This window comes from Cenococcum geophilum (genome assembly GCF_001692895.1).
Source record: "Cenococcum geophilum 1.58 unplaced genomic scaffold K441scaffold_22, whole genome shotgun sequence".
Lineage (NCBI taxonomy): Eukaryota > Fungi > Ascomycota > Dothideomycetes > Gloniales > Gloniaceae > Cenococcum > Cenococcum geophilum.
In genome coordinates this window covers 2170785-2242873 of record NW_027137580.1, presented here as the reverse complement: position 1 = coordinate 2242873, position 72089 = coordinate 2170785, and the positions used below count along the sequence as shown (strand labels likewise).

Below are 72089 nucleotides of genomic sequence, written 5' to 3'. Positions count from 1 at the left end.
GCGTCGTGGTGACGTGTCTTTAGGGGGTATACAACCGGCAGCGCCCTTGCGACGACGGACGGAGGAGCAAAGGGGAGGCGACGGACTTCACCTAGATGTGCGAACCTGCTTAACGCATTATTAGCAAACCTCTCTAAGATTAAGATATTCGTTAACATATCTATAGGGAAAGATCTAAAGGCCATTATTAGCGAACTAAAGTGGTTAAACGAATATCCCCTTATTAAGGATCTTATTACTACTAACGGCGATTCATTAAATAACGCTATTTTTTAAAAACTTCTTAGCCAATAGACGCTTGCGGATTCTTTTAAGAAATGGCAACTAAAGTCTATAGGTGCGTTAAGGATTAAAAGTTTTAGTTAAAAGTCGAGCCGCTTCCGTAAAGGGAGTTAGCTATATTATATTATTTGCAAGAAGTATAGAATGTTACAACGTTACTAAAGCGGCTTTAGCTATTAAATATAGAATTAAGCTTTATATTATGCAAAGGCTTAAAGGGGCAGGGCTATTAGTTCTCTTAGCCTTTACCTATAACACTTACCGGAGATTAAATTTACCTAACATCAACGATTTTCTTATGGCTTTACGGCACCGGTCTTATTTTATAATATTTAAAATTATATAAAAATATTTAGTTTGGATGGGATAGTGTTAAGAGCTTTATTCTGGTTAGATGCTTTCTTTTAAACTAATATATCTTAGCACTACTAACCCGCCCTAGCTAAGCCCGAAAAAGCGAATTTCCTCCCCTTACAAACGCCCCTATATAGAAGTTGCTAAACCTAGGGATCCTATATTAGCGTATAATTACTAACGCGCAGATCTAATAACATCGCACCCTCCTTAGCTACTAATAACGGCCTTAATAAATAGTATATAGATATATAAGAGTAGTTATACTTCTAAATAGCAGTATCTCTAATTTATTATAGGCTATAGAACATCTTCTTTACGATTTATTAAACAATATCCTTAAGCCTCTAAGCTAGCGGGTAAATCCCTTATACCACGCCTTAGTTAAGAACGCTTATCATAAGATTTCCCTACCCCTTTTAATACCCGCGGCAACCTTACGTAAAGATACCTAAATATAAATAGCATAGCGTGTTTAAATAGAAACCTTAGCGGCTCTAGTTCTATAAACGTTAGTAGTAATAGCGAATAGATAAGCTATAATAAGGCGTAATAGGTATACGGAGACCAAATCGACGGTAATACGCTACCGGCAATTAGAAACAGCGAATAGATAAGCTATAATAAGGCGCAATAGATATACGGAGACTAAATCGACGGTAATACGCTACTAGGAATTAGCAACAGCGAATAAATAGGCTATAATAAGGCGTAATAGGTATATAGAGACTAAATCAGTAGTAATACGCTACCGGCGATTAGTGACAGTAAATAGATAAGCTATAGCTCCGCGTAATGGGTATACAATAAGTCCCTTAATAGTGCGGTTGCTATAAGTTCTGCTTATAGGTATTAGTAAATTTCTTCTAAAACTCTTATATTGTTATATACCCCGGTTTTAGGTTTTTAATGCAGTATAATAATGGTTTAATAACATCCCTTATTAAGTAGAACTAGCAGTTTAAGCTTAGCTAATAATTAGCACCGTAATTATTGCATTAACGCTACCTCTACTCCCGTTCCATTCTACCTATTATAAACTAGCCCAGTAACAGCCCCACCTACTCTCTAAATACGGGATAGTATAACTAAGCGGGACCTAGGAGTCCTAATAAGGGCTAAAAGCTAATATGCATACTACTAAATTGTTTAGATATTACATTAAAATACGTCGTCCCATAAAATAAACTGTTAGGCCTATACGTAAAGAGTTTATATTAACTACTCCAACTCCTAACTTTAGTAGTATTTCTAGTATCTTTAACTTAAATTCCTTATTTGCGTTAGCCGCTAGAGTTACTATACTAAAGTAAACCACGTTAAATATACTATTTTCGTAAGCTTACGCGCTTTATTACTTTCCGTAGTATCCGTTAAGGCAATAGTAGGTATAGTTTTAATTAGTATAATCTTCTAAATCTTCTATATCGCCTCCTCTAGGCTAGATTATACGAGGTCTATATATAACTTGTTAATTACGGATACTATATATATCCTATTCCGGTAATCCTTTATCAGAGTTTTGTGCTTACTTATTTTTTATATTGCTATATCTAATTTTACAAGCTCGCTACGAGTAAAATTGTCTAAGTAGTGGGGTAGTTTAGAGGGGTAGGCTTGTCGGCCTATTTATATTTCGCGTATTAGGTATACTAATTCGCCAATATACACGGATATTAAAATGCTTGGCATTTTAAACAAGCCTTAAACATTTAACACCCTAACGCTTAGGCTTTACCATTTTTATTAGCAAGGATTTAGTAGTAATGTTTTTAATGCCTTAAACACACCGCTGAAATAAGATTAATATATATAATAGCCGCTATACGGGCCGCTATATATATTAAACGCTTAACATCTTATCCCATATAGATATATTTATAGTGCCCTTTCTACCCTTTAATATATCTAGCGGCCTAGACTTCTTACCTAGCTATAATAAGGCCTATAAATGGCACACGGCACGCACTATAACCTCTTAACAATCTTTATTAATCGCTACCCCTACTCCTATCTATAATTATATAGCTATGCTTTTAGAACTAATAAGTACCATATTTAATGCTTTTTTCTTTCTAAGTTAAACTATTTAAGCCCTTAGAAGTAAGAATAAAGTGCACCTTAATCCACTACCCGCTAAAACGTTTACTAACCAACCTAGACCTCTTACATTACACTACCACTAAGAAAATACCTATCCTTGTTAAATATGCCTAGAATAGAAGAGTATTATATACTCTTTAAAACGTTTAAAACTGGCTATAATAAAATAGCCGGAGTTTTTCCTAACGCTTAGGGAAAAGAATAGTTTAAATTTATTAAAGTAGGTTATAAATCTAGGTAATTTCTAATAAATCTTAAGCTTTATAGGTTTTAAAATAGATCGGTTTCTGCTATAATCTACCTACTAAACCTGAGTACGCTTAAGTCCTAATACATTTTCGTATTAGTAGGATTAAAAAGCAGTTATATACTCCATTAAAAGCAGTAGGGCTAATATAAGGTAGGGAGCAAATTATGGAAGATATAAACGCGGTAAAATTAAAGGTTAAATAGTTAAAGTTGCTAGAGGGGTCTCCTAGCAACTTAGAAAAGAGTAATATAGAAGAGGGTTTATATGCTCTAGGTTTTAAGATATAGTTTAACCGTATAGAATATCCGTAGTGTATATTACATATCTGGGAAAACCTACTATTCGGCTACTAGATTATTAATTCTCATTTTAAATAGCATTAATTTCTCCTATTTCACTTTCTTCTTACTCCCTATATTTTTAGAATTAAAGTCTACTATACCCCCGCCTTGTTAGTGCTACTAGCTATCCGCTATACTTTAGCCTATTACCAATACCACAGTTAGAAAACCTTCTTTAGGGAATTTATTTACTAAGGGAATTATTATAAAGTTCTTACATTTTTGGGTGTAGTTAAGAAGATAAATAGTAAAAAAGAAATCCTGTAATAGATAGAGCGTAAGATATAGGATAATAGAAATCGCAATATAAGGTATAGTATAGAAGAGGACTAGAATAAAGATAGGGATGCGTATAAGGACGTATATAGGGAGGATATAGTTGCCGGGATTAAGGCTTTAGGGATTAATTTAAAGAAGAATATATCTCTCCGCTAGCAACTATTCCTTCTATAAATAGTATAGCGAAGGCTATTATATAACGTTTTCGCATTTCTACGTATAATTATGGCGTACTAATTTATACCTCCCCCTATGCTACGCAATTATACTTATAGCCGGCTAAGCTAGGCTTCTTTACTTGTAATAGGTTAGCCTCCTATATTCTATAAGCATACTTAGTCTTACCCTTTACTGATTTTTTACTACCTATAGCAAGGCTGGAATAGGCGTCTTCTTATGTTTATGCTGTCTAGTAAGTCGCATTTAGGCCTGCCTTTATGCATTCCATACCATTTACAGCCTAACTTAAATCTACGCACTTCCTTATTACTCCAGTAAGAACTACTATGCAATTTAACCTTGCTAATACGCATGCACTGCCTCTGCTAGGGTTTTACTAATTAATATATAAATAGGCCTCTAAGACCTCTATAGACCTCCAAAGGCCTCTAATAACCTCTAAAAACTGGCGATAACTTACCTACTAAGGCAAGCAGTATGTAACCCGCCCCTTCTATATCTTTAGTAATCTAATCGCTACTTTTAGGTACCTATTGTTGTGATAGATACGTCTAATAGAAGCTAAAAGTTAGCCTATTAGGTTTTAAAGTTAGGAAAAGAGATTTCCGAGGAGGATAAAAAACGAGATATTACCTTTATAGGATAGGAAGAAGGCGATTTACGTAAAGTAAAAGTAAGTAATTACCTATATTATAAGTAGCAGGTCCCTAATATCTTAAAGATTTATAAGATTATCGGCATTCTGTATACTTAACCTAATATTCGCCGGGCTGTAGGTCCGATATATAATATAATTATTTAAATAACTTCGGTCGTGCTATATTACTATAGTGGTAGATTAGTTATAGCGGAAATTAATTATAATAGAATATTAATGAGGTCTAATTGCTTTTCCGGTAATATATAGTTTATAGAAGGTAAAAAGGAAGCTTTAGAACAATTAAATAAAGAGGTAAAGAAACTTAATAATGCCAACTAGACTGCTGCGTCTCCCTTTTTAGTTAGATTGGCGTACTTTACTACCCTAATGCTTGCGATAGCTTTAGTACTTCCGTATAGGGAATAGTTGAGTTTATATAGAGGAACTACGCTGCTTAAATTGCTTGATTTTGTTTAAAGAATATAAAATCTCGTGCGGCTTATATAATGGTCCAGCGATTTGCTATTATTCTATAACTAAGCCCAAAGCCCTTATACCTTTACGTTCGCCTATACTTACAACCCCTACTAAAATTAAACCCCCCTCTCTACGCTCTCTTCTCCCGGCCTTGCCAAAATACCTAGTATAAATATACTTCTTTTGTAATAAAGATAGAAAGGCTATATAGAAGTAGTCTTTTAAAACCCGATGCTTAATTTTTGTGAACTATATAAGTATGGCTAATCTTACAAGCTAGGTAATCGTACGGGCTGTATTAGTATATGGTTAAGAAAAAAGTAGAATAGTATAATTGGCGGGCTGGTACGCAGGAATATAATACTATTTAACTTTATTTAATATGGCTTAGAGGAGTGCAGAGCCCCAACCTAAGCTACGGGAACACGTCCTCTAACTAAGCCTCTATTATATAACCACTAACTACTTCTAGGCGCTGCGGCCGCTATATACCCCGCTACTTACCCTTCCTAGAACTTTAGAAGTTATACTAGTCCTTAATTAAGCGACTGACGTTTAAAGCTCTAACTAACCAGCTAAATCCGTCGCAGATTAGATAAAGCTAATAATGACTTCTTAATATATATATAGAGGCTCTAAAGCCACGTTTAATAAAGCAGAGTTCTTATTCTTAATCGTCCTGTTTAATACTAAATTACTCCCTTAAACATTACTTAAGACGTAGTCAAAACTAGAGAAATATACTATCTAAGAGTATTCCGTTCGGCTTAGCGCAGCTTATAAATAGCAAGAAATATAGCAACTTAAAACTTATATGCTAGGGGCTAGAGTTTAAAGTCTGTAAAGCAATTATATGCACCTAATCTCCTATACTTACAGCTACCTATAATAGAGGCTTTTAGGTAAAAGCTAACTAAATATCTAGTAAAATTAACCCTAACTAACTAACTAACGGGTAGGAGGCGGCGACTAACATTATAAATATTAATGAGTTCGATTCCGGTACCGTTAAAAAAATGATCTAATTTATATATAAGAGGGACTATAAGAATAGCAAGGAGGAGCAAGGATCTAATATTAACAACGCCAATACCTTATCGCCATCTAAACTAGACAATAGCGGTGGCGATAATAAAGACACAATAATACGGCTAATAACGGCCTATATTACACTTCGTCACGTCTATATTAATGCAATTACTAATTACTACAATATACTACAGCTAAAAGAGCTTGCGAATATAAAAATCTAATATATTCTAGGAACTAGCTGGTCCGCAGATAGGTTTCCTAATATTATTAAGGATATCTTTAGCCTAATAGGCGACTTAGCATTATATAATATAATCACCTTAACAGCGGCTAAGCATATTAAAGAGCTTATTAAACTTAGGGACTTTATAAAGCTAGACGTTATAAGCAATTTCGCTATTGGCATTATATAGACAGCGATTACCGCATCTAAGGACATAGAGGAAAATTTTATACTAAAACTTTAAGCTGTCTAATCTCAGCTATAATAAATAGAATTACTGCTTTAATCCGCCAAGGCAAGGTATATCGCGGCTAAGCGCAAAAGCAAAAATATTAATAACTATCTTAATACCCTCTACACGACTAGGACCTATTGTAATATTAGTTATAGAGCCGAGTTTACATATTACATTAAGGACAGCAGTTATCTATCCGACCCTAATTACCCTTATATACTTCGTTGTAAAAGGTGCGAGCATTATATATAAGTAAAGATACATAGCTTAGGAGATCGGCTTAGGTAGGAAGTCATTATATTATTTAGGTTAATCTAAGAAATTCAAATATATATCTCGTCTATAGTCGATCCGTTAAATATTATATAGCAACTATATTATCCATCTCCTATCAGCCTCCCCTTACCTTACCCCTTACCCCTTACCTCTTACCCCTCACCCCACCCTTTATCTCATCCTTTACCTTACCCTCACCTTCACCCTTACCTATTACCCCTTGCCCCCTAGACGAATTACAAAATCCTAATTATTGTATCTATTCTACTAAATACTAAAATAGGATTGGATAATAATAGATTAAAATGAAATAAAAAGTAGCAAAGAATAATAAGATAAGTGAGAAATAACTAGGAAAAGGTCCCATATATAAGAAATATATAGTTCTAAATTTACCAGTTATATGCCTTTCTATTAGTACTAGAGGGTCAGCATAGGATTTTCGTATAAGTAAGGCGACTTACCTAGCAGTACCTCTTAATTGGATGCCATACGCTATACATAAGGGCTGCGTAATTTTTAAAATGCTTAAGTCCTTTAATCCACTCTAAATAATAAGGATACTTATAGTGGAACCTCTACCTAAACACTTCTTCTATAATATAATTATTAAGATACTTCTATAGTATATCCTTCTTCATAAATAGGTGGGTCTGCCTTAGCGTTAAGAGTTAGTTATTACTAATATAGATAAGGTAAATAAGATTAGTAAACATTATAGGATGCGGTAGCTATATTATCTTAACACCCTCTTCCTTAATTAGGACCGCGCTCTACGTCTTATCTAGGTTTTTTTAGAAAGGCGAGTCTAAGCTAATATATTCTTTCTGCCGCTTTACCTATTAATAGGTACTAGTATTAGTGTCACTTACACCTCTTTTTACGCCTACTATACTTTAGTCTACTTTAGACCTAAGTTAAAGTCTAATAGCCTTACTTAGGATCCCATTCTGCCGGCTCTCTTATTAATTATAATACTTAACGAGATTACGGATAAACTTTATACGGAGTTTTATAGCGTGCCCTTCTTTAAGCTTATTTAGCGGCTAAGATAGCAGTTTAGCAATAGTAGCATGTTTATAAAATTTATACTATATAGCTAAACGGGTGGGAATATCCGTCCTAATGCTACCACTAAGCTATCTTTTAATATCGTAATTGTTAATGGCGTTATAAAAATCGAGAATAACCTAGTCCTCTTTTTGTTTGCGTAGGACATTTATAATACTATAAAGTTTATATCTAGCTTTGTTATAACGGTTATATAGTTTCATTCCCTTTGCGGCGTTAATAGGGTGATATCCTTAGCTCCTAATCTTTCGCTTATATCGCTCTCGTTTCTCGCAAAGCTATAAAATATTAGGGTGTTAATTAAGTTCTAACTAAAATTTAAGCTTCTGCTTGTCAGTTAGACCTATAGGGGCCCGCTCGTCCCTTAAAATCCCTATCCGTGCGGCATATTAGATAAGGTTGTCCTATAATAGAATCCTAAAGTAGATTAACTAGAAATCGCGCTTAATTAAATTAGGTAAATAAAACCATTAGTAGGTATTACCGTAATAACCTATTATCTAATTTCGCTCTTCTAAAGTAAGGGTAGCTAGAAAGGTTAGTTAATAAATATACTTATATTAAATCAGATACTTACTATTTAATTTCCTTCTAGACGCTCGTTACAGCTAGTAAAGTTTAAGCGATTATTTAAACCTGGCCACTTGGCCTAACTATATATAGTAATCGCGGCATTTCTAGTAAGGGAATGCTTTAGTGTCTGATACTCCCCTATAACCAGCCATTATCTTAATATCTTAAAAGATAGGTTATTCCTCCATCTGCTTCTTAAACTTTACTTTAAAACTCTCTTTATTTGCTAGGATTTTAAGTTTAAAAATCTCTTCTAGCAAAGTATAATGGCGTTAAAATATATTATCCGTAATAATAAGGCTTATAAAATGGGATAGAATATAAAAAGCTAGGATGCTTTTAAGACGGAAAATAAACCTCTTACTACAGGTCTATTAGCGCCATTTACGCCGTCTTTAATCGGCGTCGCTATATACTATCTGCCTATACCTCTAGAATTCTTAATATATATAAGACTTACGAGGGCGACAGTCGTGGTTTAATTAAAGTTTTTTATATCGCGAACTTTTAGGATTATAATATATTTATAAAGCGCTTTATTAGAGCCTCTTGCGCTTAAACTTTTAATAAGAGCTTAGGGTCTTATTGCCGTGGCACTAGAAAGGAGGAGGATTGCTCCTATTTATACTTAAAAACAACTATAGTAAGGCTTCGCGTCCATTATCTAATAGGCATCAATAATTGCATATAAGTCTTGCATATACATTATATACTTTTCTTTCTCCGACGTATCCAGCTCGTATATTAGCGTTAAGTAGGTTAAAATCCACTATAACAAATTAGCCAAGTTTTTTTTTTTAAAGGTTAAAGATCGCCCTATATCTTATTGTATAATTACAGCACCTGTTATACCAAACGCGTGCTTACGCGTTCGGTACACCAGGTACGCGTTTACGCGTTCAGTGCACTAACCACTCGCTTACGCGTCTGGTGCACTTATAAAGCACTAACTAATTAGGGGGGAGGTACATTAGTATATAGACCACGTAGTCTGCTTTATATAATCGACAGTCACCACTATCTAAATAAGCATACGATACTATACGTATTTCGTACCCCTAGACACAACTCACTTATACCATTAAATTGGTACCAACACTAATTAGTGAGCGCGCACAGATTAGGAGATACGCACTTGCTTAGAAGACGTCCAACGCTCTACCTTGCAAGCCCCTATTTTAGTTAAAGAGAATTAAAGTACTCTAGATTTGGAAGACGTCTGACGCTCCACCTTACCTAGAATTACCTTAAATCTACCCTGGTTTTGGAAGACGTTTACGCTCTACCTTAATTAGAGATATTGACCACTGTACCAGTAGTTAACGCGACCATATTAAGAACACGATTACACCAAGAACGCAACCACCATACCCTACTAAAATACCCCGGCCTCCTCTCTGACCCCTTATGGAGACCCCTTACCCTTTTACGAACCGTTACGGACCCGTTAATTACTTTTACGGACCGTTACGGAGACCTCTTACCCTCCTGCGAACCACTACGGACCTATTAAGACCCTATAGAGACCCCCTTACCCTTCTACAAACCGTTACGGGCCCGTCAACCAATTTTACGGACCCTTACAAGACCTCTTCCACCCGCTATACACCACACTACACTATATAGTATGGCAGACATTAGTAAGCAGGTTAATAAAGGTTAAAAGAAGTGGAGACAAGGAGTTGACGTTACGTCTATAGATAACGTCAACAACTATATTAAATTTAAAATCCTTAAGTATGAATACTTTAAGCTTATAAACGTCGACCTATGGGAGCAATACTAGGAAGACTTTGCGGACTTTACGGAAGCTATCTTTAAGGAATGCAACCCCACTACTATCCGTAACCTACGGACCCTTTTACGTAACTAAGGCGTATGGGTTAAAAGGAACAAACGGGTTACTGTCGCACGGTCCTTATATAATATAATATATAAGGAGGACCAAATGGAATGGACTAAGGAAGAAATCCTAGACGAGTATAACACTACTAAGGAACTCTTTACTTCTTCCAAACTTAATATAATCGTTGGCCTTATACCTAACCCTCTTAACTAAATTTGTCCTACAAACCCAAGCAGTTTTAGAATTGATTTTACTGGCTAAAGTACACCTAGTACTTATATTACGGACCGTAATACCCCCGTAACCCAAATTACAGACTATAATACCCCCGCGAACTAAAATACGGACTAAATCCCTCCCGTTGTTTAAACTACAGATCCGCAACCTATATATCCGCAACCCATATATCCGCAACCTATAAATCCGCAAGCTATAGACCCGCAAACTACCTAAGTAAAGACCTATGGTAAGGAGCTAGCTAACCTAGCTAAGCTCTACACCGACGAATCCAAGTACAGCGGTGAAAACGACAACTTTAACTTTAAACTGACCATCTTTACAGACCTCTGCTAGAAGGCTGATATTTCTAAATAGGAGTTTAGCTAAGCCTACTTTACTATACTGCGCGGCCTAGCACTTAACCACTATTACACTAACCTTAAGAGTAACCCCCTTGGTGTTCCTTTTAATAAGCTATACGAAGCTACATGCAACTACTTTAAAGGACCGGAATATAAGCGTAATATCCTTACCTAATGGAATGCGACTAAGCTACGGACCGTAATGGACAAGAATACTAAAAAATTGACTATAGAGTGCCTGTAAATCCTTATTAAAGACCTCCGCTACTTATAGCACGGTCTTAATATTAAGCTTTAAACGGACGACTTCCTATATAATAAACTTATTACGGCCTGCCAGGAAGTAGAGCCCTATAAGTACGCCTACTACAAGCCTATAGATACCTTAGCTGGCCTTATTAATGATCTATACTCCTCTATTACAACATATAAAGTCTTAAACCCACTAGGCAGCACTTAAGCCTTTATTACGGATATTCAATATCCATAAATAGACTTAGACGTCTACTTTACGGACCGCCGCTACCGCTAGTAGTACCCGTACCGACTAAGTCCTACCCATAACCCCCGTAGTAACCCCCGTATAAAAACATACCCCCGCAGATAAACCAGCTAGAAGTGCTTCATGTGCGGTAAAGAAGGATGTTAGTCTATAAGGTATACCCGGGAAGAACGTAATAAGTCCAGGAAGAGACTTAATAGCTATATTAACTAGTTTATTTTGGAATACGAAGAAGAGAAAGTAGAAAAGCCCCCTAATAAGTTAATAGAAGCCCTTATAATTGACTTTAACTTAGACGCTTAGGAATAAGAGACCTTAGAGACGTTCCTAACCACTTTTAGACCTTTTATGGACAGCTAAGCCTTTAATATTATAACCGTATTAGCCGACCGCTCCTTTACACACTTACTTACGCCCAAAAACCATCCCGTAAGCACCCCTGTTATAAATATTATAGATTATAAGCAGGACCTATTTGCATATATTACCATAGAACGCTATACCCCTAAGGAATTCTACGGTGTTATAATCGACATAGGTGCCTCTAAGAAGTCTACCGCAGGCTATGGATAATACCTTATATATAGGACCACCACAAATAATAATACGGATATTAATATTACGCAAACTGGGGCCGTAAACGTCTAATTCGGCATCGGCTTAACCGCATTAATTAGATTAGTTAAAGTTAAGACTCTAATTGGCCTAGTTAACTTCCACGTAGTAAAAGTGGACACCCCCTTCCTACTCTGTCTTGCAGATATAGATAGGTTATAGGTGTACTACAATAATGTTACGGATACCCTAATTGGCCCCGTAACTACCCTAGAAAGTAAGTATATTACCCTACCAATTATACAACGATTTGGACACCCGTTCCTTATATAGGGAGAGACTTTATAGACCTATATTTAGGAATCTTTTAACTATAACCTATGCTACCTTACCAGTACTAAGATCTACCGCCTATACCGCCGTTTTGGCTACCTGTTAGCCGAAAAGCTATATAGAGTCCTTAAACGCTCTAGACATAACGACGTTAATAGGAAGGCAATTAACTACTTAACTAAATACTGCTTCTTCTGCTAGAAATACGGACGTTCCCTAGGCCGATTTAAGTTTACCCTTTATAAGGACCTTAACTTTAACTACTTAGTATACGTGGACATTATATACATTAACGGCAGTCTAGTATTATATATAATCGACGAGGTAACCCGCTATTAAGCCGCCCGTTAGTTGTAAAATATATCTATAAAATATACTTAGGATATTTTACGGACCTGCTAGATCAATATATACTGGACCTCCGTAGTATATTACCCACGACGCCAGTAGGAACTTTATTAATAAGGAATTTTAGCAGTATACTACGGCTATAGCTATATTAACAAAAGCTGTTTTAGTTAAGGCGTACTAGTCCGTTAGGCTTATTAAGCGAGCTTACCTAGCCTTACGGAAAGCTTACTAGATTATTACGGATAAGTATAAGGACATTTAAAAGGAACTAGCTTTACAGATAGCCGTAAAAGCTGTTAATAACACCACTAGCCCTAACGGACTAGTACCCACCCTCTTGGTTTACGGAGCCTACCTAAGGATAAGCAACCTAGGCCCTCCTGCCCCGTCTATTACAAAATAAGCAGCTGCAATACGGAAGGCAATAACTAAAATAGTTAAGCTACGGGCCAAGTAAGCTATTAATAACGCCCTGCACCACCGCAACGGATCTAATACAACCCTAGTACACGACCTCTCGCTTAACTCTAAAGTCCTCGTATAGCATAAAAGCGGCAGTTAGAATGGACCTTATTGTCTACTAGCCATAGAAAACGAGACGTGCTGCGTATAGCTTCCTAGTAAGCCAACCAGCTTTAGAAGCACGTCCGTAAAACCCTACTTTCGGCCCGAAAATACCTATGACGTCAAACTAGACGAACTGGAAGCACCCGTCGAACTAGACGAACTGGAAGCACCCGTTGAACTAGACGAACTAAAAGCATCCGCCGAATTAGACAAACTAGAAGCACCCTTGCCTACCTTAAAAGTCCCCTAGAAACCCACTAAACCTACTAAACCTACTGTAAAGCGTGGTTGAGGACGCCCCTAAAAGCACCCCATAACTAAGAATACCGTAATAAAAAATTACCTAACCTCCATAGGAATATCCGTAAGGCAATCTCCGCCTATAGATATATCAGTTCTAGTATAGGAAACCCCGTTTACGGACTTACGACGTAAAGAGATTAATGGACTACTTAAAAAGGGTGTCTTTGCGGTTATAATAGAGAAAGACGTTCCGCAAGGCGTCCGTATATTTAACTTACGCTTTATTAATAAGATTAAGCACCCTAGTACTAATAAAGCCTTTAAGAAATTAAGGCTTATTATATAAGCTTATAACGATAAGGGAAAGGACTTAGTCTTTACACAATCGCCTATAATTTAACGAGTTAGCTAATAAATTATACTTATACTTGCGCCGGGACTACAGTAAACTAAACCCATAGCCCTATACTTACGGGATATCTTATAAGCCTACGTATAGTTTAATATCTACCTAAGTAGGGATATCTTTATATAACTACCCCGTAAGCTTAACCTATAACTAGGAATAATTTTATGGGTTATAAAATCTCTTTATAGAGTACCAGAAGCTGGAAACTACTACGTCAGGAAAACGGGAAGTGGCGCAGGAAATTTGGTTTCGCTAAAAGTGTTTTTAGGGCCCGGGGCTAGCTTTCCGCCATATTAGCCAACCCCCCCTAGCCCGGGGCCAGCTTTTAGCCATATTAGCTGACCCCCCCTAGCCTAGGGCTAGCTTTTAGCCATATTAGCTAAGCCTTAGAGCTATACGCTAGCACTATGCTAGCTTATAGCTATAAAATAAATATTATTACTATTATTATATTTATTGCTATTAGGGTATTAAAATCCTAAAGGCCTCCGGGCAGGCTCCTAGCAGGCTTCCTAGCAGGCTCCTAGCAGGACTTTAATTTTCCTTATCATCTAAATCGTCCGAAGTACCATCGGGTCCCCGCTATATTCCCGACAGCCTCTACACGTACCTTTGCATACCCCTTGTACACCTAAATGCCACCTTTACCCTTCCTTCCTTCCTTACATCCTCCCTACTTAGGGAGGCACCAGAACGGTAGCTAGAGGACTGTGACCAGAACCAGACAACCGTCGCCAGAACCAGACGACCGTCGCCAGAACCAGACGACCGTCGCCAGAACCAGACGACCGTCGCCAGAACCAGACGACCGCCGCCAGAACCAGACGACCGTCGCCAGAACCAGACGACCGTCGCCAGAACCAAACGACCGTCGCCAGAACCAAACGACCGTCGCCAGAACCAAACGACCGTCGCCAGAACCAAACGACCGCCGCCAGAGCCAGACGATAATCGTTTAAACGACCAGCTAGCAAACACCACGATCAATTCAATCGATCGATCGAATCGAACTAGAGCCTCGATATCATCCCATTACCAAATCAAATCGAATCNAGGCCTCTTAGGGAGGCACCCCAGACAACCACCGTTCAAACGTATAGCCAGCGAACGCCCAGAGAGAACGATTCGAATCAATATAATTAATCGCAATCAAATCAAGCAGAGCCTTCGATCGGGCCGACCTCTCCCCCGAATTACAGATACAGACAGGTAGGCATAGACAAGTAGGCACGACCGGCAGGCACAGACAGGTAGGCACAAACAAGTAGGACGGTCAGACGGTAGGACAGGTAAGACAGGTAGGACAGGTAGGACAGGTAGGACAGGTAGGACAGGTAGGACAGGTAGGACAGGTAGGACAGGTAGGACAGGTAGGACAGGTAGGACAGGTAGGACAGGTAGGACAGGTAGGACAGGTAGGACAGGTAGGATAGGTAGGACAGGTAGGATAGATAGGACAGGTAGGACAGGTAGGACAGGCAGGACAGGCAGGACAGGNAGGACAGGCACTAGGCCTAGTTAGGAAATCAGTACATGGCCGGCGGATCATCGGGAACGCCGCCAATTGACGATTTGGAGACTCTGCGAGAGATATCCCTTATAGCTACTATTAATTTTAAATTTTGAATTTTTGAATTTTGAATTTTGAATTTTATTATAATTATACATATTGCAGCTATAGGAAATATTATATAAAATATATAAAACGTATAAAATGTGCTAATGTTGCTAATATGGCCCCGGGCTAGCCCCGGGCTAGCGTAAATAAGTGTACATGAGCAGATCAGCGGATCCAGCTAAAATGACCCCGGGCCAGCCCCGGGCTAGCCCCTAGCTAGCCCCTACCACCCTCCCGTTTTCCTGACGTAGTTTAAGACGTACCACTAGCATCACGTTAGTAAGCTTAAAATGGAACAGTCGACCTATAACCCCTGCCTCCTATATAGCCCATTAAACGGCCTTAGTATTGTTAGACTTTAAATAGACGATACCCTATTCCTAGCAGACTAGACCTTTACAGACGCTAAAGAAATTAAACTATAAAAGGCCAAGTTCCTAGTAAAGCCGCAAGAGCAGTTAACTAAGTAGAATCCAATTAAGTTTAATGGAGGCCTAATTATATAAAAGGGCAACCTAATTAAGCTAACTTAGGAACGCTAAGCTTAAAAACTAAAGCTCGTTATAGTAAAGCCTACGGACTTTACTAGTTCCCATAGAGAGACCCATAAAACCGTAAATATAAAGGACTAATACGCTGTATAGCGTGTAAGAGGCGCCTATATTACTATAGTCTGCCAACCCAAATCTGCCTATGACTTATCCTTTACGGCCTAGGTAGTAGATCTACAAAAAGAAAATATTAAGCAGCTTAATAAGCGCATTTAGTAGTAAATTAATAATGCAGCAAGGGGACTTACTTTTATACCACTAGACCTAAATTCCCTTAGCCTACTAGTATTTACGGACGCCTCCTTTACTAATAACAAAGACCTATTATTATAAATTGGCTTTATAATTGTACTTACGGACTATAATTAGGACGCAAATATACTATACTAGTCTTTAATTAAGTGTAAATAAGTAACCCGTAGTGTACTAGCTTCTAAACTATATGCACTAGCTTATAGATTTAATATAGCAGCTATAATTAAATTAACGGTCTAGAAGATTCTATAACTGGAGTAGTTACCCCTAGTTTTATACACTAATTTAAAGTCCCTTTATAACTGCCTAGTTAAACTAGGTACGATATAAAAGAAGAGGCTTATAGTTAACCTAATGTGCTTACGTTAGGCCTACGAACGACGTAAGATTACGGAGGTTAAATAGATTAGTAGCGGAGATAACCTAGCGGACGCTATAACTAAGGCAAAGCCGTGTTAAGCCCTTAAAACCTTAATTAACACGAATAAGCTTAACCTAAAAGTTATAGAATAGGTAGAACGGGACTAACGGAGCACCTACGGTATGTCTACGGCCCGTTAAAAGGCCGTACGGCTCGTTATACGGTACAGGTGGAAAATGGTAGAAAGCTACAGTAGAACTTGGTGGACTTACGTAACCTGCCGAATTTTATAGGGTGGTTAAATTAACCAATCACGATTTTCCATCCCCGGGATAGAAAATCGCTATTAGTTCGCTTAGCACTAGCGCCTTAGTGGCCCTTAAAATCTAACTTATGGCTTATCTACTGCCCGTTAAAAGGCCGTATGGTTTATTTTACGGACCGTAAGTAGAACTTACGGCTAGCTTAGGGCACCGTTTGGAAGGCAGCCTAAACGGCACCTTAGGGAGATTTCCTATGTATTTTCCTTTATGTTCTATAGTTTTATTAAAGCAATTACGGAGGCTGTATATAGGTGGTTTTATTTTTTAAGTACTGCCAGTGTATAATTATAGCACCTGTTGTACCAAACGCGTGCTTACGCGTTTGGTACACTAGGTACGCGTTTACGCGTTCAGTGCACCAACCACTCGCTTACGCGTCTGGTGCACTTATAAAGCACTGACTAATTAGGGGGGAGGTGTATTAGTATATAGACCACGTAGTCTGCTTTATATAATCGACAGTCACCACCGTCTAAATAAGCATACGACTATACGTATTTCGTGCCCCTAGACACGACTCACTTATACCATTAAATTGGTACCGACACTTATATATTAAGTTCTACGCCATTGTTTATACTGTAGCTTACTATATCTATAAATTTGCATAGAATTTGTCTCTAGTACGCCTTAATCGCGCTTTCCTTCTTAATTTAAGAATTCTTTACGCGCCATTTAAGGTATGTTTTAAATGTATCGGCCACACACTAATAAAGGGCCTTAGTTGGGTTAGACTTAACTTTTAGGCAGAACCTAAATATAAATTATTAGTATTATAAGGTAAATCTTAGTCTAAATATAAACGAACTTTTCCTAATTTCGGAACTTACGCTTAATAAAAGAAGTAGACTAGGGCTTCCGTTTTAACTTTGCTCTTCCTTAACCCTTATAATACGCAATCCTCTGCCGCAAATATTCCCCCTTAGACTTGGCGTCTTCCCTAGCTCTAGAGTTAGAGCTTAAATCTAAGTCTAAAGCTAGCTTAGAATAAGACGGCTTACCTAATTTAAGGTCTAAGCTAGAGGCTAAATCTATATTTTACCATTTCTTACTTTAAGAGGGCATAGTGGTTAAACGCGTGGTGTTTTAGTACTTTAGTAGCTGCTAGTTACCTATACGTAGAAGCTAGCTTAAGAGTGACTGCTATTAATAGGAACGCTAAAAAAGGCTCTATAAGAGACAGGCGTTCTTAAGAGCGGGATAGGGCTAAAAAACCCCATAAGTAGAAACCTAGAAATTGAGTATTAGAAGTAAACGATATAATAGTAAGGGAAAATACATACATAGCTACTGTGGGAAAAGGGTTAAAGGAGCGTAGTATAGAAGGGAGGTTTCGTCGGGTAAGGGTAGTGCTTTTGGCAGAGGATAAGGACGAAGGTAGAAACTAGATTAGGTAGGCAGCGGATGTTTATAGCTTTTTAAATAGCCATTAAGGGACGTTTAGGGAGCTTTGAGAGGTGTGTTATAGGGCTATACGCGCGCTTCTAGGTTTAGTAGGTAAGGGAGACCCTGCCGCCCTTAGTACGCTTAGTACGTTATAAAAGCGGTAATAGATATGGGTCTAAGCGAGGAGAAACAGCCTCCTAAAACGGGGGGTAGGAACCTCCAAATCCGGCTGCGTCTTCCCTAACAATAAGATTCTATTAGTTATATAAGGTCTTAAGATATCTAGGAACTTTAACCAGCGGTTAAAGTTATCTAATTAGTTAGATTCTCTTACTAAAACTTTTTTAAAGGGGGGAGTATAACATTTTATAGACCCTAACTTAACCTAGTTAATTAGGATTTTCCATCCCTGGGATAGAAAATCGCTATTAGCTCGCTTACTACTAGCGCCTTAGCGGCCCTCCGAATAAGATACCTACCTACAACTCCTAAGTAAGAAAGCACTATATGCTAAAAGGCAAATTTTAGGACAGCAAGACTTATATTATAATAGCAATAGTAAGCGGGGAGGATTAATATTCGTTATGCTAGTTAAGTGGTATATATATATAGATAGCGACTATAAAAGAAGAGTTGCTAGTGTTAGAAATAAAGGTAAGGGGTTACTATATAAGGCAAATTGCTATTATATATGGTAAGTTACCGTTATATACGGCATATTACCGTCACGTACCGCCGCGGCACTAGCGTAGTGAGGAACCTTAAGTTCCTTACCCCTTTCTTTAGAATCAAAACAGAACAATAATTATTATACTATCTACGAACCGTAGCTATGTGATATCACCTTATATAACCAACATTTATAATATTTTTTACCTTTTATATTTAAAAGAACTAATATTATTAGCTTAAGAATATATATTTATACTTTTTAAATTAATATAATAAATATAACTTTTATTTAGTACCTAAAGAGCTTAAAATTTTTTATTTATAAATGTAATAAAAAGAACTATAAATTATATATATTTAAAAATAGATTAAAATATATTTAAAACTAAATTAAAACTAAATTAAAATATATTAGGAACTTAATTTACTTTTATAGCTATATTTAACTCTAATATACTATTTTATAGCTTAAAAATTTTTTTTTAATTATTACGAAAAAGAAGTATTTTAAATTAGAATATATAATGTGGTATATAGGGTTTTGCATAAGCCCTAAGTTTTATATAAGCTAGTAAACCGCCTCCCTTTTTAGGCTAATTGATTTCCTAAAGTAGAATACTGCCACTAAGCTTTAAACATTAACTTTTTAATCTACTTTTCCACACCTTACCTCTATAAAATCTATTACTAAATAATAACTATGCCCTTTAAACCTTGTGCACTAGATACAGAAGACCGTCTATAAGCTGCTTTAGCGGCCTAGCAAACTAGCGGCCTCTATCGCAGCTAAGAAGCCTACGTAAATGCCTATATAGTTAATCCCTTTACTTTTTATAGATATCTCTAATGTAACGGAACCTTATAGCAGGTACTATGGTAGGCTCGTTATTAGGCTAGGTGTGTAGGTAAAGCAAGTTAAAGTTAACAACGTAATAATAACTAGTAGAGTGGTTGCCCAACAGATTAACTCTAATTGTATTCTAAGAATCACTATAAGGAAGGAACTATCTAGGTAGGGACTAAGGGTTCTTAAATACACAACCGTACTCCTATAAAATCCTTCTTATACGTAATATATGTATTATACATATTATACGTACGTTTCCTTCGTATACTGCGTATACTGCGTATAATATTATGTAATCTTAGCTATTATTCCTTATTATATAGCTCTACCGGCTCTATCCTAGACTATGCTTAAATTAACTAACTAGCTTCTTCTAACTCTTCCCTAAGTAGTTATAACATTGTACTTAAAACGTCCGTAATACTATCTCCCTCCTTTTTATCTTTATCCTTAAAGATTCCTAATATCTTTAAGTTGTTTACTAGAGGTGTAATATCCGTCTAATTAATTTGGTTAATATTATTGCTTATTATACCTAAAGCGGTTTCTTCCTTATAAGCGCGATGTCGTGCTCGTACTATTGCTGCGATATTGTCTCTTAGTGAGATTATACTATCTCTATATTCTTGTTGCTTAAAAGAGGGGTTGGTTTATATTGCGTTGGCGAACCTATCTTTATAATAACCGTCCTTTTGTTTAGAGTGCACTAAAGCAAATATTTGTTCGTTTTGTGACGTTCGCTTTGTTTTTAATGCTAAATATACGTAATTTATTACTCTTAATAGTTTTCTAGTCCCCTAATTGATTTATCTTAGGGTTTTATATTTAATCTACTGCTATGCAGCTAGATAGTAAACTATCTTAGGCTTTTGCTAAGTTGGAACGTTCTTATAATATAGAGTAAAAGGCTCTTAAAGCCCATATCGCGGCGTCCGCTCGGTTACTTCGTCTTAAAAAGGTTTATAAAAAGGTGCGTTCTAAGGAGTAGAAACTTATAAAATAGGGTCTGTAGGAACTTAGTAACAAAAGGACTAATCCTTTTCTAGCTAAGAAGGAAATAGATCTAAGTAGTTTGGTAACTGCTCTTCTTAGGTCCCCCTTAGGTGACTTATTTTTTAGCAATCCTTCTTTATTAATACTGCCTGACCTAATCTCTTCCGATACTCCTATACCTTTCCTATAGCGTTCTTTAAATTCCTTAGTAGCTCCTAGGTAGTCTTAGTGTAGCCTATTTACTTAACCTTGTACTATATTTTATTGTTAACATCCTTATAACTAACGATCTTTAAAACTTACTATTCGTCTTCTTCTCGTCCTTTATATATATCTGCTTTGTAAACTAGTGGCTTAATATTCCTATATACTGGCTCTAGTATTACAATATACTATATAGGGTAGATCTTTATTTTAGCTAGTAGGTTTAACTTAAACGTAACCGGTAAAATCCTTTATGTAATTTTAAAAGGTCTTAGTCTAATATAGTCCAACTTCTTACTTAGTTGTTAACTCTTAAAATTTTTATATAGTAGCTATACTTTATCTCCCTCCTTAAGATCTGGTTCCTTAGATCTCTTAGTATTATAGTACTTTTTTATTCTTTCTTGTACTCTCTTTACTAATTCTATAAGGTCTACATAAAGATTTATTAACGTCTTTATTCTTTCTTTAGCTATACTACTTATTTTCTTTACTTATCTTAGTAATAATAATATTCTTAGCTTATATCCGTAATTTGCCTTAAATAGTAATATGCCTATTTCTTCTTAAGGTGTTGCATTATATATAAACTATATAATTAGTAATAGCGATACCTAATTATTCTATATATAATTAATATAGTGTCTTAGATACTGCTCTAGTGTCTAATTTAATCTTTCCGTTTAACTATCTGTCTGCGGATAATATACGGTAAAAGTTGCTACTCTAACTCCTTATTCCGCTAAGAATACCTCCTAAAATGCTACTATAAATCTTAGATCTCTATCCGATATAATCTTACTTAGTACTTTATATCTTATAAATACTTCTTTAACATAGATTCTAGTAATATCTTCCGCTAAGATTTCTTTTGTATATACTATAAAGTATCCCTACTTTATAAGCTTGTCTACTATTACTAAGATCGCGTTATGCTCTTATCCGGTAATAGGATCTCTTAACTTTAGTAACTTAATAATAAAGTCCTATAATATAACCTCCTATAGTCTCTCTAGTATCTTAATAGGTTATAGCCCTCTATATAGCTTATGCCTTATTAGTTTATTTCTTTAGCAATCTAGATATTTCTTTATAACTTTTTGTGCTAAGCCCTAGATTCTATTAATAATATACTCCTCTTAGAGTCTTAACACTAAGCCCGTAGCTCTATTATATCCTTAAGTTATTCCCTTATAAAAATCTTCTATAAATTATTCTGCTATGCTTTTTAGGATATACTTCGCTTTTTAATTTTCGTATATATCCATCTATAGATCTTCTAGCTATGCTTTTAGAATTCTTTATACCTAAAAGCTTTTTAGTAACTTATAAACTCTATCTAGTTCTTCTTAAGTTACTATAACCTTTAGATAATTATACCTAATTAATCCGTCTATATCTTTTCGCAGTAAAGCCCCTAATGGCTTTTTATCGCTTTATAGTTTAGCTTTATAACTTAGAGCATCTACTCGCGTGTTATCTGTACCCTTAGTATACTAAATCTTAAAATAGTATTCTATAAGCATCTCTACCTATCTAACCTATTTTTAGTTAAGTTCCTTTATCATTAGGAATCCTATTAGGTTCTTATAATCCATCTTAACTATAAATAGTTTCTCTATGCCTTATAAGAACGCTCTCTATTCCTTTAGTACTGCAACTATACCTAATAACTCCTTATTGTAAATATCATAGTTTAACTCTAGTGGTGTTATCTTTCGACTATAGTATGCCACTAGGTGCCATCCATCTTAATATCTCTATATAAAGTATACCCCTAGTATATAGTCTAATATATCTATTTCTATAACCGTCTCTAGACCTAGTTAATAGATCTTAAGAACTAGCTCCTAGGTAAACAACTCTTTAACTTTCTTAAATAGCTCTTACTATTCCTTTCCCCATACCTATAGTTCTTCTTTCTTCGTTAGTCGCGTAAATGGTTTAATATCCTTTAACTACTGCGCTATAAACCTCCTGCAGTAATTGCAAAACCCTAAAAACAATCTTAACTACGTAATGTTCTCTAGTTCTTACCAATTTACTATAGCCTTAATCTTCTTTAGATCTATACTAAGTTGGTCTAGTTTAATAATAAATCTAATAAAATCGGTCTTCCTAGTAAAGAACTTGTATTTTTTAATTGCTACTAGCATCTATTCTTTCTATAGTCTCTTTAAGATCTATTTAACGTGTTCCCCGTATTCTTCCTTAGTTATTAAGTAGATAATAATATTATTAAGGTATACTATAACAAATTTATCTAAGTATTCTTCTAATATATTGTTAATACGCTTCTAAAACGTTACTAGTGCGTTTATAAGCCCGAATTATATAACTAATGGTTTATATAGTCCTTCCTTTAACCTAAAGGCTGCCTTCTATTTGTCGCCTTCCTTAATCCTAATCTAATGGTACGCCTATCTTAGATCTATCTTTGTAAAGATTTGCGCGTTACCTATTCTGTCTTAGATTTCGCTAATTAAGGGTAAAGGATACCTATCCTTCCTAGTGATGCTGTTTAACTATCTATAGTCGATACATAGCCTTAGTTTGCTATTCTTCTTTAGTACAAATAATACTAGATAACCCGCTAATAACTACGATAGCCTAATATATCCCTTTCGTAGATTTTCCTAGATAAACTCTTTTAATACTCTACCTTCTTCTTCGGTAAGCTTATAGATTAGAAAGAACCTTAGACTTATTTCTAGTTCTAATTCTATTTTATAGTCCTATACTATATACTCTAATAGCTTCTTACTCTTTAGTGACTATAGTTTCTTACCATACTTATAATATCTCTTTAGTATATAACTTAGTCCTTTTTCCGTTTCTTTATAGGTTGCTCCTACTTAGTACTATACTAACTTAGCTTATTATTATATCTTACGGCGTTAAGTATCCCTAATATTAACCTGACCTATAACCTAATTAATCTTTAAATTATATTTCTGTAACTAAGGCATTCCTAGTACTGCCTTATTATTTCCTAATAGTAATATATTAAAAGACATCTCGATTTATCTCCCTTTAATAGTTAACTAAATAGGTCCTGTTTTAAGATTGATAATGCCTCCTCTATAGGCTATTAGATCTCCTAAAATTATCACTAATAGGTAAGGGTGCTCCTTCTTCCTGTGTAGTAATCCCATTCTTTTAACTACTGCTAGTAAGATGTGGTTCCTTATTACTCCACTATTTATTAATACTTTAAACTGTTAATCTTACTATTTAACTTGTAAATTTAGGTGTTGTCCTTAAATTCCTTTAAGGGTCTAAGGCTCTACTACTAGCTCCCTCTAGTTCTATAGGCTTCTACTTTTCCCAACTGTTAGCTACTTAATCCTGTTTATACTTAGTCTAACTTTAGCTAATACTTAGTTTACTTTTTATCTTCTATATACTATAGATACATATTCTCTAGGCATTCCCACTACTATTATCCGTCTAGGTATTTTTTCGTAAAGAATCTTCCTAGCTAAAGTATTAAGTCTTCTTAGGCTTGTACTTCTACTGGGTGTCAACTATATATATACTTAGTGTTTCGGTATTTCGCCTTATCTAACAACCAATATATCCTCACTGGGTACTTTCGGTTTTTATTCTTTAGTGCTCTATATATATTATACGCATTATCTATATACGCAATCTATACCAATATATAATGTGCTTAATGTCTTAGGTTAACTCTTGGCTCGTCTTTATCCTTAAGTTTAAACCTTTCTCGTGTTAATCTAAGCGTCGCAACTTTATTCGCAGGTACTATAATTTGCCTCTCGCTTCTCTAGTCCTCTAATTACTCCTCTAGATCTTTTAACGTTATAATTAAGGCTCCTTTAATATGGCTCATAGCCTTCTCTATAATTGGGTGGTCTTAGATAACTTTTTTATCCAATTACATATAGAAATCTTCCCACTTATCATTATGCCTTTGCCTATACTACTTTTAGCATAGCTGCTTAAGTATATACGGCTTGTCCGTAAAGAAGTATCTCCTTATTGCTGTGTTATAACAGCCTTTAGTATATTATTCTTTGAATCTGGTTAAAATCCCTAAATCCTCTTTGTTTTCCAGTTCAGTAAGCCACTTAGCTCTTAGTATGCCTATTCTAGGCCTATTAGTAATTCTCCGTATAGGTACTCTGTCCCTTATACGTCCTAGTATACTAGATCTCTTATCTAGTTTCTATTCTTACTATACAATAATTCTTTGCCTAAACTCTTCTATGGTTTCTTTTAGTTTGCGCCTTACGCTTAAATCCTTAAAGTCTTCTTACTTCTTAATCTTAGTATTAACATTTCGATCTTTAGGTCGAACACTGCGTTCTCCTAGTAAGTCCTCTGGGTCTATATATCTGTCTCCTAGTCTAGTTGCTGTTTATACTATAGATTCTCTAATCTATAAAGAAGCCCCCTGCTTCTTACTTAAGGGTGTTTGTATTTATACTCCGAATTCTTAGTCCCTTAGATTCTTTAATCCTAAGCTTGCTTCTAACTTAAGCCTTACTCCTACCTTAGTCCAACTAGGCTTAGGTGTTCTTATTTTATCTTAAGAGTCTTATGCCTGTAGGAAACTCTATCCTAAGCTCATTTGTATGTCCTTAAATTAAGCTACTGCCCTACTCCATCAGTTTCTATCCGTTATAGGTCCTTAGGTATACCTTATCTTGTTTTAAGAATCTTAGTTATCTCTTATCTTATCTTAAGAATCTTAAGCCTTTAGCTTCTTGCCTTTATTAAGTGCCAAAGTAGTTCGCTATCCTACTTCTCTTACGTCTCGCGAAGTGATAGATATCGTGTCTAGTAGGGTCTTGATCCCTACTAATATTCCCTATTCTATAGTGGAATTATCCTCTGCCTTTTATATAACATCTCCGAGGTCTATATACTTCTAGTAAGCTGCCTTTATTGCCTTATCGTTATAGAATGTTTCGCCTACGTTAAATTTATCGTCCTTAATGTCCGATCTGCAAACTAGTTTGTTAGTCCCTCTATATACTATAGATTTTAGCTCCTATAGCCAATAGCTTACGCTATACTTAGCGTCTTTATAAATTTAGTATACGTTATTATAACAAAACGCAAAACTCCTAATTAAACACTCTTTTATTCCTTGTAGTATACTATCGTCCCTCTATACGTATATATCTTCTGCCGTTAGTCTTATCCCCTTTATTACATAGTAACTCTAACTATCTTTATAATCCCTTGCGAAGTAACCTTATTTTCCGCAATTTATGCAAGCTCTATCTTTAAACCATTAACTTTGCTATAGAGTCCGCCTAAACGTCTTCTGCTACTAAGATCTTTGGTTTAGCCTCTGCTTCTTAGTCCTATAATTACTAGATCCTTAACCTCTAGGTTTCTACGGTTTCTTACTCTATCTCTTATAGGCTTCTTTAGTACCACTTAGGTCTATTAGCTCTGCGCCATACTATAGTTTTTAACTTAGCTTTAGTTAATACGTACTCTACGCCTTATATAACTATAGAACTCTATCCTAACCTCTCTTAGTCTGTTCCCTTTGGTAGATCCTATTATTAATCTTTATCGCTTAATCTATTAACTCCCTTAGGGTGTCTGTATCTTCCATTAGAATAATTACGTCCTAGACTTTAGCCTTAAGTCCTTACTTATACTGTGCTATAAGCGCCCTATTATTCCACTTAACTTATATCGCTAGCGTTTAAAACTGCGTAGTGTACTCAATTGCTAAGGTTCGCTGCGTAATATTTTGGAGTTTTCTTTCCGCCGTAGCTGTTACCTCCAGGTCCCTAAATATTTGTGTAAGTTATTCTATAAATCTATTCCAGTTTAAAAACATAAATCGTACCTCTTAGTTAGTGGTTGTTATTCCGTTTACTTATATCTCTATAAGGTAAGGCTTAAACTATTTAAGTGCCCTTCCTATTAAGAATAACCCTGCGTACGCTATTTGATCTATAGGTATTACTAGCTTTACTCCCTCTTACGCAACCTTAAAATGTATTTATATAAGGAATCCTTTAAGCTTTAATCTTTCTCCTAAGAATCTTTTAATTAATAGTAACTTAACCTTTGCTGCTCCAATCCTATTAACCCTATTTTTAAGTGCTATATTATTTTCCGTTAACTAGTTAACTATTGCTTATAACTATCCGACCGTTATAGGTTGCTATAAGTTAGTATCTGCTATACTAGTATCACCTTCTAACCTTAAAGTAGTTGCCGCCGTCAATAGCGTTATAGTGGCTGCTTTTAGTGGCATATTGTTCGACTTTCTATACTTGTTACTATAACTAGGTAGTAATTATATAACGGAACCTTATAGCAGGTACTACGGTGGGCTCGTTATTAGGCTAGGTGTATAGGTAAAGTAAGTTAAAGTTAACAACGTAATAATAACTAGTGGAGTGGTTGCCTAATAGATTAACTCTAATTGTATTCTAAGAATCACTATAAGGAAGGAACTATCTAGGTAGGGACTAAGGGTCCTTAAATACATAACCGTACTCCTATAAAATCCTTCTTGTACGTAATATACGTATTATATATATTATACGTACGTTTCCTTTGTATACTGCGTATACTGCGTATAACGTCATATAATCTTAGCTACTATTCCTCGTCACATAGCTCTACCGGCTCTATCCTAGACCGTGCCTAAATTAACTAACTAGCTTCTTCCGACCCTTCCCCAAGTAGTCGTAACATCGTACTTAAAGCGTCCGTAATATCTAAGGTAAACACTAACCTTATTAAGTTACTTACGTTAACTAATATTATATTACACCAGCTAGCGAAGCTGCAATTATTTAACACTATATATATCTTACTAATGCTAAATTTCTATATCAAATCTATATAATCCGGATAATAGCCGCTATTATCCTATACCGCGAACACTCCTACCTCCCTTAGTACTTTAAGATTTAACCACTAGGTAAGAGCTAGGTTAGTTACTTTCTAAAATAATAAGATAAGCTTTAAATCTACTATATATGGTTAATTAACCAAGAACGAGCTATTGCTAATAATAGTCCCGCCCTTATTAGGAAGTTCTTTACTAACTACTCTAATGCTAAAACCTAGTATAATATTAAAGATAATAATACCTAGAATATGGATAAGACTGGCACCTTAATAGGCTATATATATAGCGCCAAGGTTATAATATTATAAGGTAAGGCCATTAATTTTAAGACCGTTAACGGCTTTATGGAGTGGGTCTTATAGATTAATTGTATTGGCATAGGGGGGATAACTATACCACCTTTTATTGTCTTTAAAGGCTATATATATAGTAAGGGAATATAGGAGAATACTCGCGAAGCTCTTGGCGACTGTTTAATTGGCCTTAGTAAGAACGGCTGGTTAAATTAAGAAATCAGACTAAAGTGGCTAAGGTACTTTAAGTACTATACCTAGCGAACTAAGGTATAGGAGAGGGCAGTAGCAAAGGCAGTAGAAGAAGAAAGAAATAGTAAATTAATTAGCTATTAACTACTAGTAATAGATAGCTATAGCAGCTATATTAACGTTAACTTTATTAAGTACTGCTAGAACTATAAGATTATACCTATATACCTGCCTCTATATTTAACGCACCTACTCTAGCCGCTAGATCTTATTATATTTTTACCTCTTAAGCGCGTATACTCTACTAAAGTTAACGAATATATAGCTTATAGTATTACTAGTATAAATAAAGGCTATTTTATAAAGATTCTTAGCGAGATTTAGCCGCAAATTTATACCAAAACTTTAATAAAAAGCGCCTTTAAGGTAGTAGGCCTCCTCCCCTATAACCTAAATTAACCCCTTACACGCTGCTCTGCTCGGCCATCTACTCTACCTTACTTAGCTAAGGCGACGATTCTATTATCACCTCTATATCCTCCCCCTCTTAATAGCGCCTATGCTAGATCTCGTTACTAGTAAATAATCCTTTATCTAAAAACAACTCTAGAGGCGATAGAGGCCTATATTAATTCGCTAATATAGCACCTATAATCTTTAGAGGATAATCTTAAGTTGCTATAGGTGGAAAATAAGGAGCTGCGGTAATATACTAATAAAAGACGGGAAAGGAAGAAGCGGAAGCGGATAGTACTCTCTAAAGAGTTCTTATACTAGCGGCGGCTTAGGAACTTACTGCTACTAGGGAAGCTGCCGTAAGGGCTAAAGAAGAAGCTAAGATTGCTAGAGACGAGCTACAGAAAAGCGTTAAATAGTAATTACACTTGAAAGAGAATAGGTGGAGGCTAGGAAGGAAGCTTAAAGGCTTGCCGCTAATGCAAAGAAGCTATTTACGCTTTATAATAGAGAGGCAGGGGGCGCGGTAAAGGTAGCGAAGAAGGCGAAGAAGGCCTTAGATATTGCCGCTAAGATTGCTTGCTAGAAGAACACTACTAAGACCTAATTAGCGGCTATTAGAGCGGCTAATCAATGGCAGTCGCATTAATTAACGGCTAAGACGCTCCAGAAGTAGGCAGAAGAGTCTTCTTCTACATGGGCCGCAGGTTAAGTCGTTATTAAGCAACTTTAAGATGCAGCTAAGAAGACATCGGATCTACCGGATCTGCTAGATGACCTCTAGGAAGACCAGGAGGATAACGATATAACCGACAATAAGTCCTTAGATAAGGAGGCCGAGCTAATTAATAGTAATTGGGGCCAAATTCACCAGCCAATTGAGCCCTAAAACACCAGAAATTGACTTTAGATAGACTTATAAATATATATTTATTGCTTCGAGACTTCTTACTAACGATGCAGTGATTTGTGATGGTTTTTACTAGTTATTTGCGACCAAATCGGCATTTTGGCGAATTTTGATGTTCAAATCGTGTAAAACCCAGGGCTCGTGCAAAACCCCGTATACCACGTTATTAAATATATTCTAAATATATTATAACTAGTTATTTATAATAGTTAATTTTAATTAAGAGGTAAGTTNTGTGGTAGGATAAGCGATTTAGGCTCAGTTGACCACATGACTTTGTATTTTGAGTTGAGGCTGCCCCGTGCAGGGATTGTGCATTAGCGCTTATGGTAGGCCGACCTTTTAGCGTGGTCTAGCCGACCTGTAACCACAACACCGGTCACAGTTTCGCGTTCGTCAAGGTGGGCTGACCTCCAGACTGCAACAATACTCAACCGGATGTCAGCGACAACAAAATAATATGATGGTACTATCGTTTGAACTGCCATACATGCTTCTTTCACCGCAATTGCGGCAGTGATATCATGGATTGAAGCTCGTCATATATCTGGGGAGAAGGTGGTGTTTGTCGGGCGGAGCGGGGCGAGGCGGGGCAAGCTAAGAATTTCCGCACTACAACAACCACGGGCACCACAATCCATCGTATGACTCTTCACTCCTCTCACAGGTACTCATGTACTATTCCGAACACACCTCTTGTCTTATTTCTCTCCAATCTCACCCCCAAGATGCCTATGCTCCAGGACCCGTACGTAAACCAAACCACCACCTTGCAGAATATCACTGTCATGCTGATTTTACCTTTGCCTCAGTTCCACAAAATATCGTCCGTTTCCACCCATCTCCTTGCCAAACCGCCAATGGCCTTCCAAGTCAATACAGAAGCCTCCGAGGTGGTTGTCCACTGATTTGCGCGATGCGAGTGACCTTCTGGAACGAAACGTTCTTTGCTGATAATCATCCAGGGAAACCAATCTCTGGTAGATCCAATGGACAGCGACCAAAAATGGACATACTTTAGGATGCTGGTAGATTTGGTAGGTCAACATGATCCCTAAATATTCACCTGTTCCGCAACTCTCTCTGACGGGCTATTAACTATTCCAAACCAGGGCTACAAAGAAATCGAAGTCTCCTTCCCATCTGCGAGCGACACCGATTATAATTTCGTGCGGCGGCTCGTTGAAACACCAGGTGCCATACCTGACGACGTTTGGATCCAAGTTCTTACGCCGTGTCGCCCTGAACTTATTCGTCGTACCGTCAACTCTCTTAAGGGTTCGAAGAAAGCGATTCTCCATCTATATATTGCTACGTCGCCATGCTTTCAGCAGATCGTGTTTAATATGACTAACGAGCAGACGAAAGCGTTGGCGGTCGAATGCACGAAGCTAGTGCGCAGCTTGACCAAGGATGACTTAACCTCCGCGGGCACAGAGTGGGCGTTTGAATTCTCGCCTGAGACCTTCTCGGATTCTAGTACGTAAATCAAAGAAAAATCCCACGCTGGATAACTGTGTACTGACTCTACCTCTTGTATTTAGATCTGGACTTCGTTCTGGAGGTGTGCGAAGCTGTCAAGGCCGCTTGGGAGCCCAGCATCCAGAATCGCATCATCTTCAACCTTCCCGCGACAGTCGAGGTCGGACCTCCAAATATATATGCGGACCAGATTGAGTACTTTTGTACGAACATCTCGGAACGGGAGAAGATTTGTGTGTCTCTTCACCCGCACAACGATCGTAAGCCCTGTGATAACCGCTGGACAGCACGGCATACTAATCTTATCACTTGTCTTTAGGTGGGTGTGCTGTAGCAGCTGCTGAACTAGCCCAAATGGCAGGGGTGCGTACAAATCCGGCTTGTTGAATGCGATACTGACTTTATCCCCCATCTTAGGCAGATCGCGTTGAAGGCACACTGTTTGGCAACGGAGAGAGAACGGGCAATGCGGATCTTGTCGTTCTTGCGCTAAACCTTTATACGCAGGGCATTCACCCGGGGATCGACTTCGTAAGTAAAACTGGAGATAAATCCACTCTGGAGAACTGTATACTGATTTGACCTTTGCCTTCAGTCAGAAATCAACAAAGTCATCGATCTCGTAGAGAAGAGCAATAAGATACCGGTGCATCCCCGTGCCCCTTATGGTAAGCGATCCTTCACTTCGAGGTGCTAAACTTTTTATCTGTGTCCTTTCTAATGATGTTCTGGCAGGCGGCCAACTAGTCGTTTGCGCCTTCAGCGGGTCGCATCAGGACGCCATCAAGAAAGGATTCGCAGCTCGTGAATTATCTAAGGCAAAAATCGAAGATCTTTGGCAACTCCCATACCTCCCGCTCGACCCATTCGATATCGGGCGCACCTATGAGGCGATTATTCGAGTCAACTCTCAATCTGGAAAGGGAGGTGCTGCCTGGATTATCCTTCGCAATCTTCATCTCGACCTTCCACGTGGTTTACAAATAGCCTTCTCCAAAATAGTTCAAAAAGAAGCTGATCGTCTTTCACGCGAGTTGAAGCCGACAGAGATTATCCATCTCTTTGAAGACAGTTATCATTTACGATCGACTCCGCGATTCGAGCTACTCGACTATGATATTTCGGCCGATCGCTCCACATCGCCGGCACCTATGCCTGGCCAGACCCAGTCATCAGAGAACCCGAAACGTATGTTCAAGGGCGTTATTGCTATTAATGGTCAAGAACATCATCTTACAGGTGTCGGAAACGGTGCTATCTCCTCTCTAGCGAATGCATTAAACCTATCTCTAGGAATTGTTCTCGATGTTGCGGATTACAAGGAACACGCTATTGGAGAAGGAAAGGAAGTCAAAGCCGCAACCTACATAGAATGCACCACGAATGGCAATGAGCAACAAAAGGTGTGGGGGGTCGGTATCCACGAAGATGTCGTCCAAGCGTCTCTCATGGCATTGCTTAGTGCAGCAAGCTCGATAGCTGACCGACTAGACGGATGCCTCGGGATCAGTTAGTTGATATCGAGCCAGGTTCCTGTCGTTCGAACACCAGAAAAGTGGTCTCCCCGCTAGTTAGTTGGTCGACATCAATAAACAGACATCACATCATCAGTTCTCTTATGTCTGTCCCGAAAAGGACCGTCAGTGAGTATTCTATTCTCCCTCGAACCATGATTTCACCACTTGATACATCACTTTGCATATAAAATTTTCAGCTTCAACCGCAATGGCCTCAGCCTTACTTTGCCAATAATGAACCAAGCCAGGGCGTCTCGGCCTCTTTAAATTCCAGCAGTGCTTTTATCAGTATTCGGTATTGATTAGCGATATTGAATATTGAATATTGAACGTTCAATATCAATATCAATACGATATGTTCAATACTGAAAGATGTTGAATATTGAATTTTTTAGAGTTGAGGTGGTAAAAATAAGGCAGATGTATTAGTAAGTGACTCTCGGGCCTCTTTATAATACGTGCGCATTTTAGATTTATTAGGTAAACCTATAGAAAGTAAAAATTACCAAGCATTAAATTAGATCATACAAGACATCGCGCACAACATCATTTAATTTTGACGATTTTTACACCCCCCATACACCCACCCTTTAATTAACGCCATGCCTCCCTTATCTACCATTATAATTAAGGACGATGATACTTCCTCCTCTGCCATTTCTGAGCTTAATTCTGATTAGTTTACCCACTTTGGCGACGACGACGCGTCGAGCGACTTTACACCAAATACACCACCCCTAAGTCGCCTCGTAAAAGGCGCAGGTTAGCTACTTCTTCTTGGCACAGCGCTGCAGTAGTGGCTTGATCCAACTTGCAGAGCCGACTACCCATGACTGATACCGTCAATGTCGGCAGAGGCTGAGCGAGTCTTTTCAGGTACACGGTGAACAATCTCATGGGACCGCATATTATTGGGGAGTACGAATATTGAACGTACGGAGTACTTAAAGAGCTGGCTACAAAGTAATATTACCGCCGGGGGGAGGCTTATGGCGACGAATGTAGTACGAGAGGCTTCTGAGCTCTTGGCAGAATCTAGAGAGCAGCCGACATCTGCTACACCACGCCAAGGATCACGAAGGTGACGATAGTGATGAGAGGGCAGTCGCGAGAGAGCAGCTATTTTGAAGCTCTACGAGAGCCCAGGGGCGTGGAGCGTTCAATTAAAGCACTATGCTAAGACTGTACTATATTCAATATTCAATATCTTTTCAGTATTGAATTACTATTCAATATCAATATCAATACGGCCTCATACTGATATTGAATACTGATAAAAGCACTGAATTCCAGAATCAACACTATGGCATTTCGTCTCGGATTTCTTGTCACATCAAGTTCTTCTAAGAGGATTTCAAGGAGGCAATAGGCCTTCGAACCAACATGACAAAGCACATCGTCACGGATTTCGTCATTTTTGCATCGGTAAGCAGACGCAGACTGGACAGAGCCGATGGCAAATATATGCTCTGATTCTTCCTTCGCCAGGGTTCATTGGCATGATTGGCGTCACCGAACTGTTTCAGCCGTAAGCTTAATCGCCATCGATATTGTAGAAATGGAGAAGAGAATTGGAAGCGCAATGCTACATGAATGTGATATCGTGGGGCATGAAACAGTTCAGGCGATAAATGAGTAGAAGCGCTTAGTATGAGAAATATCGTTAATATCCTCCGTATATAAACTGAGATGTTCTGCCTAGGTTCGAAACTGTTTCCCATGACTTAGGACAACGAATTGGGTTGTTTAGTACGTGGCTTACAGTTATCACCGAAATATCGTAATAAAGGCAGATAGTTAAAGCGGTAAAATATAGTAGGTGAAATAAATAGAACAGTTAGTAGTAGAATAGTTAGTAATAGAATACTTAAAAAAAACCCCCCTTAGTAACAGAATACTTGGTAATAAAAGACTTACTAAAAGGACTTAGTCCTAGTAGTAGGCAATAGAATATCAGGTAAAACTTTTAATAGCAGATTACTTGGTATGGGGTGTAAAAAGCTGGAGTAACTCGTACAAGCTGTTACGGTCCTGATGCTGTGCATCGCCCCCTTATTTAGTTTTGATGCTATGCATTCCCTTGGTTTCGATACCGCTCCGAGACCGCCTCGGCTCCATGTATTTAGTTTACGAGTGTCTCTTTTCCTTCTTTATCTTCGCAATATTATTATTTTAGGTACAATGCGAAATATTCATTGAAACGCTCTCACTTAGAAAGTATCCCTACAACGTAAACGTGGCCGTTAGCAGCGGTCAAGGATAAAAGCGCTGGTAAGTGCGAATCGAGCTTATCACGATGCTTGCAGCGATTCCGTAACACTTACAACAACATCCTCATCTGTGTTCTCATCTACCAACCACTGAATGGGCAACCAATCTTCTTCTCATTCACTAGTTTCTCCCGTGTGACCTGCATGTCTGATTCGCCTTTCCCGCGCAGAGCTTCGGGCCCGATTTCTGAGATAATATAACCCTGCGGCATGTATTTGTCGCCATCATCTCCAGGAATTGCTCCACCAGCGAGTCGGAGAAGCAAAGACTTCAGGCTCCATCTCTCAAAAAGAGTCGGTTTGATATACCAGGGATGCGAGATGTAATGGTCAGCATTGAAGCGACCGTTTGCATTTGCTTCTTCGCTGAACCAGCGTTTCCGGAGAAAGTATGGGCGAGGAAGGAAGAGGTACCGCAGAAGGATCTTCCGTATGCTCATGACTATGTTGACAGCTGAGACCGCAAACCATGAAGGATCATTGAACCTGTGGACGTCAGCAGATGTCTGTAGGCTGCAGCAATAGGGGTCTAGTACTTCATCGCTTTTCGTAACCTTGGCTCGAGCAGACTTGACACGAAATCAAGACCTGCAGCATGGAGCCATTTGGGCAGAATATACAGAGCAATATTAATTGTTCCTTTAGCCACTGCCTTGTTCGTCTCAGCAGGTAGCATATGCTCGGCCTCGTAGGCCAGACTCCACGCCTTAAGCTTATTAAGGAAGTGCAGTCCATCGGTCCATCCAGACTTATAAGATTTAAGTACAGTGTAAGGGATTTCTATGGCGTCGCCCATGAAGCGCCAGTACGCTCCCATGGCACAACGTTCGACCTCTGCAGGTTCCCGCCACTCAAAACGTTGCGTCCATCGAATAGGCTCCAGCACGAAGAGACTGAGCGTATAAAGCATGTCTTCATCGGAAATTTTGCCGCTTTTTCGATACCATCCATGGAGATAGTTCATACGAGCAATACCGTCGATGGCTCGAGGCGAGGATGGGTGGTATAAGACCACTTCCGTCAAAATAACACCAGTGTCCGCCGCTCGCTTGGAAGCAGTATCCTCGTTCACAAGTTGTCCAGTTGCGATAAGGAGGCGTAAGATCAAGGGGATCCCATATGTCTATTGGCATTCAGCCTCCTGCGCTAAAGGCCAATGAGACTAGCGACATACCTTAAAAAGCGCAAAGAACACAGAGCCAGAGAATATTGTTGGAAATTCAACCACAGCTAGTCGAGATTGTATGGCAAAGGCATCATCTAGAGTCATGGAGCGATATAAGGCTCTTGTTGGAAACTTGTGTCGCACAGCATCTCTACGCCAATTGTCGACCTGAAAATAAGGTCCGAAAATGAGGACTCGTGTGATTATTGATCTACGAAGAAAAGTGACTATATATACATGAGGTAGGTGGCAAAAAGGTAGACATAAGTCACAGGCTGACGACAAAGCTGACGACGACAAATTGCCACCAGGTAGGCAGTAGGCGACCGTTCAACACACCCCCCCAGCTTTGAGCTTGCTCGCAGGTCGAAGCCAGTGTGTCCAAGAGTCAGCGACGCTGTCAGCTTCGCTGCCAAGAGGCTGCTAATGTAAGCAGTCAGCTGGCTGACTGAGTTGTGACAGTCAGTCAGCTATAAGACTGCAGCTAGCTGACAGCTCGCTGTCTTGGCGGTAAGATTTGGTGGTAAGTTGAAGCTTTAGTAGAAGTTAAGGATATTCGGATAATCTGGTTGGTTAATTATACACTAAGCAATGGGAATCTCTCGCTTAGCCGTAGTAAATAAAGCATTTTCCCTAATATCTCTATTGCGCGCCGAAACCTATGCTAAAGCTTACCACTTTGTTACCTATATAAAATGTAACGTATATTACATTTCACGTGTTAGCTAGGCAGTAGAGCTTCTTCGTCTGCTTCCTCCTCTACTTCTTCCTTATTTAACTCCTTTCGCACCGCATAGGATTTATAAATTAACTGCTTCCTCCCCCCTTTTAATTAACGATAATACCAAATTGGGCAATTAAGATAATTCCGCATCGCGAGAGCCTCCTCTAGCAAATCGGAACTATAGCTGTATCTTTCCTATTAATTAGGATAATCTCTACTTAATAATATACGGTAAGCTTACTGGCAAATACGGATACTGGGTTATTAATAAGCAAAGCTCCTATATTACTAATATAGAAGCATAGAGTAGACCTTTTTTAGGACGGTTCTTTGGGCAAAAAAGGCTCTGGCTGTGTAAGCTCTGCCATCTGGCTTAAAGACTAGGTGCTTTACTTATAGAGGCAGAAAAGCCAGTTTGGTAAGATACATTTAATAGAGCTTCGTATTTAATCGAATTTAATATAGAAATAAAGCCTCCGGAGCCCTTACTAATGCCTTCTTTTTAACCTTGCCACTGACGTCACCACCAAACGTTCTACCTTTTTAAACCTCTATGGGTGCGCAGGACGAATTTAGCTATATTTGAATACTATATTGGGTAAATTGGGGTTGGATTTAATCGGGCAACGTTAATATTTGTATATAGAGAGGTGCTGCTAAAAATCTGCAACGAAACACCATAAAGTCTATATCACTTTCCTAATTGGGACAGCTAGCTGACAGCGTGACAGTCAGCGTACCTTACCTTACAGTCAGCGGACAGCGAGCGGTCCAATTGACGCAGTCAGTCAGCTATAAAAGCTGAAGCTCGCAGCTAGCTGACTGTTGGACACACTGGTCGAAGCTGTATCACCAGTCTTAGCGTGGTGTTAAGTTAACGATTGCATCAATTTCCATCGCCTTTCCTCCGCTAAAGCTCCCCACTAGAGAGTAGTCTAGAGAGTGGTCGACGAAGTCGAAACTCCTCACTAGTATATAATCCATAAGGGTTATCGCTAGAGACCGATCGACTAGGCTCTTTCCTAGGGCTGCGTTTCCTTGAGTCGTGATCCTGATGTCGTCCATTAAGTTTAGAGGTATGGACCGATCGACCGTCCTAATAACGCATACGATTCCTCCGTCGTTCAGTAGTTATAGGTGACTTAATTCTCCACTTAATCCGATCACTATAATAAGGGTCTTTAACCTTATCTCTTTGTCTTTCCTGTCTATCAGCTGCCGCTAGTATTCGTTCTAGAAGATCCCCATATCGTCCCTCTGTACGAGCAGGTACCCGTACCTGTACCGATACTACTCTACTCGGCTGAGACCGTTGGTTGTTAATATCTTGTGAAGAGGTTGATTCTGATCCTGTTGTAGAATTGCTACCCTAGTCCTCTCGTGCCCTAACTCGTCTTAACCCATTATCTGTCTCTACCTTGCGTTTTCCTAGGCCTTAGTGTTATGGAGATGTTCTTGGGCGTTTAAGGACGCTGTACTGTAGGCCCCATTTCATAGCCAGAGCCATCAGGCACTTGTAGGGATGCGCGGTAACTGCATCCTTTAAGTCCATGTAGCAGGTAACATCAGTATCCCTTAAAGTAGCTCTCTTCCATCGGTCCTAGCCTTATACTAAGTAATGTTTTGCGAGCTTTATTAGGGTAGTAGGGTCTAAAATAAGCTTCTAGAAGTCCTTAACTCTGCTAGGAAAGCCCTTAGCCACGGTATATTTCTAGGAGCCTTTATCCTAAATAGGCGCTGAGATAGGTTCAATTAGATCGTCGAGCCACTTCCGTAGGGAGTTTAGCTGAACTGCCGTATGGTTACGAAGGCCTTCCGTCTGGTTACAAAGGCTTATCCTAACGTTGTTTATTTGCATTTCTATTAACATTATTTGTAACTTAACGTCGTTAACCTGTGTTGTAAGACGTTTATCCAGTGACCTTATTTGCGTCTTAACCTCATCAACTTGTGTCTTGACCTCATCAACTTGTGTCTTGACCTCATCAACTTGTGTCTTGACCTCGTCCACTTTGGCATCGACTCAATCGACACCCCTTTTGACCTCCGCTACTCTTACGGCCCACGGAGCATCGTTGTTATATAGGAAAGCTGTCGAGTCGCTTAGCATGCCTATGGCGCCATCTAGGTAAGGGTTCGAATCCGTGGAGAGGTCTGACGGTCGAATGGGTAGGGTGAGGTTGACTGAGGTTGTGGTGTGTTTGTGTACTTTGTGACGTAGATTCTTTAACGCCGTGTAGAACGGCTCGAACGGGACAGCTGATGGAGCCATTGCGTTAGTAATACTTGCTGCTTCTTCTGTCGCGTGTATCTAACGTCTGCGTGTTGGATATTTGTATATTTTAATGAGAATGATAATAGAGTCTTGCAGGGTAGACAGTTGTCTAAAAGTTAGATTTAACTTAATCACGTGCACCTAAGCGAACCAATAGCAGAAGCTTGCTTAGAAGGAGTTAAGACACGTAGGTTCTTTTAAGTGGTTCAAAATAATTCTTTTTAACTTAATTCGATCGATCAATTAACCGAATCGTTCCTTATTCGCTGGCTGTGCGCTCGAACGATTGACGTCTGTTGTACCTCCCTAGGAGGCCTTAATTTGATTTGATTCGATTTGATTCGGCAATGGGCCGATATCGAGGCTCTGGTTTGGTTTGATTTGATTCGGCAACGGGCCGATATCAAGTCTCTGGTTTGATTCGATCAATCGACTGATCGAATCGTTCTGGTGTTCGTTTCCTCAATCGAATGTCATTTAGTAACTGTCCATCTAGTATCTAACTAAGCCGTAGTAGTGCCTAGATCCTACCATACTATTCAGCAATCGTCCATCTAGCATCCAACTAAGTCGTACTAGTGGTGCCTAGATCCTTCCCTGCTGTTTAGTAATCGTCCATCTAGCACCTGCCTCGTGTCTGGCCCCTGGGCCCTGCCTCGTGTCTGGCTCCTTGCCTCGTATCTGGCTCGTCCCTGCCTCATGTCTAGCCTCTACAAGCTTGTGGTACTGTGGGAATCGTCTGTTATAACTAATCGAAGGAAGTCGTTTGGTATTGATTTGGAAGTATTCACGAGTATAAGAGTAGTACCCGGATACGAGCCTGTAGGAACAGCTGATTAAAAGAATAATTGGTGCATAGGAAACAACCCCGGGCTCATAACTGTCGACCTGAAAATAAGGTCCGAAAATGAGGACTTGTGTGATTATTGATCTACGAAGAAAAGTGACTATATATACATGAGGTAGGTGGCAAAAAGGTAGACATGAGTCACAGGCTGACGACAAAGCTGACGACGACAAATTGCCACCAGGTAGGCAGTAGGCGACCGTTCGACACCAATATCGTTGAGATCAGACCAGGGCGAGATACAAGAGGACGCCGGACACGATGCAGGCTTGCCATCTTGCGATAATATTGAGCATCACTACAACCCAGATTTACGTATGCAGTTAGATAATCTAGGGAGGTGGAAGATATTTGGCTGCACTTGAGGTTATCTCAGAGCTACTTTCTACCGAATGAGGTACGAGGCAGCCTCCTTATCCCGCAATGCTACTACTACATAAGTGCTTTAGCTGGCCCAAGCGCCAAAAAAAAACGAGAACTTAAGAAGTTTCGCCCCAGGCGCCCTTCGCCCCGGGCCCTCAACTCCCTTATTACTGTGTGTGCAGCTACAGTAGCTAAGCAGTCTCGCTGAGATGGACCCCGGTCAATCCCACCCTAACAAACGCTATCAAACGGGGCTTTCCCACGTCCTTCCCTTCCATCCTCACCACAACATTTCTACCTCAATAGTAGAACTTTGGATACCGGTCAACAGGCATGCGAACACCTTGCGAAAAACTTCAGGCGCACGACGAAAGCAATTACTCTTATAAACCTAGATCCTAACATCTGTATGCTTCCCAACTTCGCCTAGAACGCCATTACAAATAGCCTTCCGAATGCCAACATGTTACCACCACGCCACTTTTAGGCCCCTTTACTCAGCTAGTGCCTTACTATGGTACAGTACGCGCGCGCTAAGCACTATCTCCCGGATAATTGGCGGACACATCACCCAATGGTATGGTATCTCGTTCCTGCATCGATAAGATTTAAAACGCTTAGAGCACTTTTGAAACATCGAGCCGAAACACCGGGTGCAACCTTTTCGCCCAGACGTTGATATCTCAGCCTTGTTGGCAGCTTTAGAGCTGTGGCGCCTAAAAGTCTCGGCTCCTAATTGACGGCCCACCCTTCGAGACTACGCGCCCATGAGACTCGCAGGCAGTAGCCTCACTGTGCTACAGAAAAAATCCAATTGCATTGTGGTTGTTCGGAGATTGTGTCCACTTTGTCATTGTTCTTACACCCTCTTTTCGCCGCCGACGGATAGTCTGCATGAGGCGTTTCCTTTGTAACAATATCCAACCGTCTATCACCACCATTCAATCTCGGTTTGACCAATAAGTAGATTCTCCAAAAATAAAAATAAATAAAAATAAAAATAAAAAGTTTAGTATCCTTACAGAAGTGCTCACCTATCTCGCATCGGACGTTGGAAAGGGTGATCCAAAAACGAGCTCTGTTCTTTAGCCTTACAAGATTTGGAGCTCTACTAATTCCGGTTATAGAATGTTTATAGCTGACAGTTCCAGGCTACTTCGGCTTACAGTCTCAACTATTCTCATAGTGCCTCCAAGAAAAGTCCCGCCACCCATGGATTATAACTTCAGCAGGTCTCTGCGACCAAATTCAACCACCGCAGTGCCTCCTAATAGACTCAGTTGGCAGTCATCACCAAATCAAAGAGGGACATTAGACATCGTTTGGAGCTGCGTTTCGGCTTCGTCCCTCTACCTATGGACGATGCTCCACCTCAACGTACCTACGAGAACCGACACTTATATGGTCATTTTCTGGCGGAAGCTGCGCTGGTTGACACTGGGGGTACTTGCACCGGAATTGCCAATGCTATTTGCTTGCGGCTAGTATGCATCCGCTAAGCAATCCGTGGATAATTTCAGGGCCTCAGGCTGCACGAAAGAGGAATGGACTATATATCATGCCTTCTACGCCGACAGTGGCGGCTTTGTGCTCCAGCCTTCGCATTCTCAACCTTTCCCTCTCACCGCCAGACAGCTTCACTATCTCGTCCAAAGGAAATATGTGCAGCTTCCTAACATCACATGCGAGGAGATCTGGGACAAGAGTAAAGCGGATGGCGTGACCAAGTGCCTAGCCTTCTTCCAGGCCGGGTGGGTCGTAGTGCAGACGATCGGTCGTGCCATTAAACACCTTCCAGTGACACCTTTCGAATTATCGGCTGTTGCACTGGTATGCTCATCATTAACGACGCTGGGCTTCTAGTAGTACAAGCCACTCGATGTACGCACACCAACTATCCTTTACACCAGCTCCACAACCGTCAACATCCTGCGCGAAGGTGGAGAAGCCGCCAATGACCCCTTCTTGGACACACCCTTGGATTTCGTCGAGCCGAAAGTGTACATGTCAAGCAAATGGAGTCGGCACGCACTATACTGGATATGCTACATAGGATTGCAAACGCGACCTCTATCGCGAATTCCCGACAATCGTAATCCACAAGCCAACCTTTAACAGCATACCTTACTCGGCATTGGCACCGCAATATTCGCTTCTATCCATTTACTAGGCTAGAACTTCAACTTTGCCACTAAATAGGAGAAAATACTTTGGCGATCAAGCAGATTGAGTGTCTGGGGCTTACTGTGCGTATACGGCTCAACTGAGATGGCGATATGCTACCAAGAAGGGTATACAAAACCTAGCCTTAAATCCGGGAGAGCGTACAAGATGCGGTGGCCTCATTACCTAATGTTCTTAATCCCAGCAACTTTGTATGCCATGGCACGTCTTAGGCTAATTATTATTGCGCTAAGCAGCATGACCTCATTACCGAGCAAAGTTTTTCAGGATGTCCAGTGGACATCTTTACTCCCTCATATCTAAGCGGTTGAACGATATTACGGTCCTAATGCTGTGCATCGTTCCCCTAACTAACTCACCCTCGCCCGTTACGACATCGCCCCGAGATCGCTTCAGCCTCCGTGTATCTAGTTAACAAGTGTTCCTTTCAGAACCTCTCTTCCTTCTTCATCTTTGTAATAATCAATTCTAGGTGCAATACGAGATATTCATTAAAACCACCTCAAACGAATTACGGAATACGATGTGGAAGACGACATACATGGGCAAGTTTTGTTGTGGTATGGCACAGTTGACTTCAAACCGACCAATAAACCCAACGTCGAGATAAGGGGGCAGCTGTTCTCCGTTAATCTTCCTGCTAATCAGTGACCTATTTAGACCGGCGCCTCTCTGCATTGGCTGTAGATCCGGTAATTTTACAGCTGGCGTAGCGTAGATTTAAGGCTATAGAGCGCTTAGAGCGCTAGATCTATACTTAATTTAAGGGGGAGGCTAAGGAGGAAGAAGCGGTAAGTTGTTAAAGCGTATAAGGAAGCTAATTAGATGCTTTTATAATAACTTAACTACCTAAGATATAAGTAGTTGCTATAGAATTTAGGGGCTCTAAATATGCTCCTACTACTATTACTATTTACCTTTATCTATATTAACTTTTTAACGTCTTTAATTATAATATAGTAGGTATTTTCTTTATAATTAGGCGTACCTACTAATAATATAAAAGATTTTAATAAGTTTAAGATTTATAGTAAGTAATATATTTAATATAAAGCTTTAATAAAGAAGCTAAAGGCTATTAAATAAAAAACCTTACTAATATAAAAGTAGGATAAGGATATTATCTTAAAAGGATTTATTAAATTTTTTTTTTACTACTAGCTTTATAAGAAGTAAAGCTAAAGGTATATATCTTTAGATTATTTATAAGACAATTATAATATAGATAGATCTACTAGCAAGCTTAAAGAGAGGCCTCCTCTTAAGTTAAATTAGTTAATAATTAAGGAGTATCTAGAATAGTAATTACTTAAACTTAATTATAACTTTAAAAGCTTTAAATAGCTTCTAATTTAGTAGATTATTTATTTATAAGGTGAGGATGTAGATAGGGAGTCTAATAATGGAATAATAGGGTATATTATATAGACAGAGACGAATCCTTAAGGGAAAAGGAGGAGTCTATATGCGAGGTAGGAAGAGTTTTCCCTAGGCACGTGTAGAGCACATGCCTTATAGGCGAGTTACCCCTAGGTTGCCCCAGGGTCGCCTATACCTTACGGCTATATAACTATCTACTTAGGTTTTACCTAATAATGCCCCCCCTTTTAAAAAGGGTCGTCCCTAATCCTTTATATACTTAAGCCTTAATAAAACCTTATAAAAAACCTTAGTAAGGAAAAAATTTAGAGGGGAAAAAGTGTTTTAATTTTATGTATAGAGAGATGGGTAGTATATATGCGCGGCGCAAAGATATTAAGGAACTTTAACCGGCGGTTAAAGTTATCTAATTAGTCAGATTTGCCTTACTAAGACTTCCCTATATTTAACTAAGCTAATAGCAATTTTCTATCCCTAGGATAGAAAATCCTAACTGGTCTATTTAACGCCTAGAGCCTATAGCTTAACGTTATTACCTAAATTTAGTAGACTATTAGAAGTATTCTAAAGCTCGCTTATATAGGTAGGTCGCTAATACCTTGCGAGTAGGTTATAGGTTATTTATATATAGCCAGATTTATAAACAATAAGGCTATATACCTATTAAATCCGCTACTAATCTATACTTTAGCCTTACGCATTATCTATATAGTATATAAGTTGTTAGTATAGGTTACTACTAGTAGGTCACTAGTAGGTTATAAACCCTAGTTATAAACAGGCCTATTTTCTAATATAAATAATCTATTAAGCTAGTATAGAGTAACGGACTAGGTCTAGAAAGGGTGCTTTTTAAATTAAGCTTTATTACTAGTATATACTATAACCTTATTTATAAGTCGCTTATAAGTCGCCTATAGATTACTAGTATAACTAGGTTATATTAGAGTATAGCTTATATAGGATACTTGTTACGGCACTGGCAGAACTTGGCAGAACTACGTACCGGCAAGTTGCTACAGATTGCCGTATATTGCGGTCATGTGACGCGAAGATCGTATATAGCTTTAAGCGGCGCTTCCCTTCTTCTCCTTTCCTTTCTTTAGCTTTAGATTCTCGTTTATAGACAATCCAATTGTATAGGCTTGCGCGACCATTTTGCTGTACTTATGTCTCGATTAACTAAGTCGCTAATATTATCTAAAGCTCACTCTACTCTTTTTTCCTAAGAAGGAACTTAAATATATCTATAAGAATATAAAACAGGACCCTAAGGATATTACTAGGACTATAAGGACAGAACCTAAAAGAAAAGAATAAAACCCTAAGAAAAGGACCTATAAGATATACACAGACTAGAACCCCTAAAGAAATTATCTAGAATTACCTAATACCCCTACCACTATATTACAAACTATAGTAGTAGGTAAAGTAGCTACAGGACCCTTAAATACTTTAGATAAAGAAATAATTAATATTTTAACCCCCTAGGCGGAGCTTATAGCTACTAATACTAAAATTAAATAATTATGAGAGCTGCTTAAAGCTAGAGATACCCCTATATCTAATAATAAGTCATTATTAAATAACTAAAGACTTACTATAGTCCTTTAGGCCCTATCCTAGCGCCTTAGTAGATCTACTAAGGCCTATATAGTACTAAAGCGGTCAGCAAAGGTTGCGGACCCCCTACTACTTACAGATAGAACCGACCCTATATTTAATAATTAAAAGCTTTAATTATAGGATAAGCTTAAAGTTAATATAGACCACTTCCCTAACGCCCGAGCTAGAATGGCCTATATCTTTGGCCGTACTAGCGGAGATACCTAGATGTATTTACGCCCGTAATATACTAAAGACTTAGCAGACCCCTTTATCTCTAAAGAAGAAATAATTAAATATTTATCTTCTATTTATAAGGACCCTTTTAAAGTATAAAACGCCCGCCTTAGCTATAAAAGCCTAAATATAAAAATAATGGAGACCTTTTCGGCCTTCTAAACCCGCTTTCTATACCTAGCCAGATAGGCCTAGATCCCCTAGGAAGACCTACTACTAAACCTCTTTAATAAGCTTACCCTAAACCTATAGCGGGCCGTATTACTAGCTTATACTATAGTATAGACATTAAAGGAACTTATAGACTATTGCCTAGCTATTAACTAAGGCCTTTATTAAATTAAGGCACGCGCTAACTGGCTAAAAACTAGAAACCTTATAAACTAGGCCGCAAGTACTATAAGTACGGCCCGTAGTGCCCTAGCATAATCGGCAACTCCTATAGCTAACTTGGTAGCTAGCTGCGCAGCTACCCCTACTACGGGCCTAGTATACACCCGGCCTATATATAGCGACCCCTATATATAGGCCCTTAGTAATTAAGAAGCTTACTTCTTATACGGTTAAATAGGCCACCCTATAAGAAACTGCCTAATAAAGATAAGGATAAACGAGGTCCTATTAATTTAGGAGGATAGTATAGAGCTAGAAAAAGAGGAACCCTAGAAGAAGATTTTTCTCTAGGGTTAAAAGGGATTGATATGTCACATATTAATCTAGGTTGGCTAGTTAGTAGAAAAAGCTGCACTATCCCTTATACTTTATTTCGTAATAGATATTAAGTTTTAACCTTTGCTTTAGCTAACTTAGGAGTAAATGCCTTTACCTTAATTAATATAAAGTGCGCTGTAAAACTAGCTAACTTTTTAAATATACCCCTTAAAGAACTACCTAAACTAATCCCTATTTGCGGTTATAACGGACAAATAGGGCTACCTATTATAACTATTTTATAGATCTACCTCCACGTTAATAGATAAAGGTAGTATAATGTCCCCTTTCTTATTATAGACTTAGGAAGCCACGATATAATCTTAAGAAAAAAATAGCTAGCCTATTTAGGCTTGCAGCTTAAAGTACGGAGTAGACAGCTTATCTAGCCCGAAACTCTACCCCTAACCCCTTCCTTTATAAAAAAAATTAGTATTATAATAGAAAACCTTATACGGCCCTAGATTAATACTATTTACTAGGCTAATACTATGCGCAAAGACTAGGCCTTTAAGAAGGACGTACAGCTTAACCTGCAATGGATCCGTATACTACGCCGCCCCTAGACTACCTATATTATGCCACCCACACTAAAGACCTAGGAAGTTAGTAATAACCTAGCTAAGTTCCTTATAGAGAACCCTATAAAGCTATAAAGAAAAGCTAGGGATATTGGACGCTATACTAAACTAATAAATAGGAAGAATAACTTATGGAAAATAGAACGTAAGCTAAGGAAGACTATAAACCCTATACCGCAAACTACGGCCTAATAGACGCTAAAGAAACCTACGGACCTCCCACTAGTTAATATCTGCTATATTAGCGCTATAGAATTCTACTAGAACCTAGTTTAGCCTAATACCATTACCTTTATAACTAGCCTATATAAAATTAACTAAATAATTAAGGAAAAGAAAAGTAAGCTTAGTAGATAGAAAAGCGGGCTTATAGATAAAGAACTAGTGGAGTAAAAACTGCCCAATTAACACCGGAAATTTAAGGATATATTCTCTAAGGTAGCGTTTAATATGCTTTTACCCCACTAACTATATAACTATAAGATTAAAATTAAGCAAGATAAGGGAAGCACCCTTAGCTTTAGCCCTCTCTACCTATAGTTTATTACTAAATTATAGGCTATAAAGTAGTACCTTATTAATAACCTAAATAAGGGCTTTATTAAGCCTAGCTAAGCCCCTTTTAACTTACCTATTCTCTTTATTAAAAAGCTAAATAGAGGACTGCGCTTCTGCATTAACTACTATAAGCTAAATAATATAACCCGCAAGGACCGCTACCCGCTACCCTTACTTAATAAGACTCTTACCTAAATAAGTAGAGCTAAGGTTTTTATAAAGCTTAATATCCGCCAGGCCTTTTACTAAATTAGGATAGACCCTAGGTTTAAGAATCTTACTATATTCTAGACCTATTACGGGACGTATAAATATAAGGTACTTTCTTTTAGACTAACTAACGGACTAGCTACGTACTAGCGGTATATAAATAATATACTCTTTAACTACCTTAACGACTTTTATATAGCCTATTTAGATAATATTATAATTTATTTGGAGAATAAACTAAAATATAAGGAGTACGTCTATAAAGTCCTATAATAGCTCCGCAAAGCTGGCCTCTAGGCTAATATTAAGAAGTTAGAATTTAATATTAAGCGTATAAAGTACCTAGGTTTTATTATTAGTATAAATGGAATTAAGGCCGACCTAGAAAAAATAACCGTAATTAACTAGTGGACGCCCCCTTAGACTATAAAAGGGGTGTAATTATTTTTAGGTTTCTGTAACTTCTACTAATACTTTATTAAGAACTACAGTAGAATCGCCTGGCCTCTTAACCGCCTTACTAGGAAAGACCAGCCCTTTTACTTTAACGCTATGTATATATAGGCCTTTAATAAGCTTAAAAAACGGCTAGTATTAGCCCCCCTACTTACCTACTTTAACCTAGAACGGCCCTTAATGCTAGAAACTAATGCCTTAAACGGCGTAATAGCCGGTATTTTTCCCAGAAGTAACCGGACGGAGAATAGCACCCTATTATATACTATTTAAAGACTATAATAGATGCTAAACTAAACTACTATATCCATAATAAAGAAATGCTGGCTATTATCTTTAGCTTTTAGCACTAGCGTATATAGCTAGAGGGGACTCCTAAACCTATTAAAGTAGTGTTAAATTATAAGGCCCTAGAATACTTTATAATAACTAAGGCCCTTATAGCCTGGTAGGCACGCTAGGCGGATATCCTATCTTAATTTAACTTCTTAATTATATATAGACTAGGCACTGCGAATTATGCGAATGCTCTTACTAGGCGTAAATAAGACCTAGGTAACTATACGGCTGTAAAGATCTTATTATAGACCTAAATGCTACTATAACCAGAGCACCTTAACCCCTAAATATAGGCAGAACTAAGTATAGACCTCTTAGGCGCCGAGATATATCCTATTAACCCTTTAGGACTTAACTTAATTAATAAATTACTGTAGATAAACTATACGGCCCCTTCTTTATAGGAGTACCGTAAAAAGGTAAAGAATTTTACTAGCCCATAGTCCCTTAAAAATGGATTACTTAAGTATTAGGAACGGCTAGTAGTGGTAAAGAAACAGAACTTATAGACTTAGCTTATTGCTAAAGTATATACCTAGGTCTCTATGGCCTACCTTAGAAAGAATAAGACCTACAGAATTATTAGTAACCGCTACTACTGGCCTAGAATAGTTATAGATATTAACCGCTATATATAGAACTATAACAACTGCTATAGGTCTATAATCCTACGAGATAAGACCCTAGGACTATTAAAACCCCTTCTAATACCCGACCGCCCCTAGTAATATATCTCTATAGACTTTTATAAGCTGCCTCTAAACCGTGACGGATATAATATAGTTATAATCCTAGTTAACCGCTTTAGCAAGCGCCTGTTCTTAATTCCCTATTATAAAAATATTAATACTAAAGAGGCAGCCTAACTATATATCTACTACGTCTACTGAATTTACGGACTACTAAACACTATTATATCTAACCGCGGGCCGTAGTTTATATTAGCCTTTTAAAATAAGTTTACCTAGATCCTAGGTATTAAGCTAAAGCTTTCTATAGTATATTACCCCTAGATAGATAGTTAAACAGAGATTATAAATTAATACTTGGACTAAAGACTCCGGCCTTTTATTAACTACTTCTAAAATAACTAGGTTAAACTATTACCTTTAATAGACTACGCCCAAGCGACCCTACCCTATGACTCTACCAGATTTGCCCCTATTTAACTAGAAATAGGTTACCTACCCTATATAAGCTTTAACTAGGAAAGACTAAAAGGGCCCCAGACTATACGCAAAAAACTATTTTATAAGAAAGCCTAGTAGTACGCTAAGCGCTTAGAAGAAGCCTAAAAAGTAGCCTGTATAAACCTAAAAAAGGCCTAGAAATTAATAAAATAGTAGGTAAATAAGTATAGGCGTGAGCCTAACTTTACTATAGGTAATATAATCTAGGTTATAATAAAGAACTAGAAAATAGAATGGCCTAGCCGTAAGTTAGACTATAAGATGGCAGAACTATATAAGATTCTTAATAAAGTAGGTAACTCGTATAAGGTTAAGCTCCTAAACTTAATTAAAGTTTACCCTATCTTCTTACTAAATAAGCTATAAAAAGCTATAAATAACCTACTACCCGGACAAAAGAATAAACCCCCCCTACTAATTTAAGTTAACAATAATAAATAGGAAATTAAAGAAATACTAGCCTATAAACTTATAAAGGGAACGTTAAAGTATTGTATTAGTTAGAAAGGATATAACCTAGACCCTACTTAATACCCTATATAGAACTTTATAGGTAGCCCCTATAAGCTTTAGAAGTTTTATAGCTGTTACCCTAANAAACCNNGACCNCTAAAGTACCTAGATAAGTNGATAGAATGCTAGTATAATAAAGATAATAAGCTACCAGAAGAATATAAGGACAAAAACGCCTTAGAAATTTCTTAGTTATATAAGGTGTTAAGATATCTAGAAACTTTAACCGGCGGTTAAAGTTATCTAATTAGTTAGATTCTCTTACTAAGACTTTTAGCGGCAAAGCCTAAGGGTAGGCTTTTTTTAGAGGGGGGGGTAATATTATAGCACTAGCAAAACTTAGTAGAACTACACACCGGCAAGTTACCACAGATTGCTGTATATTGCGGTCATGTGACGCGAAGATCGTATATAGCTTTAAGCGGCGCTCCCCTTCTTCTCCTTTCCTTTCTTTAGCTTTAGATTCTCGTTTATAGACAATCCAATTGTACAGGCTTGCGCGACCATTTTGCCGTACTTATATCTCGATTGACTAAGTCGCTAACAATACTAATAAATTAAAACTTTACTAAAAGAGTCCAAAACGGTATATATACTAAAAAACGTACTCCTAAAAAAGGTAAAGGAAGCCTTATCTACCGATTTAATAACCTAAAAGATTTAGGCGTAATTAGATAAAATAAAGGAGAAAGAGAGCTAATAAGATAGTTAGAGTTAGAGTAATTACACCGTCCTAATTTAGCTAAAAGATTAGAAGGATAATAACGGTATACTCCGCCATTAAAGAAGGCTGTATATCCTAAGTAGGAGACTACGGCTTAAGGTAATATAGCGTTACTATAATAGTAAGGTAGTAGAATATTTTGGTATAACAAAAACGTTAGAACTAGTTTAACGTTAGTACTATTAGCTAGAAGTAAGATAATATATTAAAGATTAGATCTAAGGCTGCTATACCTATAGCTAGATTAAGCCGTTAAGATACTAACCGTATAGGGTACTATACCTCCTACTAGTCCTAAAAGGCCCCTAGGAAAATATTATACTTAATTTTATTACGGAACTACCTTTAAGCGAGTATATAGGTATTTAGTATAACGTAGTTCTAGTAATAGTAGACTAATTTATAAAAATGGCCTACTATATCCCTATAAGAGGGGACTTAAAGGCTTAAGGTCTAGCGAACCTACTTATAAAAGAGGTAATTAGACTATATAGAGTCCTATAGTCTATTATATTAGACTAAAAACTAATTTTAACCTTTAAATTTTGGTCTTTACTATGCTTCTATTTAGGAATTAAGCAAAACTTATTTACTACGTTCCACCCTTAAATAGATAGGTAGATAGAAAGGTAAAATTAAACTATAGAGTAGTACCTTAAGGTATTCTATAACTTTAAATAGATAAACTAGGCTAGTCTCCTTACTATAGCGGAGTTTACTTATAATGACTTAATCTATGCCTTTATAGAAATAACCCCATACTACTAGGACATAGCTACTAGTACATGTTAAGCTGCCTAGAAAGGATTCATGTATATAGAACTATAGCGCCATAGCCTAAAGGCTGCATGCGCAGTATTGTACGTAGTATAATACAACGGATATAAAAAAAAAAAAAAAAAAAATAACCCCATTTTAGGCAAATAAGGCTAAAACGCTATTTAGAGGTAAAGGTCTAAAAGAAGCCTATAGAGGTAGTGTAATAAAGTATACTAAAGAATTGGCTAATAAATTAAAGATGATATACAATAAATTAAGGCAATCTTTAGTTAAGGCTTAAGAATTCTAAGTAAAATACTATAATATAGGTTATAAACCTATAGAATTTAAGGAAGGAGACTATATATAGCTGACGGGGAAGTATATACGGAGAAGTAGACCTAAGAAAAAGCTAAATTATAAGAACTTTAAACCCTTTAAGGTCATAAGGGTAATCAATATATAGGCATATTAGCTTAAATTGCTAGAGAATGAGAATGTCTATAATATATTCTATATATCCCTCTTAGAAAATATATACTAGATATAGTTAGTAGGAGATAATAGCTTATACCTTATTTTATAGATATACCCGAATTAGAATAATAGTATATTAAGGCTATTTTAGGCTAAATAGAAGACGAAAATAGAACTATAAAGTATTAAGTATATTAGAAAGGATATAGTCTAAAAGATAATATATAGGAACTAGCTAAAAACCTATTAGAAACCATAATAAGAGCTTATAGGCGCACTTTAGGATAAAATAGGCTATAGACTATCTATAACTTAGACCTTAAAAGTAAAAACCATAATAAACCGGAATAGTATTACGGCACTAACCTAACGTATACTATTTTATACTATCTTATACTGTCTTATACTGTTTTCTACTATTAGCTAGCCTACTACTAGGGCCTTAGTAGCTGGCCCTACTATTTATATACAATACCCCCTTTTACCTTCTCCTCCTCTTTATACCACAATGTAGTTATTTAGTCTACTTTATTACAGCACTATAACAGTTTGTAGTATCCCTAATTACGCCCCATTATAACCTTTATTTTTTCCTAATCTATTATCTTTATTTTCCTAGTGTAATTACAACCTAGCGTAATTAATAACACTATACTATAGTTCTAGATAACCCTAGTATAATTATAAACAATCTTAGTACTACAGCCAGCCTTATAGACTTTAATTACCTTATACAGATCCCTTAAAATGGGCGGCTATAATATAAATAATACCCTATTAGCGAATATACGTAAAGCACTTACCTACCTTTTTAATACCTCCTATGCCTATATTGCCTGGGTAATTAGGAGTAGCCTAGAGTACCCTAAGGACTTTAACGTAGTAGGAACCTTCTAGTACTTCTGTATATATATAACTTTCCTAACTAGCATTAAGAGTAGTCTCTAAGCCGTTTATAATAAAGGCCGAACTGTTACGGACGCTTTAAGTACAATATTACGACTACTTAAAGAGGAGTCGAAAGAAGCTAGTTAGTTAATATAAGCACGGTCTAGGATGGAACCCGTGGAACTATGTGACAAGGAATAGTAGCCAAGGTTATATAAGATGCTATATAAGGAACGCGAGGAATGAAGGAAACTTATATACCTTATATATAACACGTATATTACGTATAAGGAGGATTTTATAGGAGTATAGTTATGTATTTAAGGACCCTCAGTTCCTACCTAGATAGTTCCTTCCTTATAGTAATTTTTAGAATACAATTAGAGTTAATCTGTTGGGCAACCACTCCACTAGTTATTATTACGTTATTAACTTCTAGTAATACCTATATACCTAGCCTATTAACGAGTCTACCGTAGTTCTTGCTACAAGGCTCCGTTATATAATCACTACTATAGTTATAGTTTTAAGAAGTTAAACAATATACTACTAAAAGCAGCTACCATAACGCTGTTAACGGCAGCAACTACGTTAAGGTTAAGTGGAGATACAAGTATACAAGATACTGACTTACAACTAGTTACGGTTGGGCAGTTATAGGAAATCGTTAATAGGTTAAACAAGAACAACCAAATACTTAAAGAAAGACTTAATGGGATTGGAGCAGCAAAGGTTAAGTTACCTTTAATTAAACAATTCTTAGGGGAGAGATTAAAGCTTAAAGGATTCCTAACGTAAATGCATTTTAAAGTCATATAAGAAGGGGCTAAGTTAGCCACAATAATGGATTAAATAGCCTATGCAGGACTATTCTTATTAGGACGGGCACTTAAATAGTTTAAACCCTACTTAACGGAAATATAGATTAATGGAATAACTACTACTAATTAAGAGGTACGATTTGTGTTTTTTAGCTAGGCAGGATTCGCGGAATAATTAATACAGATATTTAGGGACCTAGAAGTAACAACTATAGTAAAGAAAAAGCTTTAGGACCTAATATAGCGAACTTTAGTAATAGAGTATATAACGTAGTTTTAAATACTTGCTATATAGGTTAAATGGAACAATAAGGCGCTTATAGCACAGTATAAATAGGGACTTAAGGCTAAAGTCTAGGACGTAATTATTCTGATAAAAGATGTGGATACCCTAAGGGAATTAATAGATTAAGCGATTAAGATTAATAATAGGATCTTCTAAAGGGAACAGGCTAAGAGAGGCTAGGATAGAGTTCTATAGTTATATAAGACGTAAAGCACGTAACGACTAAAGCTAAGTTAGAAACTATAGTATGGCGCAGAGCTAATAGACCTAAGTAGTACTAGAGAAACCTATAAGAGATAAAGTAAGAAACTATAGAAACTTAGAGGTTAAGGATTAAGTAATTATAGGATTAAGGAGTATAGGCTAAACCAAGGATCTTAGTAGCAGAAGATGTTTAAGCGGACTCTATAGTAAAAGTAATAGTTTAAAGATAGAGCTTATATAAATTGCAGAAAACAGGGTTATTTCGCTAGAGACTATAGAAGTAGTTAAAGTTACTACGTAGTAAAGGGAACTAGACTAGTAGTATATAATATATACATATAAAGGGATAATAGTATAGTACGAGGAACAAAAGAGTGTTTAATTAGAAGTTTTGCGTTTTATTATAACAACGTATACTAAATTTATAAAGACGCTAAGTATAGTATAAGCTATTGGCCATAAGAGCTAGAGTTAAGAGGACTTAAAGGAACTAAAGAGTTAGATAAAGAATAAGATCGACTCTATAAGCTAAATTAAGATATTATAGCGATATGCGGATAATAATTAGTAATAATAACAATAGAGTTAGAGTACTTATTAATTAATAGCGATAAGGACAGTAAAGGAACCAACTAGGGGTATTTAAACCTTAATAACGTAATAGAAGTAGAGACTAAGACCGCTATAGAGCAAGGTTCAGTAACGGGTATTATAATACTATTGGATACGGCATCCATCGCTTTATAAGACGGAAGGAGTAATATTTAGAGACGATTAAGCAAGCAGACGACTATTAGTGCTAGCTTACCACTTAATAAAGGCAAAAGGCTAAAGGCTTAAGATTCTTAAGACGAGATAAGAGACGACTAAGATTCTTAAAAAGAGATAAGGTATGCTTAAGGACCTATAATAGACGTAAACCGATAGAGCAGGGTAGTAGCTTAGTTTAAGAATATATAAATAAGCTCGGGACAAGTGTTCCTAACAGTATAAGACTCTTAAGATAAGATAAGTAAGATCTAAGACTCTTAAGATAAGATAAGTAAGATCTAAGACTCTTAAGATAAGACGAGAACACTAGTAAAGCCTAGTTAGACTAAGGCTAGAGCTAAGCTTAAGTTAGAAGCAAGCTTAGGATTAAAGAATCTAAGGAATTAAGAATTTGGAGTATAAATTAGGACACCCATAAGTAAGAGGCAAGGGGCTTCTTTATAGATTAGAGAATCTGCAATATAAATAGTAGTTAGATTAGGAGATAGATATATAGACCTAGAAGACTTACTAGTTAAATAAGATGTTCTAACTAAAGATTAAAAAATCAATACAGCAATTAAGAAGTAAGAGAACTTTAAGGATTTAATTATAAAACGTAAATAACAAGAAACTATGGACAAGTTTAGGGCAAGAATTATCGCATAGTAAGAAAAGAAACTAGATACGAGATTTAGTACACTAGGTTGTATAAGGAATAGAGTACCTATATAAAAAATTACTAATAGACCTAAAATAGGCATATTAAGAGCTAAGTGGCTTACTAAACTGGAAAATAAAGAGGATTTAGGGATTTCTACTAGGTTCGAAGAACGATATATAAAAGGCTGTTATAACGCAGCAATAAGAAGATACTTCCTTATGGATAGACCGTATACACTCTAGCAGCTGTATTAAAAGTGGTATAGATAACGACATAATAATAAGTAGGAAGATTTCTATATATAGTTAGACGAAAAAGTTATCTAAGACCACCTAATTACGGAAAAAGTAATAAATTATATTAAGGGAGCCTTAATTATAATATTGAAGGATTTAGAGGAATAATTAGAGGACTAAAGAAGCAAAAGACGCGTCTTAGTACCTATAAATAAAGTTATAACGTTTAGATTAGTATAATAAAGGTTTAAACTTAAGGATAAAGACGAGCTAAGAGTTAACCTAAAGCACCTAACACACTATATACTATTATAGATTGCATATATAGACGATATATACAAGATATATAAGAATCCAAAAAAAAGAATTAGAAATACCCTATAAGGATATACTAAATAATAGATAAATAATAGTATAGGAATGCTAAGTATATATACGGCTGGGCCCGTAAAGCCCTACTGCACGCGTCCACGTCGCCGCGGGTGGAAACATCATCGGGAAATCATTCCTTATAATAGCTAAGTGTAGAGGCAATGGAGGAGAGCCGTCGCAGCGCGCGCAGCGCGCTAGTGTTGCGACTCTGTGGTGTTAAGCCTACGACGCGTATATCGCCCTTAATAACACCAGGAGTCCTACTACCCCTGCTTAGGGCTCCTACTATACCATTTAGAGGGGCTATTAAGGGAAACTGGGATATAAAAACCGCCTAACGTATAACTACCTAGCTCGCAGCCAGGCCTAAAACTGGCCTTATTTAGCTAGTTAACGTAAACGCGCCCTAGGCGTACGATAGGACACCTTTAGGCTTATACTAGCTCTAAAACCAAGAGGATACGGCAAGGGTATGGGGAACCTCTTTTTATAAGAACTTATTAAGGTTAACGTATCGCAGATATTTTATATAAAACTTATTAAGGCCCCTCTATAAGGGCCTATCTGGTATCTAGTACACCTAGGTAACTTAAAAGAGGGTCTTAATAGGCGTAGTGCGCGCGACCTAGACGACGGCGACGCGCCGGCAACGTAACGGCAACGTAACGGCGACCGGACGGCGACTAGACGGCTTAACGAGGTAGAAACATAGGTAAAGCTCTAGGCAGCGGAAATACACAGCTTTAACGGCCCTATAGCGTTCGACTTATAGTTAACTTACGGTTAACTCACGGTTGACTTATAGGCGACTTATAGGAGGGTCTTAATAGGCGTAGTATACGTAACCTAATGTATATATATATAAGGCGACTTATAGAAGGGTCTTAATAGGTATAGTGCACGTAACCTAATGCATATATATAGGGGAGGCTGTAGGGGAAATATAGGCCAGTTAGACAAGGACTTAATAGTTAGAGATATAGGCTAGCTTATAAAAAGGGGGGATATAAGCTTAGTTAGTAGGAGGGGGAAGAGTAGGTTGCCTAGTGCGGGACCTAATCTCTACGGCCCCCCTCTTACAAGACACGGTCGGCCTATTATAAGGAGACTTTTATAGGTAATGTAAAACGGGAACTAGTAGTATATAGGGTATTGCGCCCCTATATTACTACTGGCTTTCTATAAAGCGTAGTATATAGTAGCCACTACTAGCTCTAAGGACCTTATCCCTTAACTAGGCTCTAACCTTTAGTGCACCTAGTAGGTAGGTAGGATTATACCCTAGCTAAAGAGACTACTACGTAGCTTAAAAGAACGGATACGCGTGTTAGTATATTAATAGACGGAACCATTCGCCTCTAGGGCGGCTTGCTGGTAAGATATACTTAAGGAGTAAATAGGAGTTACTTAGGCGGGAGAGGTAGTGGCTTAGCCTCGTCCATAGAAGGTGTACCTAACTATATTATAGGATATAGCTATAACGCCTCTATAGGATTACGTTAGTAGGCGTAAAGATACGAGTTACGACCCCTAAAAACGGCAGCTTATACCCGCGCCAGCGGAAATAATAAAGAAGGTATAAAACTAGAGGCTATAGAAGGCTCCTAAGCCGTGCAAAAGCGTACTAACTCTAGGAGGAAACTCTTATATAGACTACTAGGGGGTAGACTGGTACTTAGGTAATACCGTTATAAGATATCTAAAAGAACTAGTGAAATTCCCCGCAATTAGTAGTGGCAGCTAATTACTTATAGTTTGGGACCAAAGCACTAGAAAACTAGGGTAGAGGCCTAGATAAGCAGGTATATTAAACTTTACTATATTACTAGCTAATATATAATTACCTGCCTAAAAACCTATAGGCTACTTATAGCACCTTAGCTTACAGATATAGCTAGAGCATACTTTACTATAGGCTACTACCCGCAACTCGGAAGATTTATAACAATGGTTGTCCTACAAAAAGAAGGTAAAGCAGATTACTTAATCCCAAAAAGCTACCGCTCTATTGCCTTAGAAAACACCCTTAGCAAGATCTTAAAAAGGGTAATAGCGGAACGCATAGTAGACACGATAGAGGAACACGCCCTACTACCATAAAGCCAAATAGGGGCAAGAAAGAACCGCTCAACACTATCAGCACTTACGCTACTCGCTGCCACTATTAAATCTACATGGGCGATACGAAAGGACTTTATAGTATTAATGCTTAGCCTAAATATTAGTAGTGCCTACGACAATATACCCCACAAGCGTCTCCTATATATCCTTAGGGTAAAGGGCTTCTTAGAATAGATTATATAATTTGTCTAAGGATTTACAGGCTAGAAAGAAATATTACTAGTCTTTAGCGGATACCAGAGCCCCCCTATTACAGTTACAATAGGAATACTATAAGGATTACCCATCTCGCCTATACTCTTCCTTTTCTTTATAAGCAACCTACTTAACTCCTTTAAAGAAGGGGCGACCCAGGGAATAGGCTTCGTTAATAATACAAACCTAATTATATACGGGCTAATAGCCGCAAAGAATTGCAGAACACTAAAGAAAGCCTATAACACTTATATAGAATAGGCAAGACGTTATAGAGTCTAATTCTTACCAGAGAAATACCAACTAATCTATTTTATAAGAAAACGTAACTAATCTGCAGATCTCTAGCATATAATTCACATTTAAGGCTTTAGAGGTTAACTAGTTCAGGGCCTAAGGGTACTAGGAGTATAGGTAAATAGCAAGCTTTAGTAGAGCGCATATACGGTATAAACAGCCTATAAAGGCCAAGCACAGTTCATCGCTTTATCTAGGATTATTAATTCTATATAGGGTCTATACTTCTAGAGGTTACGCCTACTATATACAGCAGTCGTCCGGCTAACCATAATATATAGATCTAGTATTTAGGCCATTAGAGAAACTAAAAAGGGCCCCCCAAAATCACTCCTTAAACCACTTTAAAAGGTCTAAATAGCCTACCTTTAGAGTATTATAGGCGGGTACAAGCAAACGGCCACAGCACTGCTTAAGAAGGAATCTAATATTCCCCCCCTATAGTTATATATTAAAGCCGCTGTAATATAAAGGACGTAAAATAAACATAACTCTAATGTTATAAAGTATATTAAGACACGCCTAAGTAAACTATAGAGGGACCCTAAGGTGCCCCATAGAAGAACAAACCAATAACCCTAAAGTTAGGAAGAGATATTAGAGAAACAGGTAAAGAAAGTAGAAGAAGAATAGTATTACTTTAGGGCCCAGGCCTATATAGAGGAGGAAGGAAAACACGCAAGAGGTTAGTAAAGACAATAGTAAGATAAAGAAAGGAGCTAAAGTAGAACACGTAAAAACGCTAGGAAACCATCTACCGCAATATAATACTAGTTAGACTAACGCTAAAGAGGTAAATAGGAGTTAAAGGTATAAAGGCTAACTCAGGCAAGACGAACCTAAACTATAGCATGGTTAACGCTATAGGGGGTAAATACCTAAGGGCTCTAAGAAGGCCTAATAAAGGCAGAAAATATAATAGTAACACTCTTAAGAACAGGAATAATAGGACTAAAAGATTGGCTTTACTAGGTGGGTGTTCTAGTAGGTAGCCCAAGATATAAATATAGCTAGCTAAGACAGACACCAAAACATGTAATACTGCTATGCCCCCTACGTACCAATTAAGAAATAATGCTCTTAGCAGCTAGCATAGAGAACTATAATACACTGCTCTTAATATAAAAAGGCCTTAAGGCGGTTACCTAGTGGCTTATTAGTTAAAATATACTAAATTAGTTCTAGGTTATAAGGGAAATAGTAATAAAAGGCAAGGGGGCAAGCAGCAGGTGCCCCCTAGTAACTCTACAGTAGTAGAGTAAAAGTTTATAATACTAGCGCGTCCGTAGGCTTATTACGGCAGTAGTGGTTCCCAAGGAGGTTAAATAGTAAGGTAGTAGAGCACCACAGGCAACTTATAGGCGTTAAGTAGGCAAGTCCCAAAAGGCGGGGAGATAGATTACGGGGTTTTCTCATTTTTCGTAAATAGAGTTTTCTCCCTATATGTAAATAAGGAGTAGTCCGCGTGGGCCCAATAGGGATCCGAATCGGACGTTAAGCAATGAATTATTATTATATATACGGCTGGCATCCAGTAGAAGTCTAAGAGGAAGGAAATTTAATACTTTAACTAGGAAGATTCCTTATAGAAGAATGCTTAAATGGACGATAATAGTGGGAATATCTAGAGAATACCTATCTATAGTATATTAAAGACAAAAAGCGAACTAGGTATTGGCTAAAGAGTAAGCTAAGTATAACAGGATTAAGCAGCTAATAGTTAGGAAAAGTAAAGGCCTATAGGACTAGAGGGAGCTAGTAGTAGAGCCTTAGACCCTTAAAGGAATTTAAGGACAATACCTGAACCTAAGAGTTAATTGGCAAGATTAATAGTTTAAAGTGTTAGTAGATAGTAAAGTAATACGAAACTACATCTTACTAATAGCAGTTAAAAGGATGGGGCTACTACATAGGCAAAAGGAGCACCCTTATCTATTAGTAACAATTTTAGAAGATCCGATAGCCTACGGAGGAGGCATTATTAATCTTAAAATAGGACTAATTTAGATAACTATTAAAGGGAGATAAATCGAGATATCTTTTAATATATTACCATTAGGGAATAATAAGGCAGTATTAGGAATGCCTTAGTTACAAGAATATAATCCAAAGATTAATTAGGTTATAGGTTAGGTCGATATTAAAGATATATAATAACGTAAGATACGATAATAAACTAAGTTAGTATGGTACTAAGTTGGAGCAATATATAAGGAAACCAATTAAGGATTAAGCTATATACTAAAGAGATACTATAAGTATAGCAAGAAGCTATAGTCACTAGAAAGTGAAAAGCTGTTAGATTATATAGCATAGGACTATAAAATAGAGCTAGAACTAGAAATAAGTTTAAGGTTCTACCTAACTTACAAGTTAATAGAAAAAGAGTTATAAGCACTTAAGGAGTTTGTTTAGGAAAATCTTTAAAAAGGATATATTAGACTATCGCAGTTATTAGCAGGATATTTAGTACTATTCGTACTAAAGAAGAATGGAAAACTTAGGCTGTATATTAACTATAGACAGTTAAACAGCATTACTAGGAAGGATAGGTATCCTTTACCCTTAATTAGCGAAATTTAANATAGGATNNGNAATGCGNAAATNTTTANAAAGATAGATCTAAGATNGGNNTACTATTANATTAGGATTAAGGAAGGCGACAAATAAAAGGCAGCCTTTAGGTTAAAGGAAGGACTATATAAACCACTAGTTATACAATTCGGGCTTATAAATATACTAGCAATGTTTTAGAAGCGTATTAACAATATATTAAGGGAATACTTAGATGAATTTATTATGGCATACCTTAACAATATTATTATTTACTTAATAAGTAAGGAAGAATATGGAGAATACGTTAAATAGGTCTTAAAGAGACTATAAGAAGAATAGATGCCAGTAGCAATTAAGAAATACGAATTCTTTACCAGGAAGACAGATTTCGTTAGATTTATCATTAAACTAGGCCAACTTAGTATAGATCTAAAAAAGATCGAGGCCATAGTAAATTAGCAAGAACTAGAAAATGTAACACAGTTAAGGTCATTTTTAGGGTTCTATAACTACTGCAGAAGGTTTATAGCTTAATAGTTAAAGGATATTAAGCCACTTATAAGATTAATAAAGAAGGAAAAACTATAGGTATAGAGAGAGGAATAAAAGGAACTGTTTAAAAAAGTTAAGCAGTTGTTTACCTAGGAGCCAGTTCTTAAAATCTATTAGCTATAGTTAGAGACAGTAGTTAAAATAAATATATTAGACTATATACTAGAAGCGTGCTTCCTATAGAAATATAAAGATAGATAGCACCTAGTGGTATATTATAGTCGGAAGATAACACCGCCGGAACTAAACTATAATATCTATAATAAGGAGTTGTTAGGTATAGTTACAGCACTAAGGGAATAGAGATTATTCTTGTAAGGTATAAAGAAACTATTTATAGTTAAGATAGATTATAAGAACCTAATGGGGTTCTTAATAATAAAAGAACTTAATTATAGATAGGTTAAATAGGCGGAGATGCTTGCGGAATACTATTTCAAGATTTAGCATACTAAGGGTATAGAGAATACACGAGCAGACGCTTTAAGCAGAAAGACTAAACTATAAAACAATAAAAAGCTATTAGGGGCTTTATTGCGAAAAGATACAGATAGATTAATTAGGTATAATTATCTAAAAATTATAGCAATATAAGAAAAACAGATCTATAAATTACTAGAGAGTAATTAGATATAAAAGATCCTAAATATATAAACAGAGGATCCAGACTTAAAGTAGTATAAAAATTAAGAAGCGATGTATGTACCGAGAGCTATTATAAAGGAGTTTATTAAGTTATTTTATAAAGAACTAACTTAAGGACACAACGGAGCTACAGGCTTAGTATTAAGACTTTAAGAGGAATATATTATTAATAGAATCTGGGAACTAGCTAGGTAAGTTATAAAAGAATATCTAGATTTCTAAAGGAATAAATCGATAAGGTATAAGCTATATAGAGAGCTACAACCTGTTAAAACACTAGAGAGACTATAAGAGGTTATATTATAGGACTTTATTATTAAGTTACTAAAGTTAAGAGACCCTATTACCAGATAAGATTATAACGTAATCTTAGTAATAATAGACAAGCTTATAAAGTGGGGATACTTTATAGCATATATAGAAGAAATATTAACGAAAGATATTACTAAAATCTATATTAAAGAAGTGTTTATAAGATATAGAGTACTAAGTAAGATTATATCGGATAGAGATTTAAGATTTATAGTAGTATTTTAGGAAGTATTTTTAGTAGAGTAAGGAGTTTAAGCAGTAACTTCTATTGCATATTATCTATAGACAGACGGTTAAACGGAAAGATTAAATTAAATACTAGAATAGTATCTAAGGCATTATATTAATTATATATAGAATAATTAGGTATCGCTATTACTAATTATATAGTTTATATATAATATAACACTATAAGAAGGAATAGGTATATTACTATTTAAGGCGAATTATGGATATAAGCTAAGGACCTTATTATTGCCATAATAAATAAAAAAGATAAGTAGTATAGCTAAATAAAGAATAAAAAGTTTAATAAATCTTTATATAGACCTTATAGAAACAGCTAAGGTAGTACAGTAAAGGATGAAAAAGTACTATAATGCTAAGAGATCTAAGGGACCAGATCTTAAGGAGGGAGATAAAGTGTGGCTACTATATAAAAATTTCAAGAGTTAATAACTAAGCAAGAAGTTAAACTATATCAGACTAGGACCTTTTAAAATTATATAGAAAATTTTACTAGTTATATTTAAGTTAAACCTACTAGCTAGGATAAAGATCTACTCTATACAGTATATTATAATACTAGAGCCAGTATATAGGAATGTTAAGCTACTGGTTTATAAAGTAGATATATATAGAGGACAAAAAGAAGACAAATAGTAAGTTTTAAAGATTGTTAGTTATAAGGATATAGACAATAAAATATAGTATAAAGTAAAGTAGATAGGCTATAACGAGACTACCTAGGAACTACTAGAGAACCTAAAAAACGCTATAGGAAAGGTATAGAAGTATTAGAAGAGAAAAGGTTAGGCAATATTAATAAAGAGGAATCGCTAAAGAATAAGTTACTTAAGGGGGACCTAGGAAGAGCGACTGCCGAACTACTTAGAGTTGTTTTCTCCTCTATTAGAAGAGAATCCGTTCTTTTATTACTAAGTTTCTATAAACCTTATTCTATAAGTTTCTACTCCTTAAAACGGACCTTCTTCCGAACTTTTTTAAGACAAAGTAGATGGGTAGACGCCGCAATATAAGTATTTAGGGCCTTCTATTCCGCATTCTAAGAATGCTTAAGCTCTATAAAGGCCTACGCTAGGTTACTATTAAGCTTTATAGCAGCGGATTAAATATAAAACCCTATAATAAATTACTTAGGGAACTTAGAGACTATTAAGAGTTATAAGACACGTATATTTAGCGTTAGAAGTAGAGTAAATATTATAAGATAATTAAACGTTTACTTTAGTGTACTCTAAATAAGAAGAGGGTTGTTAAGATAAAGGACTCGCCAATATAACGTAAATTAACCCCTCTTTCGAATAACGAGAATATAGAGATGGTATTATCTCACTAAGAGATAATATTACGGCAATGGTATAAGCACGACGTTGCGCGTGTAAAGAAGAAGAGACTTTAGGTATTATAAGTAACGATATTAACCAAATTAATTAGACGGATATTATACCTCTAGTAAATAACTTAGAGATACTAGGTATCTTTAAGGACGAAGATAGAGAGAAAGGAGATAGTGTTACGGACGCTTTAAGTACAATATTATAACTACTTAGAGAGGAGTTAGAAAAAGCTAGTTAGTTAATATAAGTACGGTCTAAAATAGAACCCGTAGAACTATGTAATAAGGAATAGTAGCTAAGGTTATATAAGATGCTATATAAGGAACGCGAGGAATAAAGGGAACTTACGTACCTTATATATAATACGTATATTACGTATAAGGAGGATTTTATAGGAGTATAGTTGTATATTTAAGGACCCTTAGTCCCTACCTAGATAGTTCCTTCCTTGTAGTAATTCTTAGAATATAATTGAAGTTAATCTATTAGGCAACTACTCCACTAGTTGTTATTACGTTGTTAACTTCCGGCAATACCTATATACCTAGCCCATTAATAAGTCCACCGTAGTTCTTACTATAAGGCTCTGTTATATAAACCGTAAAGTTTTAACTTAAAGAAACTTAGTATAGAATTAACTCTTTTAAGATGCTTAAACTATATATATAATAATATAAACAGCAAGCCTTTATAAATATTTAGACTATATAATGTCTAAGCCTTTAGATTACTATACTTACCTAGATTATTGCCGATAAAAATACCACTACTAGCTCTCCTTTTCTAACTAAGCCCTATAAAAAAAAGTATAAAGTAAAAGATCTAACCCTATTTAATGGCAAGGGATTACTAACTAAAAAGTAAAAAAAATAAATTAATATAGGAAATAAAGATCTAAGCCATTTTTTAGAGGGATATAAGGGGCTTTAAGACCCTAATAGACGAAGTCCTTTATATATTAGACATGCTAATAAATAAGGCTTATAACTATATTAAGTATAGCCTTAATATGCTACGTATACACCTAAACAACTTAAGTAAATAAACCTTCTCCAACTAAAAGTCTATGTTTATATATATAAGGAAGTACTATAAGACTATAAATATAATATAAGCAGCTAAAAATAAGCTAAATACCTTAAGCTAGGGTAAGTATAACTACTAATCCTAAAAAGTAAAGCTTAATAAGTTAATAATTAAAGTAAATAAAACTAAGGAATAAAAAGTAGATCTATTTAAAAAGAATATTTCCTCTAAAATAAAGGACCTAGCCCTTACCCTTAGCTATAAGATTAGTAATGCTAACTATAAAGGCTAGAGTAAGTAGACAAATATATTTGCTTATAACCTATAGAACTATACCTACTATACTAGGCTAAATACCGCTAAGCTAAGTACCGCTAGCAGCTATTAACCTATATTACTATAAAATAACCTAATAAACTTTAACACCGTTAAGTTTAATAATGGTAATAATAGTCTCCCTAATAACGTTTAAAGATATTATATGGGTAATAGACTTTATATAGCGTGTGGTTAACCTAGCTACTAAAAAGATACTTATAACCCCTAAAAGAACCTAAATCCCCTTCTAATACTACTACGCTAACCCCCTTTTAGCCGCGGCGGATTCTTTAATAAAGGGGATAGTAACCAAGGTGGTAGCTATAGATAAGAACGTAGGTTTAGATATAAAAACCTACTCCTATAATTCCCTTCCCTAATATAGCCTTAGCTAATAGTCTTATACGCAAACTATAAATAAGTGCTTTATGCTACTACTAATTATAAAACTGGCTATATTATTAGTAAAGTACCCTCTAGTATATATATACCGTTAGAGACTAATATATTAGGATATACTAGCTAAGACTATAGCTACCAGCTAAGCCCTATAATTTAGCTATTAAAAGGCTAACCCTTAAATTAAGTCGCCTTTAAGGGTTAAAACTATACGGGGAGGAGGATAAAAGGATTAAATTTATACTACTAGATTAGTTAAACCTTATTTTAAGCTAGCTACTACTTAACCTTAAAATAGTAAATAGCGATAGAAATGCCATATTTAAACCTACCTTTTTTTACTCTATAACCTACTCCTATAAGTTTTTATTAAAATAATAAGCCTTATTAATATTAGTAGTATAGCACTAGTGTTTATAGATAAAGACTTACTTATAAAAAAGCATAATATTATAATAAAAAGACCCCTAGTTTTAAAACTACTCCGCCTTACTAATAGACTCCTATCTAGGTTTATTACCTACTACTTTATAATAATAATAATAATAATTAGCCACTATATAGAATCTATACTCTTTTACATTATAAAGTTATTACCCTCTATACTAGTAATTCTTAAAATACCCTAGCTTAAAAAGCATAACCTAAGGGTAAACTTCCCTACCTTAGAGCTTAAGTTTAACTCTAATTACTATACCTATAACTATCTCCTATAGTATATTCTTAACTATAACTAAGTAGTACTATATGGACGCATTATATAGCTAACGCTTAAATACCGTTAGCTAATAGTAAAAGAGGTGCCTACTACTAGTAAGCTAGTATACGTAAGTAAACTAAGTAGAGGTTTTAGAAGACTAGACTACTACCCTATTCGCTAAAAAATAAACACCGCTAAAACTATAAGTCCCCTATATATACCTGCTTAACCTAGGTTAGCTAATAAGATACTTAATCCTAAGTTATTTACTATATGTATATATAACCGTACGTATAATAGCTAAAGGTGTTATAGCTAAAACTAAAACTAGAGTAATTAAGACCTTCCCCTATAACGCCTAACCTTATACCTATCTCCCGCGCGTACTATATAGAGCCACTGCCTTATTTCCGCCCCCCTAGGCTAATTAAGCTATACTAGCCTAGCTAAAGCACTAGAGAACTAAATACGCCCTAACCTAGATAATATTAGATATACTTATACCGTTAATTTTACCTAGTTTTATAAATAAAAAGATATAAAGGTAATAAGGATCTATATAGCGGAGCTAGTAGAACTAGTTAAATAAGAAGAGCATTAATAGCTGCTTAAGGAGCTGCCTATAGGCCTAATAGAAGTACTAAACCTATTAAAAAGGTCTTTCTACTGGCTAGTAAAAGGCAACTATATAATAAATAAAGCTCGTAAAGCGCTACCCCCTTATTTTTATAACTTTCTTAAAATAAACCTAAAAATAAAGTCTAAGTTTCTACGCCAAAAGATAGTTAATACTAATATTAAGAAATTTCTAAAAGGCAAATTAGGATTAACCTGTAAAAACATTTTATAATACTTACTAAAAGAGTTTTATAAATATATTAAATACTTCCTCCCTAAAAATATAGATAAGCTGCCCCCTTAGTAACTATAGGACTATAAAATTAAGATTATACCTAGAAAATAGGCCCTATATTATAAAAATAAACTACTTTTATTTACTAAACTTAGTTATATAAAGAAGTAGATTAATAAGATACTAGATAAGCGTTTTATCTGCAAATTAACCCTACTAGCTACTATACTACTTCTCCTTACTATAAAACCTAGTGGTAGTATATAAATCTACTATAACTACTAAGGCCTAAATATAGTTACTATTAAGAATTAGTATCTATTACTACTAGTTTATAAGATACTTAATGCACTTTATAGTGCTAAGTACTTTTCTAAACTTAATATAATTACTACGTTTAACTAAATCTGGATTATAGAAGGCTATAAATAGCTTATAGCATTTATTACCCGGTTTAGGCTCTATAAAATATTAGTTATACTATTTAGTCTCTATAACGCACCCGCTATATTTTAAAACTATATTAACTATATTCTATATAATACCCTTAATAACTACTACACTACGTATTTTAATAATGTTCTTATCTTCTTAAAAATATACGCTAAGTATATAAAATATATAAAAAAAATTATCTAGAGACTTAGTAATGCTAGACTCTAGATTAATATTAATAAGTCTAAGTTTTATACTACCAAAACAAAATACCTTAGCTTAATTATTTTAACTAACGGCATAACTATAGACCCTAAGAAGGTGCAGGCCTTATAGGAATAAAAGGACCTAATATTAGTTAAGAAATTATAGCAATTTCTTAACTTTATAAACTTTTATTAATAATTTATCTAAGGCTACTTTAAGGTAGTTAAGCCTATAACTAGGTTATTAAAGAAGAATATTAGCTAGTTATAGGGCCCTAACTAAATATAGGCGTTCTAGACCCTAAAAATAGCGTTTACTATAGTACTAGTTTTAGCATATTATAACTATATAAAGAAAACTATAGTAGAGATAGATGCCTTAAACTAAGCTTTAGGTAAAGTGCTCTATAAAGCTAATAAAAGTAATAAGCTTAAGCTAGTTATATTCTTCTCTACTAAGTACTTAGCCCCTAAATATAACTATAAAATATATAATAAAGAGCTCCTAGTAATTATTAAAGCACTAAAAAAATAGCGCCCTAAACTATAAGGAACTAAGTAGCTATTTAAAATTATTATAGACTATAAGAACCTTTAGACCTCTATAATAATAAAAGAATTAAACTAGCGCTAAGTCCGCTAGGCTAAGTTCCTTTTCTAATTTAACTTTATTATTACCTATAGGCCTAGCACTAAAGCCATAATCCTAGACGCTCTTAACCGCCTTCTAGGCGTTATACCTATTAATGCTAATAATAAATATCTATAATACTAAGACTGCGTTATCTTACTACTAAAGAAAGTTAACCCTACTATTCTAGAAGAGCTATTAAGCGAATCCTAAGACTAGAATATTAAAGACTTTATTATAGTAATAAACTTAAAGCTTAAGAAAAAACCCCTTAAGGAGCTTATTAAAAATGCCTATATAAAGAATAAACTCGCTAGGAATATATTAGCTGCGCTATATAAATAAGAAGACTATAAAGTATACTATTAGCTTAAGCAGATTAGGAAGCTGCTTCGCTATAATAAATCTAAATATTTAATTGTTAACGGCCTAATCTATTATAGGAATTAAGTATTTATCCCTAATTTACCTAAATTCTAACTAGAAGTTATATACTATATATATAGTTTGTGTTACAGTACTGCAATAAAGTAGACTAAATAACTACGTTATAGTATAAAGAGGAGAAGAAGGTAAAAGGGGGTATTATATATAAATAGTAGGGCCAGCCGCTAAGGCTAGTAGTGGGCTAGCTAATAGTAGGAAATAGTATGAGACAGTATAAAACAGTATGCGTTAGGTTAGTGCCGTAATAGTACTCCCCTCCCTAGAAGGTTTAATCCCTAAACTAAATAAGTAACTTATTTTTATTATAAAGATATTACTTCCACTTACTGCTCTTAACTAAGCTAATAGCGATTTTCTATACCGGGTATAGAAAATCCCAATTAGTTAGTTTAATGAATAAAGTTAGTAGAACTCTATACTGCTACTACGTAGCGCTTTTTAGTAAAAAAACTAACTAATTAGATAACTTTAACCGGCGGTTAAAGTTCTATAAGATTTTAAGCACCATAAATTATTTTTATAGTCGGCTACGGTTTTGGTATAACTCTCACTTATTTTATACCTAGTTTTAGGGTTCTAGCTTCTTAGGGTATTATTTATAAAACTTTAATAGTGCATACTTGTACCCTTTTAGGGATTTCTTAGGTTCCTAGGTTTCCTTATTATAATACTTCCACTTAATATAATATGTTAAGCCGTACTTATCTATTTATCTATTATATATATTAAAGATCTTTTTAAATTCCTACTTATCTGTAATATTACTATTATTATCCCTTTTAGCTATTTTACCTATAATATTATAATATTCCTTTTTATTAATATATGCTTAACTGGAGATCTCTTTGGGGAACTAGAGGCGGACTTTTAAAGTATAAAAAGATTTATTAACACAGATGTAGTTTAAGAGGTTAACTATAACTATTTCTCTATAGGTAGCTAGGACGGGCTAGGGTCCATCCTAGTTATTATCCTACTTCCTCTTAGGCCAGTTAGTCTTTATATTTTTAAGGCTAACTATAACTATATTATCCTTTTTAAATATTATACTCTTATCTTGTTTTATATTAGCGTTATCTTTATAGTATTGCTAGGAGATATAAGCTAGGGCTTTAAGCTAGGTTAGGATACGCTTAAAGCGGTTAGTAATAGTAATAGTTTATATGTACTCTTTCTTTATATATATAGATAGGGCTAATAGCTAAGGGCCTACTGGTTTAATACCTAGACGTAGGTTATAGCTATAGTTAGTAAAGAATGGTAAGATTTCTATAGTTTTATTAACCTAGTTATTTATAGCAAACTTAGTAGGGGGGAGCTAATCTACTTAGTTATCTTAGGTAAAGCTTATAAAGGCGCATAGGTACTTATTTATTACTACGTTAATAATCTTAGTTTAACTATCTATTTTAGGGTGCTATATGGAGCTAGGGCTTAGGGTTACCTTTAGGCGCTAGTTTAGGCGACGCTAGAAGTTAGAAACGAATAAAGAGCCTTTATTAAAAATAATAGTATTTAGAGCGCTGTATAACTTATAAATAGTATAAATAAATACTTTAATAAGCTTTTTAGTATCTAGGCTAGTAATAGGAATAAAGTGTTTTATCTTTATTAGGCGGTTAATAACAACAAAGATATATCTGTATATTTTGCCGTTATAAAGGCACTTAGGTAGGTTAACGATATAGATAATAGAGATATTAGTTTATATGCGGACTGGTAGTTCTAATAGTTTTAGGAAACTAGGCGGTACTAAGTATAGGGTTTTTATACGGAAGTAGAGAGCGCAGTCTTTTATAAAGGTAGCCGTAAACTATAAAATACCTAGCTACTAATACGTTTAATTAAGGAGGTTTAGTGTTTTAATACGGCCTAGGTAACCTATAGGGCCCAAACTATATATATGGTATATAACTTCTAGTTAGAGTTTAGGTAAATTAGGGATAAATACTTAATTTCTATAATAGATTAGGCCGTTAATAATTAAATATTTAGATTTATTACAGCGGAGCAGCTTCCTAATTTGCTTGGGCTAATAGCATACTTTATAGTCTTCCTATTCGCGTAGCGCAGCTAACATATTTTTAGCGAGTTTATTTTTTATATAAGTATTCTTAATAAGCTCTTTAAGGGTTTTTTTCTTAGGCTCCGGGTCTATTACTATAATAAAGTCTTTAATATTCTAGTCTTAGGATTCGCTTAGTAGCTCTTCTAAGATAGTAGGGTAAACTTTCTTTAGTAGTAAGATAACGCGGTCTCGGTATTATAGACGTTTATTATTAGTATTAGTAGGTATAATACCTAGGAGGTGGCTAAGAGCGTCTAGGATCGTGGCTTTAGTACTAGGCCTATAGGTAATAATAAAGTTAAATTAGGAAAGGAACTTAGCCTAGTGAACTTAGCGCTAG

The 72089-nt window shown here is 36.4% G+C and overlaps 4 protein-coding genes across 4 annotated transcripts; 2 read left to right on the top strand and 2 right to left on the bottom strand.

Annotated features, from left to right (window-relative positions):
• The first annotated feature begins 30048 nt into the window (after positions 1 to 30048).
• Positions 30049 to 32878, top strand: K441DRAFT_660325 (2-isopropylmalate synthase). The gene is made up of 9 exons (XM_067648686.1): positions 30049 to 30368; positions 30433 to 30538; positions 30586 to 30657; positions 30733 to 31099; positions 31165 to 31362; positions 31422 to 31465; positions 31520 to 31633; positions 31698 to 31770; positions 31838 to 32878. Exons 1-9 carry the CDS (start codon positions 30349 to 30351, stop codon positions 32614 to 32616), a joined length of 1773 nt encoding a protein of 590 aa, XP_067503929.1. The 5' UTR covers positions 30049 to 30348; the 3' UTR covers positions 32617 to 32878.
• A 1848-nt stretch (positions 32879 to 34726) lies between these two features.
• On the bottom strand, positions 34727 to 36244 carry K441DRAFT_705721 (uncharacterized protein). Its single transcript, XM_067653618.1, has 4 exons — positions 36064 to 36244; positions 35426 to 36012; positions 34944 to 35375; positions 34727 to 34842 (listed from the first exon to the last, which is right to left on the bottom strand). The coding sequence occupies exons 1-3, from the start codon at positions 36157 to 36159 to the stop codon at positions 34970 to 34972; spliced, it is 1089 nt and encodes a 362-aa protein (XP_067503928.1). The 5' UTR covers positions 36160 to 36244; the 3' UTR covers positions 34727 to 34842; positions 34944 to 34969.
• A 2089-nt stretch (positions 36245 to 38333) lies between these two features.
• Positions 38334 to 39494, bottom strand: K441DRAFT_660321 (uncharacterized protein). The gene has a single exon (XM_067648685.1). The coding sequence runs from the start codon at positions 39048 to 39050 to the stop codon at positions 38802 to 38804; it is 249 nt and encodes an 82-aa protein (XP_067503927.1). The 5' UTR covers positions 39051 to 39494; the 3' UTR covers positions 38334 to 38801.
• A 1981-nt stretch (positions 39495 to 41475) lies between these two features.
• On the top strand, positions 41476 to 42391 carry K441DRAFT_721108 (uncharacterized protein; the record flags this gene model as incomplete). The annotated part of the gene is made up of 3 exons (XM_067654054.1): positions 41476 to 41706; positions 41749 to 42093; positions 42130 to 42391. 3 exons carry the CDS (start codon positions 41476 to 41478, stop codon positions 42376 to 42378), a joined length of 825 nt encoding a protein of 274 aa, XP_067503926.1. The 3' UTR covers positions 42379 to 42391.
• Between the last annotated feature and the right edge of the window lie 29698 nt (positions 42392 to 72089).

Coding starts and splice junctions, on each gene's coding strand:
- K441DRAFT_660325 (XM_067648686.1), top strand. CDS start 30,349: ATGCCTATGCTCCAGGACCC. Junction 31,100..31,164: donor TGAGACCTTCTCGGATTCTA/GTACGTAAATCA, acceptor TCTTGTATTTAG/ATCTGGACTTCGTTCTGGAG. Junction 31,363..31,421: donor TCTTCACCCGCACAACGATC/GTAAGCCCTGTG, acceptor ACTTGTCTTTAG/GTGGGTGTGCTGTAGCAGCT.
- K441DRAFT_705721 (XM_067653618.1), bottom strand. CDS start 36,159: ATGACTCTAGATGATGCCTTTGCCATACAATCTCGACTAGCTGTGGTT. Junction 36,013..36,063: donor TGTTCTTTGCGCTTTTTAAG/GTATGTCGCTAG, acceptor GAATGCCAATAG/ACATATGGGATCCCCTTGAT. Junction 35,376..35,425: donor AGGTTACGAAAAGCGATGAA/GTACTAGACCCC, acceptor TGACGTCCACAG/GTTCAATGATCCTTCATGGT.
- K441DRAFT_660321 (XM_067648685.1), bottom strand. CDS start 39,050: ATGGCTCCATCAGCTGTCCCGTTCGAGCCGTTCTACACGGCGTTAAAG.